Source organism: Pinus tabuliformis, chromosome 5_1, assembly GCF_031772625.1.
Source record: "Pinus tabuliformis cultivar Carrire ecotype Pingquan chromosome 5_1, CPIR1, whole genome shotgun sequence".
NCBI classification, from domain to species: domain Eukaryota; kingdom Viridiplantae; phylum Streptophyta; class Pinopsida; order Pinales; family Pinaceae; genus Pinus; species Pinus tabuliformis.
The window spans coordinates 159,011,198-159,083,286 of record NC_142305.1 but is presented as its reverse complement, the minus strand read 5'-3'; the positions used below and the strand labels follow the sequence as shown (position 1 = coordinate 159,083,286).

Below are 72,089 nucleotides of genomic sequence, written 5' to 3'. Positions count from 1 at the left end.
TACCTTCCGATATGCTCTGGACTCATTCCAATGTCCTTTCAAACTCAATAAAGCCATTGACGACCTTCTCTGTCACCTATGTTTTCTTAACAATTTCTGTGTTTTGCAGGTAAAAACTCATGTTCCAGGCTTACAAAAAAAATAATCTTGCATACAGTTAGAAGACAAATACGAAGATCATATCAAATCACTTTACCCTGTATCACAAAATCTAAAATGATTTACTGTTGAAAAACACAGTAAAAACCTGAAATGCACAGTAAAGATAAAAAGAACACAGTAAAAGCTACTCAACACGGTCAAAGGATATTCACAGAGTTTAAAGAGTATAAAATGAAAGATCAAATGGAGAAATCAACCAGCGTAAAGGATACACACAATCAAGCAGCGTAAAAGGAAAAATATCAAACAACAAAGCCAGCACAACCTAAATAAAAGGGACAACAAGAAGCAGTTCAATAGTTGCCCCTATCTTCTTGCATGAAAATCTTTCCTTTAGTAGAATAAATCTTGATAGGTTTTAGGATATTTTTTTTTGTATAAATAACTCTCTTCTCGAGTTGTTAAAGGGTTCAAGGTTCATTGTTCATTTCTTGTTAATTCGTGACTATTCATTCTACTTTGAACTTGGTTGCATCGTTGAAGGAAGCTTTTCTAGACACTTGATGTACTCAACCTTTCTGGAACCTTAATACAAAGCAGAGGATTCTGAATTTGGTTTTACACAGTTTGTGTTATCCTGTAAGTTTTTCTCATTATCAATCATTATGTTTTTCTTCATATGCTTATGACTTATAGAGATATCTAGGTAGGAATAATTGTGTCTCAATTTATTCCAATAAGCTCCTGAAGTGATCATCTATTAAGAGAATGGATTAGTGAATTGTCTGTTTAGCTAATCCCCTCTAATAAATAAATCATCAGTATCTTTTGTAAGGTTAAGTATACCGCCTTGAATCTTTGGAACGTAGTTTAGAAGGTTTTCATACTTATGATTGTTCTGTTTTACTGTCTGGAAACTGTGATAATCATATTATTTTCTGTCTTCTTCTCACCACTATTTGATCTATATCACTATGTAAAGCTTTATAGTAGCCCTTTGTTGAGATATTAATATTATCCAAAGGATTAAGTATTTCAATTCTACATCTGTCTTCATTCATTGGTCTTCCAAAACTAAAACCAAAAACCCCAAAACAATTATTTTAGATGCTCTAGCATTGGTAGCTGACCTACTACTATCTTAGAGGTACAACAACAAGATTCACAATAGAGCAGGAATTTTGAATTTGTTTCTCAAGAGGTTCGAATTTTTAGTTCAGTGTAGCAAGATCTCTTAAGAACTGAAAATATAACCTTCAACGGGTTGATGCTAGAATATGCCTTGGAAGGCAACTCTAATTTCATTGACTCAAAGGATCGCCTAGAGGAGGTATTCGATGACAGTGGATTTCTAGAATACATCAAGATATATGTTACAAAAGTAGTAAAATCTGATGCCCAAAACTTTGCTCAGTGGAAGAAAGTTGTAGCCAAGGTGTGGATAATAATATTGGAGGGAGTAAGGGACCACATTGTCAGCAATCACCATTGGAAAGCAAATCTTTATGCAATGTGGTAGGCACTCACAAATGAACTCGTTATTGAACTCCTAGGAAGTCCTGGTTACCGGGTGCAAGCCCCGGAAGTGATGATTGATGCTATGTGATTCGTTCTCCACATTTCACTAGTTTCAATCCCACTTCTTCACCCCTGTGAGCATCACCCGATGCAATGAGTGCTAAGTGAACTATTCAAAAATCATGAGAAATTAGTCAGTTACGACTACCTCTCATGGAAATGGTCATACGTTTGAATGACTTACTTAACGCAGTTGAATCCCAAAAATGATATCTAATATAATGCACTGCGTAATCCCCCATACTTAAATTCAAAAAGAGTCAAGGGATCTCTACTTGAATGGTTCATGAGGCACAATACTTGCTAAGGTTTTGCAAATGGGGTAGCAAGCTAAGTGGGCTTGATTGTGGGGAAAAACTCCACAGTTAAGCGCGCTTGAGCCAGAGGAGTTCTGGGATGGGTGACCTCCTGGGAAGTCCTGGTTACCGGGTGCAAGCCCCGGAAGTGATGATTGATGCTATGTGATTCGTTCTCCACATTTCACTAGTTTCAATCCCACTTCTTCACCCCTGTGAGCATCACCCGATGCAATGAGTGCTAAGTGAACTATTCAAAATCATGAGAAATTAGTCAATTACGACTACCTCTCATGGAAATGGTCATACGTTTGAATGACTTACTTAACGCAGTTGAATCCCAAAAATGATATCTAATATAATGCACTGCGTAATCCCCCATACTTAAATTCAAAAAGAGTCAAGGGATCTCTACTTGAATGGTTCATGAGGCACAATACTTGCTAAGGTTTTGCAAATGGGGTAGCAAGCTAAGTGGGCTTGATTGTGGGGAAAAACTCCACAGTTAATCGCGCTTGAGCCAGAGGAGTTCTGGGATGGGTGACCTCCTGGGAAGTCCTGGTTACCGGGTGCAAGCCCCGGAAGTTGATGATTGATGCTATGTGATTCGTTCTCCACATTTCACTAGTTTCAATCCCACTTCTTCACCCCTGTGAGCATCACCCGATGCAATGAGTGCTAAGTGAACTATTCAAAAATCATGAGAAATTAGTCAGTTACGACTACCTCTCATGGAAATGGTCATACGTTTGAATGACTTACTTAACGCAGTTGAATCCCAAAAATGATATCTAATTTTTTTAAAAGAAAAAAGAAGGGTTTTACAGAATTTTTTAAAAGATAGCAGAGGTTGTTCAGAAATCTTTAAAGACAGCAACAAAGGTTGTTGTTGTGGTCTTTTATAAAATTATTGGAAAAAAAAGGGAAGGGTTTGCAGAAATTTTTTAAAGATAGCAGCAGAGCAGAATTTTTTTAAAAAAGATAGCAGCAAAGATTGAAAAGGGTGTTTTGTTTTTTTTTTAAATATTGTAGAAGAACAAGTTTGCAAGGGTTTTGCACGAATGTTGTGAAACTAAAAAAACAAAAGGGTTTGCAAGAAATCAAAGGATTTGAAACTTGTCTTTCTGTTTTAATTGGGGAAGTTATTTTTTTTTTTGGGAAAGACTGAAACCTTGGGAAGGAGGAAAATGGCCAAGATGTCGAATGCAAGATTCGAGGTGGAGAAATTCACTGGAGGTGGAGAAATTCATCGGAAAGAGCAATTTTGCTCTTTGGAAACTGAAGGTTAAGGATCTGCTTGTGCAACAAGGGTTGCACAAGGCATTGGATGGGGTTACTAAGAAACCCACAACCATGACTACTTCAGACTGGGAGGACTTGGATGCCCGAGCTCTCAGTACCATCCGGCTATGTCTAGCGGATGAAGTTCTCTTCAGCATCGTTGAAGAGACCACGGCGTCAGGTTTGTGGGAAAAACTTGAAAAACTTTATATGACAAAATCATTAACCAACAGAATTTATCTGAAACGAAAATTATACAGTCTTCGAATGAAAGAAGGTTCAAGCGTTGCAGAACATTTGAATGTTTTTAATACACTAATTTGTCAATTAACAGATATGGAAGTCAAAATACAGGAAGAAGATAAAGCCATAACCTTGTTGTGTTCTCTGCCTAAATCATGGGATCACTTCATAACCTCAATCAGCTTTAGCTCTGCTGATTCTTTGAAGTTTGAATCAGTCGTGGGAGCTCTTCTGTCTGAAGAAGTACGAAGGAAATCCAACACTGATACCACTGCATCAGAAGCCATGGTCGCTAGAGGACGCTCAAAGGAAAGAGGAGTCAAACCAAGGGGGTCTTCCAAGTCGAAATCGAAGGGCAAAAAGTGTAAGGCAAAATGTTGGAGCTGCGGTAAAGTTGGACACTTGAGGAAGGACTGTTGGAAACAGAAGGAATCCGAAAACCTGAAGAACGAAGCGAATCAGGCTGATTCAGGTATTGTAGACGAAGTTTTATCTGCTGAAGATTTGTGTATGATAGATGAAACTTCACCTGAATGTAATGTCTCTCAGAGTTTTGATAGCTGGCTGTTAGACTCTGGTGCTTCGCATCATATGTGCCCACATAGAAACTGGTTTACTTCGTATGAAAATGTAAACGGTAGTTCTGTGTTTATGGGTAACAATATGTCATGTCAAACTGTTGGGATGGGAGATATCAGGATTAAAATGTATGATAACACAGTTAGGACATTAACTAGTGTTAGACATGTACCTGATTTGAAGAAAAATTTAATCTCTTTGGGAGTGTTGGATTCAGATGGTTATAAGTTTACAGGTCAGGATGGCGTCTTGAAAGTCTTCAAAGGTGCCCTTATGGTTATGAAGGCAGAGAAGTTCGGGAATCTTTACAGGTTAAAAGGAAGTACTCAGGTCGGTGAAGCAGCGGTTGCGTCAGAAAAGGAAGAAGCAGGTACTCGTCTGTGGCATCAGCGTTTGGGTCATATGAGCGAGAAAGGTCTTCACATACTGATGAAACGTAAATCTCTTCCCGGTCTGAAATCCTTGAATTTAGATTTCTGTAAACATTGTGTGTATGGGAAACAATGTAAACAGAGATTTAAAGTTGGCAATCATAATAGTAAAGATGTTTTAGACTACATTCATTCTGATCTGTGGGGGCCTTCCCCTGTTATGTCATATGGAGGTGCATTGTATTTTTTAACGTTCATTGATGATTACTCTCGTAGAGTTTGGGTCTATATGCTAAAACAAAAAGCTGATGTATTCAATGTCTTTAAACAATTTAAAGTAATGGTAGCGAAAAGAACAGGCAAATCTATTAAATGTCTAAGAACTAACAATGGTGGTGAGTTCACTTCTGTTGAGTTTGAACAATACTGTAAGGATGAGGCCATTGTTAGGCACAAAACTACTGTTTATACTCCTCAGCAAAATTGTGTTGCTGAGCGTATGAATCAGACTCTTATGGAAAGAGCCAGAAGCATGATCAGCAATGCTAACTTGCAAAAGGAGTTGTGGGCAGAAGCAGTATCTACTGCTTGTTATTTAGTTAACAGATCACCTTCAGTAGCAATTGATTGTAAAATTCCTGAAGAAGTCTGGACAGGTCAGTCTTGTGACTATTCTCATTCGAGGATATTTGGCTGTGATGCTTATTCTCTGATTCCGAAAAATCAGCGTTCAAAGTTAGATCCAAAGTCGAAATGTTATGTCTTTGTTGGGTATGACTATGCAGTGAAAGGATATAGGTTGTGGGATCCTACATTGCGGAAGATAGTCATTATTAGAGATGTAACATTTGATGAATCCTCTTTGTTAAAATCAAATGTTGAAAGAATTGAACAGGAACAGGTATCGTCGTGTCAACGAGTTCAGTTGGAGGCTAGATCTTTCAGTGACAGTCGAAAGGAAGGAGAGACTTCTGGAGACAAAGGTGTTGAAGACACAAAGGAAGTTGTTGAAGCTTCTGAACCAGTACAAGTTTCTGAACCAGTTCAGCAACCAGTTACTCTGAGAAGATCAACAAGGGAAAGGAAAACTCCCAAAAGGTATGAAGATTCTGCTTCATCTTTTGCTTTGGTTACTGAAGATGGGGAACCGTCTTGTTATTAGGAAGCGATAGATGATACAGATAGCGAAAAATGGAAAAAGGCTATGGAAGAAGAAATGGACTCCTTAGCCAAGAACAATACCTGGGATCTTGTAGAGCTTACTGAAGGGAGAAGTGTTGTTGGATGTAAATGGGTCTTCAAGCTGAAACGGAAAGTTGATGGTAGTATCGAGAGATATAAGGCAAGACTGGTAGCAAAAGGGTATTCTCAGGTTGAAGGTATAGACTTTCATGAGATTTTTTCTCCAGTTGTAAAACTTGTTTCTATACGTACTGTGTTGGCACTAACTGCGTTGCTTAATCTTGAGTTAGAACAGTTAGATGTTAAAACAGCTTTTCTACATGGTGATTTGAACGAAGAGATATATATGGAACAACCATAAGGTTTTGTACGAGGTCGCAGCAGAAGATTAGTTTGCAAGCTCAGGAAATCATTGTATGGTCTGAGGCAGTCTCCCAGACAATGGTACAAGAAGTTTGATTCCTTCATGGTGAGCCAGAACTTTATAAGAAGTGAGTATGATCATTGTGTGTACTTTAAAAGTTTCAATGGCATATTCATTATCTTAGCTTTGTATGTTGACGATATGCTTATTGCAAGCAAAAGCATGGAAGAGATCAACAGGTTAAAGGCTCAACTCTCTAGGGCGTTTGATATGAAGGATCTTGGAGCAGCAAAACATATCTTGGGCATGGAGATACACAGAGACAGGAAAAATGGTAAGCTTTGGTTATCACAGCAGAAGTATGTGGAGAAGGTACTTGAAAAGTTCTCTATGAATAATGTGAAACCTGTTAATGTTCCCCTAGCTTCCCATTTTAAGCTTTCTTCGGTTTTGAGTCCTAGAGCTGATGAAGAAAAGCAGTATATGTCTCATGTACCATATGCAAATGCGGTAGGCAACTTAATGTATGCGATGGTATCTACAAGACCTGACATTTCACATGCAGTTGGAGTTGTCAGCAGATTCATGGAAAATCCAGGTAAAGAACATTGGCAAGCAGTGAAATGGGTGTTTCGATATCTAAGAGGCACAAGAGATCATTGCATCCTCTTTAATGGTAGTGAAGGATGAGTCTGCGGATATGTAGATGCTGACTATGCAGGTGATTTGGACAAAAGAAGATCTACTACAGGTTACATCTTTACTCTTGCAGGTGGAGCAATTAGTTGGATGTCAAAGCTTCAAGACACGGTTGCATTGTCCACTACCGAAGCTGAATATATAGCTGCTTCAGATGCCAGTAAAGAAGCAATCGGGTTAAAGGGTTTGCTCGATGAAATTGGAAGAACGCAGGAGAAAGTGAGTGTACTTTGTGACAGTCAAAGTGCTATTCACTTGGCCACAAACCCTGCCTATCACAGCAGAACCAAGCACATTGATGTGAGATATCATTTTCTGAGACATGTGATCGATGGTGGAAAAGTAGCTCTTAAAAAGGTCCACACACGAGAAAATTGTGCAGACATATTCACAAAGCCAGTTACAGTAGAGAAGTTGCGGTGGTGTTTAGCTTCTCTTGGCTTGCAGGAAAGATGATGAATGGGAAAGTTGTTGTCAAGGTGGAGTTTGTTAGTTTGACAACGAACTTGGGTTATCAAATGTAGTTAAACAGTTTTTCTTTGTAACGAATAAATTTTTAGTTATGTAACGGTAGTGACATGAATATATCGAATGTCATGTAGAGGAAATTGATTATCGAATAAAACAGATTCACATTTCACTTTCTATTTCTTGGTCTTCTCTCTCATTTTGTTCTTGATGTTCTTTCTTTCTCTGCTATTAACTCAATAAGAGCTGGCATAGCTACGAAGACTCAATTAATGGAAGAGAAAAACTGCGAGATTGGGAACAAATTTGGTCAGATCTAATGCAAGAGGAGATAAGAAGAAGCACCAAAGATGGTTCCTCATCAAAGCAAGATGATGAGGAAAATATGGCCTTAGTGATGCAGGAGAATCCAGAACCCTTAGTCAAAGAGAGGAATCCAAAGCGAAGCGAAGAGGAAGATGTGGACCAGGGGAGAAAAACAGGGAAAAATATGTTTTAAAACAAATTCAAAGATGGAAAAAGATGGATAAAAGTCTCTCGGAGACTTGTTATTATTGTATTCTGCCATATGCATGCATTATATAGCTTTAGGGCTTTTATTGGAGCAAATCAAGTAGGGGATGTGATCGGATCCTTCATAGTGATCCGTTCCAACAATATTTTCCATATAAATATATGTATCATGAACCTGTGCGTTCAGAGAGGAGATACAGAGTTATATAGATAGAAATTGTGAATTCAGAGTGGGACAATGTAGTTGAGAGGAGACTCTATTCTAAGGTTGAAATGCCTTAGTTGTAACTGTGTTGCATATATTATAATAGATATGTGTGTTGTGTTTACAGCATGTCTATGTAATATGTGTCTTTTCAACTCTGTTTCATATGTGTGCGTGAGGCTTAAATCCCAAATTGTGAATGCATGTGTGTGATCGACCATCGACCACTGTAGGATCGATGGCGATCCACTAATTAATGGATTGTTGTTGTATATGAGTGTTCATGTATAAATGGAATGATGGTGTGCTTAACCAGAATGTTTCCAGATGGTGGCAGAGCTATGTTTTAACACAGAATTCCTTCAAATGGCGGATAAAATCAAGTTAAGGAAGGAACAACTGAGAATGCACAGTAGTCATTGATCTTCCAAATCAACAGTCCAGATCAAGTCGCAAAGGGGAGGCAAAACCTTTATCGCATCAGACTGGGGAATAGCATTGATATATGACCCTTGTGATGGCCGCTAAGCGATATCGCCGATAGGCCAATCGGTGATCGAGGGTTGTGGCGATTGGCGATCGGAGCGATCGCTATCAGAGATCGGAGGTTGGGTGATGCTGCAGACTTGTGATAGAATAAGGATCGGACCCACCGATTGTTATAAAGGTGAGCTTATAATATTTGAGGTTCGGCCATGGGTTCTAAGCAGAATTTTCCTATGCATTCTTTGTATTGTGTAAAGTGTTGTGGCCTAAGGGTTAAGGCTAAGACCCGATATGTGTAATGCCTCCGTTGGGGGAAAAGGTTGATAGTGTGGTGACTACGATTTTAACGTAAGTCCATGGTTAAAGGATTAAAGCCTTAAGAGGCACTTCCGATAGGCTTTGTGGGCCATAACCCACAGGCCTCAGAATCAATTTATTTAAGAGAAGGGGATTTTGGTTTACCCCCAAAATTCTCATTCCCATCATTTGGTATCAGAGCAAAAGAAGATTCTGTGTGCAAAGTAAGATTGAAGAAGGATTCCAAAGATAAAGAAGAAGGAGCAGGAGGTACAATTGTTTAAAGCTGGAGAGTTTGTGGTCTTATTGTCATGCAGAGAATGACAGCGGAGGGTGAGAAGATTTGCAACGAACCTAGAGCAAGGAGTGCTCATATGGTTCCAAAGGAGGGAACTTGAAGGATGCCAAAAGACCGAGTGAGGAGGGCTTGGTGAGGTATTGTGTAATGGAGGAAGACTGTTACTGTAGAGGTTGGGTTGCAGCTCATAGAAGACCATGAAGACAGTTCCACTGAAGAATGCAGTGGGTAGAATTGCTAAGGACAAGGAGAAGCATATGAGTAGGAGGTCATAAGCTTTTTTGCCTTGGGAGTCTGATGCAGGAGCATCGAGCACCCTTAGTCAAAGGGAGGAATCCAAAGTGGAGCGAAGAGAAGACGTGGACCAGGGGAGAAAAACAAGGAAAAATCTGTTTTAAAACAGATTTAAAGATGGAAAATGATGGATAAAAGTCTCTCGAAGACTTGTTATTATTGTATTCTGCCATATGCATGCATTATAAAGCTTCAGGGCTTTTGTTGGAGCAAATCAAGGAGGGGATGTGATCAGATCCTTCATAGTGATCCAATCCAACAATATTTTCCATATAAATATATGTATCATGAACCTGCATGTTCAGAGTGGAGAAACAAGGTTATATAGATAGAAATTGTGAATTCAGAGTGGGACAATGTAGTCGAGAGGAGACTCCATTATAAGGCTGAAATGCCTTAGTTGTAACTGTGTTGCATATATTAATAGATATGTGTGTTTTGTTTACAGCGTGTCTGTGTAATATGTGTATTTTCAACTTTGTTTCATATATGTGCGCGAGGCTTAAATCCCAAATTTTGAATGCATGCGTGTGATCGACCATCGACCGTTGTAGGATCGATGGTGATCCACTAATTAATGGATTGTTGTTGTATATGAGTGTTCATGTATAAATGGAATGATGGCGTGGTTAACCGGAATGTTTCCAGACAGTGGCAAAGCTGTGTTTTAACACAAAATTCCTTCAAATGGCGGATAAAATCAAGTTAAGGAAGGAATGGATGAGAATGCATAGTAGTCGTTGATCTTCTAGATCAATGGTCCAGATGAAGTCGCAGAGGGGCGGCAGAACCTTTATCGCATCAGACCGGGGAATAGCGCTGATATATGACCCTTGCAACAAACAATGTAAACTTTGAAACGGGAACTGATACTGTTACCCGTTTTGTAGAGATAGCAAAAAAGTGACCCGATTTTGAAAAGGGGTGATGCAGAACACACATGTTTTGTTTAGAGCATAGTTTTTGGCACTTTAATTTTTTTTATGCACATTACGTTTTAGAAAGGTAGTGAATGGTAGTGATTTTCATGCTGATTTTAAAAAGTGGTTATTCTGCATCACGCCCTTTCTTTAAAGACCTATTTTTTGACTTTAAATTTTCTAATGTATGAAATGTAAATAATTATTTTATAAATTTAATAATATTGGAAGTGATCTTCTTCTTCATATTTTCTTGTTTTTATTTTTTATTTTTTTATTTTTTGTAGTGAGGTTTTTATTGATTTGCATATTTAAAGAAGAAGATCGATATTTTTTATTTTCGATATTCTACATATTTATACATCGTTAATTAAATTTTCAATCCACATGAAATAATTGTCTCTAAAAAACAAAAATAAATATATATATATATAAGAGACAAAAATAAAAGATAAAAAAATGTTAAAAAAAATTATCTCATAAACCATAAAAGAATTTGGAATATATATATATATATATATATATATATAAATAAAAATTGAGAAATTAAAAAAAAAAAAACATTAGCAAAAACTAGGAAAAAAAGAAAAAAAAAAAAATTAAAAACAAACTAGTTAAAAAAATAAAAAATTAACGAAAAAAATTAAAAAACTAGTAAAATTAATATTAAAAAAAAAAAAACAAAAAATGTTAAAAAAAAATTATCTCACAAACCATAAAAGAAATTGGAAAAAAAAAAAAAACAAAATTAAAAAATATATATTTATATATAAAATTAAGTAAAAATAGAGAAATTAAAAAAAAAAACTGGGAAAAAAAAATAAAAACAAACTAATTAAAAAAAAAAAAAAAAAAAAGAAAATTAACGAAAAAAATTAAAAAACAGGTAAAATTAATATTAAAAAAAAACAAAAATAAATTTGAATAATAAAAAAAAAACCAAAGAAATGTGTATTTTATATAAAAAAAAAAAAAAGTGTAATTAGTTTTTATTAAACATACATAATTTATTTACAAATAAAAAATTAAAAATTAAAATCTAATTATTTTTTTTTCAACAAGCTTTTTTTTTTTTTTAAATTAGGATTTTTTTTAAACAATTTTTATTATTATTATTATTTTTATTTAAAAATACAAATGATTAAACTTAAATTTTATACTTTTAAAAAAAATATAAAAAATTAAACCTACATTTTATACTTTAAAAAAAAATAAAAAATTAAAATTTACGTTTACATTTTTTTTTTAACAAATTTTTATTATTAAAAAAATTATTATAAAAAAAATTATTATAAAATCACAAACCAATTTAAAACAAACTTATTTTTTTTAATTTAAAATTAAAAAAATTATTATAAAAAAAAAATAATTTAAAGTTAATATTTTTTTGTTTGTTTTTTGTTTTAATTTAAAGAAAAAAAAATTGGTGGCCATCTGCCCTCGACCGCCCGTGGTGGCGCGGCGGTGGGCGGAGTGGCCTGCATGCAGGCCCCCTGCCCACCGCCGCGCCACCACGGGCGGCCGGCATGCAGGCCCTCCGCCCACCGCCGCGCCACCACGGGCGGCCGGGGGGCAGATGGTCGATTCATGCAGGCCACTCCGCCCACCGCTGCGCCACCACGGGCGGCCAGGGGGCAAATGGCCGCCGATTTTTTTTTTAAATTAAAAAAAAACAAACAAACAAAAAAATATTAACTTTTAAATTTTTTTTTTATAATGATTTTTTTAATTTTAAATTAAAAAAAAAAAAGTTTGTTTTAAATTGGTTTGTGATTTTATAATAATTTTTTTTTAATAAAAAAAATTTGTTAAAAAAAAATGAAATTTTTTATTTTTATTTTTTATTTTTTTTTAAAAGTATAAAATGTAGGTTTAATTTTTTTTTATTTTTTTTTAAAAGTATAAAATGTAAGTTTAATCATTTATATTTTTAAATAAAAAAATAATAATAATAAAAATGGTTTAAAAAAAAATCATAATATCTTTTAATAAAAAAAAAATAGCTTGTTGAAAAAAAAATTAGATTTGAATTTTTAATTTTTTATTTGTAAATAAAATATGTATGTTTAATAAAAAATAATTACACTTTTTTTTAAATATAAAATACACATTTTTTTGGTTTTTTTTTTGTAATTTAAATTTTTTTTTGGTTTTTTTTTAATATTAATTTTACTTGTTTTTTAATTTTTTCGTTAATTTTCTATTTTTTTTTTTTTTTTTTTTTTTTTTTTTTTGTTTTTTTTTTTTTTTTTTTTTTCCAATTTCTTTTATGGTTTGTGAGATAAATTTTTTTTAACATTTTTTGTTTTTTTTTATTTTTGTCTTTTGTATATATTTTTATATTTGTTTTTTAAATAATCAACATTTTAATCTTAAGTTTAGTAGTTTTTAAATTTTTTTTTGTTAATTTTTCTATTTTTGTTTTATCTAGTTTGTTTTTAATTTTTATTTTTAATATTTTTTTCCTTAATGTTTTTTCTTAATTTTTCTATTTTTACTTACTCAATTTTTATTTTTTTTTTAATGTTTTTTTTTTTAATTTTCCATTTTTTTTAATTTTTTTTCTTTTGCCAATTTTTTTTTATGGTTTAGAAGATAACTTTTTTTTTCCCATTTTTTTTTAAATATTTTTTTTTACTATTTATTTGTTTAATGTTTTTGTTTTTAGTTTTTTTAATTCTTATCATTAATTTTGTTTTCTTTTTTTACATTTTTATGATTGATTTTCTTTTTTTTTATATATTTGATTTTTTTTTTCATTTTTCATTTTTATTTTATGTTTTGTTTTTAGTATATATTTTAATTTATGTTTTGTATTTTTTTTTTAACTTTTTTTTTAAGTGTTTTTTCATTGTTTTAATTTTTTTTTTTTTTTTTTTTTTTTTTTTTTTTTTAAATTTAATGTTTTACGGGGTCATGATAAAAAAAGTGTTCTCCCAACATTAACGCTTTTCGTTTTGAGGGTGTTTTTTAGATAATTTTTGCGCAAAAAATTGATTTTGACCACCATTTTTAAAACATGTTGAAAATTTACCCCAAAAAAAAATGTGGTATTCCAAAATCAACACTTTTCGTTTTTAGCACTGTTTTTGATGCTTTTTCGGGGTTTTTTTGCCAGAGTTCCCGTTTTGAGTTTATAGTTCCTGTTTCAAAGTTTACATTGTTAACGGTTGATAAGCGATATCGCCGATAGGCCAATAGGCAATCAGCGGTTGTAGCGATCGGCGATCAGTGATCGGAGCTCTGTGCGATCGGAGCGATCGCTATCGAAGATCAGAGGTTGGGTGACGCTGCGGACTTGTGATAGAATAAGGATCAGACCGACCGATTGTTATAAAGCTGAGCTTATAATATTTGAGTTTCGGCCATGGGTTCTAAGTGGAATTTTCCCGTGCATTCTTTGTATTATTTAAAGTGTTGCAGCCGAAGGATTAAGGCTAAGACGCGATATGTGTAATGCCTCCCATGGGGGGAAAGGCCGATAGTGTGGTGGCTCTGATTTTAACGTAATTCCATGGTTAAAGGCTTAAAGCCTTAAGAGGCACTTCCAATAGGCTTTGTGGGCCATAACCCACAAACCTCATAATCAATTTATTTAAGTGAAGGGGATTTTGATTTATTCCCAAAATTCTCATTCCCATCACTTAACGAGTAAGGCGAGGAAGGGGAAAGGGAAGGCGTCCCAATCCAAATCCGGTTCTTCCCATGGTGGGAAGAAGTTTGACAAATCGAAAGTGCGATTCTTTTATTGTCACGAAGTGGGCCATTATGCTATGAATTGTCCACAGAATAAATCCAAGAAGGGATCCTCGAAGGGATCTGATGGTGAGGCACTAGCCTCACAGTTCGAGTTGGATTTCACCCTCTTCACATGCATGGTTTCACCCATGGTGGGATGTGGTTGGTTTCTTAACAGTGGAGCTTCTTTCCACATTACTGACGATAAGAGTTTGTTCAGTACCTTTGAGGAGAAAGATCTCCAGATACTTATAGCAATGGGTAATGATGAAAAGTATAGTGTCTCAAGTGTAGGCACGATTGTTTTTCAGAGGGAGCATGGAGCTCGTATTACCTTAACCGACGTCAAGTATGTACCAGGACTGAGGAAAAAAATTGGTGTTGATCGCAATGCTGGAAGAAAAAGGCTATGATGTAGTCTTCAGTAAGGGAAAGGTTTTGCTTCGACACATCACCACAAGACAGGTAAAGCAAATCGGTTCATGAGTCAAGAACCTATATGCTCTTAAGGTTCAAGATGCATGCAAGTCCTTGAGGAGCAAGGAAACTTATGGACACTTGGTGGTTGAGAGGGAGAGTACACTACCTCTCAACATGCAGCGCGAGAAGAAGTTTTAGACAATTGTGGAGGAGCCACGATTGGTGAAGCAGCTTTAGGAGGTTGTGGAGCAGCCACAACTGGAGAAGCCGAGAGGAGACCGAGTGGAGGCATCCACTCATGCAGAGATCTCCAGTAGGGGGAAATTTCGAGCCAAGTGGGAAGAGGGATCACATGCATCCATACCTCCAGGTAGGAGGTGGGGCGATGTGGATTAAAAGTCCCAAGAAGGCTGGAATAGGGGCAGGATCATTGAGGTACCCAACCTCTTTAATTAGACCTTACTACAGAATCCCCAACGAGGAGTAGCAAGACTGGTTGAGTGGATAGAGGCAGATGCAGATGGAGCATCAGAGAGAGCTACAATGCAGGAATCCCAAGACTGTGCAGAGTTAGCAAGCTACAGCAATGCGAGAGGCACAGGAGTGTTGCACCACTGCAGGATGGCACAGAGAGGTGTGCAATGATGCGAGATGGATGGAGTGTTGCAGCAGCTCAGAGGTAAGAGATGGAGCACTTTTCAGTGGCAAATGGAGCTTCAACATCAGAGGATGTTTCTAGCCCAACAGAGAGGCCAGTTGGGAGTTTTTTTGTTTCTAGAGTTGCTGGAGTATTAACACTTGGGAGAAGTGTTGCATGTAGAACATTCCAAAGTTTCATGATTAGGTTCGAGTTGAATGTCTTTCTTGTTTAGAGGGAGTGTTGAAAATGGCAACAAGAAATGCTATAAATAGCAGTTCAGGTACTAGTGTTGGACATAGCAACAAGGAATGAAAAATGGAAGTGCTAAATATAGCATTGCTATAAATAACATTTCGGGATGGATTCCAATTTTAGTTAGTCCCTGAACTAAAATTGAGAACTAAAATTCAAACTTGATCTTAAAGTTGTTTGAAAAATAATTAATTAATTCACCATGAGTTAATTAGTTGGAGAAAATCAAACATGAAGTCTATGTGAAGACATGCAATAGTTTCTCCATTGATTGAGGAATTTATCCCTTAGTTAAGGAGATGAGGATGAGTTATACTTTGAGTTGTAATTAGTTAGCTCAGTTATCTGAGTTAAGTTCAGTTAGATTAGTTCCAACACTTTGTGGAATTAATTGTGAGTTCAGTTAGTAAATGCTTGCATGCATGTAACTGCTGCTCTCCAGATAACTGAATATTCTCTCATAAATAACCCATGCCTGTTAGTTCAGTTAGAGACCCGGTTGAGATCAGAGGAAGGGACAGTGTACTATCAGTTGGAGGATTTTTCCTATAAAGGAAACTCATCCATGCAGAAGGAATCATCTCCTTCAGGATTGTGTAGTTAGATCAAAGGTTAGTTAGTGTGTGAAGAGGCCAATTCACACAGGTGGCAGCACTAGACCCCAAGGAAAACTGCGCAAGGAAATAGGAGGCTTGGAGGGTAGAGGAGAAGGTTTGTGAGAAGCCTTTGACTGTCTATGAGCAGCAGAGGGATTGTTCTATTGCAGAGAGAGCATGATAGCTTGTGAGCTGATTCTTTTTGTAATCTGAACATATTTCCACTTGTATGATATTACAGAGATTGGGGTTTTAGGTTGAGGCTTTCCCCAGGATTATTCTTTTGTGTTCATGTGTGATTTCTTTCTCTTCATATATTATATGTGTTCTTATTGATCTTCCTCAAATTGATTAATCTTCCGCAAAGTTTATTGTAGAAGTAGATCTGGTATTTTGCTTTAGTATATTGCATAATCTGTTGATCTACAGTGGGATATTCTACAACCTCATCCAAGGGCAAGGATGAAGAAAACTTTGCATTGGTTGGAAAGGGAAAGGGAAAAGGGGAAGAAATATCAAACCAATCCAGAATCCAACCAAGGGAGAAAGAAGAAAGATTTTTCAAAAATTAAATGCTTCCATTGTCATGAATACGGGCACTGTGCCACGAAGTGCCCACAGAAAAAGGCAAGAGAGAAGACCTTAGGAGGAGCAACGGGTGAAGCCTTGGATTCACAGTTCGACCTTGACTTTACCCTTATCGCATGCATGTCCAACATAGTGATGGGGAGCATGTGGTACTAGGACTCAGGTGCACTGTTCCACATGACAGGGTGTAGAGACTTTTTCAGTGACTTGGAAGAGAAAGATCTCAAGATGCACATCAAGCTAGGGGACGATGGAAGGTAAAACATGACCAATATTGGTATAGTCACCTTTCCGAGGGAGTCAGGCTCCCCTCTTAGGCTCAAGGATGTCATGTTTTTTCTAGGCGTCTCTGTTGCATTTTTGGAAGACCCTAGTTATGACATGATCTTAAACAAAGGAAAAAAATTCATGAGACACATAGCCAGGAGACAGGTGCAAAATATTGAGGTTTGTGTGAAGAATCTAGATAAGTTAGATGTGGAAGATTGTGTTGCATTAAAAACTAAGGAAGAGAAAGTGCAGGGCCATGATGTAGATCAAATTTAGCACATAAGCCTTGGCCACTTGCGTCATGGCACCTCAAATATTATACAACAAATATCCACTAGCCTCCCTAAAGGAGAACTTGAGCAACAAGATGTATGCAAAGGATGTACCTTGGGGAAGTACATAAAATCCGCATTTCCTGATCGAGACGACAAAGTGCATGCAGTCCAAGAAAGGATCCACTTTGATGTCTGTGGACCTTTCTTGATAGCCTCTAATGCCCGAAACAAATATTATGTCATTTTTATTGACGACTTCTGACATGAGTGTTGGATCTCTTCATGCGGAAGAAAGATGAGACATTCTCCAAGTTCGTAGAATTCAAGGCACTGGTTGAGAAAGAAACCAACAAGAAGGTGAAGGCTCTCAGGAGCAATAATGGAGGTGAGTATGTGTTGAATGAATTTAAAAATTTATGTGCGAAAGAAGGAATTCGATGAGAGTTGACAACACCCCACAACCCACATCAGAATGGGGTGGTTGAGAGAAATATCCATAGCATTTTTGGAGCAACGAGGGTGATGTTGCATGACCAAGGCCTACCTCTACATTTGTGGGTTGAGGCATGCAATACAACAGTCTGTTTGTAGAACCAAAGTCCTCATCATATTCTTGGCATGATTACACCAAAGGAGGCTTTCTCGGGTAGAAAACCAGATGTGCCTCACTTCAAGATTTATGGAGCCTTTGTTTACTACCATGTCTCCAAAGAATCAAGGAATAAGCTTTAGTCTACTGTAGAAGTCATGGTATTTGTGGGTTACAAAGAAACTCCCCACAACTAACATGTGTACTTACCATCACTCATAATGATAGTTGTGTGAAGGAATGTCAATTTTAATGAGGAGAAATCTATGTGGTGCTCTCTTGAGAGGGAGCTTTAGATGCCACCAAAAGATGAGATTTTAGCTCAAAAAGAGGAACGTCAGGAAGTTGTAGAGTAACCACAAATTGTGGAACAGAGAGTGGAGACATTCACTAAAGCAAAACCTCTAAAGAAGGCAGAAAAAGAACTGAGGAAGTTGATAGATCTGTGCGGGATGTAGGGAGAATGTGGGATATCCTTCAAATTTGCGTAAGCGAAGGAGGTCACCTAAGAGGTACAATGGATACATGTCTCTTATGACTGAGCTTATAGAGATTGAGCCATCATATTTTGAGGAATAAATAGAGTAACCTGTATGGGTTGATGCAATGGTGGAGGAATATGAATCCATTGCAAAGAACTGTGTCTAGGAAAAGGTCCCAAGACCAGCATATAAATAAATAATGGGTTTGAGATGGATCTTCAAGGTGAAGCAGGCAACTAATGAAAGCATAGGGAAGTATAAGGATAGATTTGTGGCCAAGGGGTACTCTCAAGTTGACGGAATTGACTATGAGGAAACATTTTCTCTTGTAGTAAGGTACTCATCCATTAGATCAATTCTTGGTCTGGCTATGCAAATGGGGTGGAATATCCACCAGATGGGTGTAAAACAACATTTTTGAATGGGGTTATTACACAGGAGGTGTACATAGAGTAACAAAAATGTTTCGAGACATTTGATCAAGAGTCTCATGTGTGCAGACTCAAGTGAGCATTAACACTAGTAGAAAATGAGCAATTAGTGACTAGGTAACTAAAAAAGTTAGTCACCATAGCTTTTCCAAGTGAAATACTACTAAAAATGAGCAATCTTAAGTGACTGAACTAAAAATGACTAACATAAATCACTAATTTAGTCATGAGTTAAAATATATGACTAGCCAATATGTAATAAAACTAAAAATGACTAACATGAATGACTAATTTAGTCTAAGAACAAAAATAAAACTACCTAACAAGTACTACAATAATATGAATCAGTTTTTTATGTTAGTCATCTTAATTGTGTCAAGGAATCTAAACTTACAAGTGATAGGGCATTGAAAGGTTGTTAAACATTGGTTGAAAGGTTATCATTTCTTACACACTTCTTCATCCTCACATGGTGTATAGGTGAGCCAACTTTTCACTATGTATCTCTAATAATTTTGTAATTTTAAAAATATATTTTTTAATAAAAAAATATTTTATGTATTCTTTTAAAATCTATTCATTGAATCTAATTGGATCTATTTCTAATTTGAAATTAATTTAAAGGGAAAGTTTAATTTTTAATATTATAATATCAAATACAAACTAATTTAATTTCATATTAACCAACCTACATCCATCTTAACCCCGGATCTATCAAGCGTTGAGAGGGGTCCAATCTCTCGAGGTGCAAACATTTTTTCTAGTGCAAAACTTGAGGAAATGTTTTCACCTCGAGAGATTGGATACCTCTTGACACTTGATAGTTATAGGGTTAATATGGATCTAGGTTGGTATATAATACTATATAATATCTATATTCGTATTTGTGTCTCTTTTTTATTCCCTCTCTCTATCTCACCCCCCAAACATATACACACTCTCTCTCCCTCTCTTCCCCTTCTCTCCCTCTCTATCTATGTCATTCTCTCTATTCCCTCCCGCTCTCCTCTCTCCCTCACTCTCTCTCCATGACTCCCTTTTTACCCCATCTCTCTCTCCACATTTTTCCCTCTATGTTTTTCTTGTTCCCTTCCTCTCCTACTCCATCCAATTCCATCTCTCTCTCCTCATCTCTATCTTCCTTCCTCTCTATCCCTTATCTCCCACCTCCCTCTATCTCTCCCCCCCAGATAACTCTCTATCTCTCTCTCTCTTCTGTCCAACTCTCTCACTATCTCCCCCCCCCCTTTCCTTCTCCATCTCTATCCATTCCCCTTCTCTCCCTATCTCTATCCTTTCCTCTTCTTTCTCTTTCCTCCTCTCCTCTCTCCCTCACTCTCTCTCCATTTCTCCCTTCTCACTCCTCTCTCTCTCCACCTCTATCTCTCTATGTCTTTGTTCTTTCCTCTCTCTCTCCCACTCCATCTCTCTTTCTCTCTCTCCTCTCTCTTCCTTCCTCTCGCTCCCTCTCTCCCACCTCACTCTCTCTTCCCCTCATCACTCTCTCTTTCTCTCTCTCTCTCTATCCTCCAACTTTTTCAACGTCTCACTCCCTCTCTCCACCCACTCCCCAACTCTCTATTAAATTTGATCACATTGTATTGTGTTTAATAAATTATCTAAATTAGAAAAACTTAATTGGTTGTAAAATATTAAGCCTATATTTTGGATCAATCATGTCAAAGAAAATAAAATAATGAAAAAATTTAAAAAATCATGCACTATATTTAATCTATTATAATTAGTCAATTTGCTTTCTTTCATCCCTTGGATCCTTAGCTATGATGGATTTGTTCTATATATATATAAAGAACCAACATAGATCCATCTTAGCTTAATTTTATTAAAATCTTATTTTAATTTCTATGAGAATATTTTTAGTAGTCGTGAGGATAGAGAGTTTAGACATATCTCAAATTGTAACATTTTCCCTTTTAGATTCAATTAAAAAATAAAATAAAATATTTTTACTATGAAATAAGTTATGGTTTTTTGACATGTGGTATTGATAAGCAACGGTATTGGCCCATGGTATTGTAACAATTCCAATTTACAAGTTAATATACATGGTAAAGTGAGGGTAAATATCCATGGTTAACAATCTTGTCATATTGTTATCAAATATTTGATTGTGAAATAATTTATGTTTTTTGGGCATGTGGTATTGATAATCCATGGTACTATAACAAAGGCTATTTTTTACAAGTTAATAATATCTAACGTAATGTCGGGGTGAATATGCATAGTTAAGAATCTTGTCATATTGTTGTAAAATATTTTAGTTGTGAAATAAGTTATGGTTTTTGGACTTGTAGTATTGATAAGCCATGGTATTGGCCCATGGTATTGGTTGTAAAATATTAAACCTATATTTTGGATCAAGCAAGTCAAAGAAAATAAAATTAATAAAAAAACTTTAAAAAAATTGTGCACTATATTTAATCTATTATAATTATTCAATTTGCTTGCTCTCATCCCTTGGATCCTTAGCTAAGATGGATCTATGCCGATTCTCTCTCTCTATATATATAACGGACATAGATCCATCTTAGCTTAATTTTATTAAAACATTAATTTAATTTCTTTCGGAATATTTTTAGTAGTCGTGAGAATAGAGGGTTTAGATATATCTCAAATTGTAACATTTTCCCTTTTAGATTCAATTAAAAAAAATGTAAAATTAAATTAAATTAAAATATTTTTACTATGAAATAAGTTATGGTGTTTGAAATGTGGCATTGATAAGCCATGGTATTGGCCCATGGTATTGTAACAAAGCAGATTTACAAGTTAATATCCATGGTAAAGTGAGGGTGAATATCCATGGTTAACAATCTTGTCATATTGTTATAAAATATTTGATTGTGAAATAATTTATGTTTTTTGGGCATGTGGTATTGATAATCCATGGTATTGACCCATGGTATTGTAACAAAGACTATTTTTTACAAGTTAATAATATCTACCGTAATGTGGGGGTGAATATCCATGGTTAAGAATCTTGTCATATTGTTGTAAAATATTTTGGTTGTGAAATAAGTTATGTTTTTGGACTTATAGTATTGATAAGCCATGGTATTAGCTCATGGTATTGTAACAAAACCTATTCACAAGTTAATAACAAAATCAAAATATAACAAATTAAATTTTATTATTTTATTAATTTAACTTTTTATTATTAATTGAGGTCATATTTAAATGTTTACACTCATCCCAATATCATTTTTAACTTCTTCTTCTTCTTTTTAATTTAGTGTCTTATGAAAAATAACAAATTCTTATTAAAAATAAATCATTTAACCGAGTTGCAATTTATATATTTTATTTTATATTATAAATATTTCTTTTCTTTTTCATTTCCACTTTAGCGTTGGGTTCAAATAAAATATTCACAGATTACAACATCACATTGTAGCATTGTATTTTTCTCTACCTTTCACAGATTACAACATCACATTGTAGCATTGTATTTTTCTCTAGCTTGTCTATATCTGCATGAAAATTCAAGAAGAAGGAAGACCATCAACGTGATGTATGGATTCCATGGGATTCTAACCCCAGATGGAGTTTGCATGGAAACCACCTTAGGAGAGAATCAAATTCAATAAGAAGGAAGACCATCAACGTGATGTATAGATTTCATGAGATTCTAACCCCAGATGAAGTTTGCATGGAAAACACCTTAGAAGAGAGATTTCATGAGATTCTAACCCCAAATGGAGTTTGCATGGAAAACACCTTAGGAGAGAGATTTCATGAGATTCTAACCCTAGATTGAGTTTTCATGGAAAACACCTTAGGAGACAATAAATGAGGGAAAGGTCACTCAATAAATGATTAGATGGAGCAAGGGTGAGATTCTAACCCCAAATGGAGTTTGCATGGAAAACACCTTAGGAGAGAGATTTCATGAGATTCTAACCCTAGATGGAGTTTGCACGGAAAAAACCTTAGGAGACAATCAATGAGGGAAAGGTCACTTAATCAATGATTTGATGGAGCAAGGGAAAGGTCACTCGATGTGGATATTTTGGTAATTTGTACATGAGTATGAATTTGGACTCTAGGGAAAGGTCACTCAATCAATGAGTAGATGGAGCAAGGTAATTTGTACATGAGTATGAATTTGGACTCTAGGGAAAGGTCACTCAATCAATCAGTAGATGGAGCAAGGGAAAGGTCACTCGACGTGGATATTTTGGTAATTTATACATGAGTATGAATTTGGACTCTGTTCTTCCTTTTTACTAAAGAGGATTTTTGTTTGTATGGGTAAATAATTTCAAGGGTTTATATGATCAAAGCATAAATTTTATCTAGAGTTGAGGGTTAATGATTATGATAAGGAAAAGGTCATTAGGGGTGGATATTTTGGTAATTTGTACATGGGTATGAATTTGGACTATGTTCTTCTTTTTTACTAAAAAGAATTTTTGTTCTTATGGGTAAATAATTTTGAGGGTTTATATGATCAAAGCATAAATTTTATTTAGAGTTGAGGGTTTAATGATTATGATATTTTGGTAATTTGTACATGGGTATGAATTTGGACTCTGTTCTTCCATTTTACTAAAGAGGATTTTTGCTTATATGGGTAAATAATTTCGAGGGTTTATATGATCAAAGCATAGATCTTATCTAGAGTTGAGGGTTTAATGATTATGATAAGGGAAAGGTCATTGGGCATGGATATTTTGGTAATTCGTAAATGGGTATGAATTTGGACTTTGTTCTTCCTTTTTACTAAATAGAATTTTTGTTCTTATGGGTAAATAATTTCGAGGGTTTATATGATCAAAGCATAAATTTTAGTTAGAGTTGAGGGTTTAATGATTATGATGTTTTGGTAATTTCTACATGGGTATGAATTTGGACTATATTCTTCCTCTTTACTAAAGATGATTTTTGTTCTTATGGGTAAATAATTTTGAGGGTTTATGTGATCAAATCATAAATTTTATCTAGAGTTGAGAGTTTAATGATTATGATAATGCAGATCTTGATTGCAGCCAACAGTTCATCAAAAGACAATGCACAAGTAAGCATTTTTCATGTCCTTATTGTACAAAGGGTTTAATGATTATGATAGACAACACACAAGTAAGCATTTTTCATGTCCTTGTTGTGCAAGGGTTTAATGAGTATGATAATGCAAATCTTGATTGCAGCCAACAATTCATCAAAAGAAAATGGACAAGTAAGCATTTTGCATGTCCTTATTGTACAAATCAGTTCTCTCGTCCCTAATTTTTCTAGGGTCAGAATGCATGAAATTTTATTTTTTCTTTTCACCTTGTTTTTAGTGGTTGATTGTTTGTGTAATGGACTCTACCATGCCCAGATTAAAAGGGCTCAAGTGATGCAAGAAAAATTTCTGGTAGCATGCAAATGCTAGACCTTCCTCAAACTTTGTTACATGAAATTAAAATTTCTTGTAATCATGAACATAAAATCTTTTATGTTTCATCCTTAGATTCTAATCTCAATGCCTACAATTTTAAACCAAGTTAATATATTTTAAGTAGAATATACGTAGATCCATTAAACCTTACAACTCTCCAAAGCTTAGGTTAATTTCAACTAAAAAGAAGGAACATGAACGACTTTCGCAATTTAGATTCAATTCTTACAGATAATATTAGAAATGGAAGAACTCAATGGTTTGATAACTTTTACCCACCCATCGATTTCGAAGACCTTTGGTATTATTCTGAACCTAAATAGAGAGAGTAGAAGAAGAAGAGGAGCCTGGATGAGGTGGACCCTAACTTGCTTGGTACTTTTCAAAAGTTGGGTATGCCCTTGACTAGAAGAAGAGATTGACCAATGTTGTTGTAGATGTTGTTTTCGACTGTGTTTTCATTTCTACCATGCAAAGGTAGACTCTGTAGGTAGTTGAGGTTATCTTTTGTTCATTATAAGAGGTAAGTCAGGAGTATCTTTATCTAGTTAGGAAGTAGCTTGGCAGGGTTGTTTCTACTGCTGATAACTAGTATGCTACATTGTAATTTTATTTTTTTAGTGATAGCTCCTTCTATTAAATCTCCAAGCACACTTTGTCACCCATAGAAATATCCACTTATTCCCGGATGAATGAGATGGAGACTAGGCATTTTGAGAGGACTCTTATTTTTGTAGATGAGAGGAGTTTTGTGAGGTGAGAGGAGTTCTGTGACATATATTGAAGGATGAACTATACCATTTTATGACCCCAATCATCTCCATGCCATAGTAGTGGATCTCTATTGCACCAAGGGAGAAATGATAAACTATTCCACTTTAAGAATTGGTACGTCAGGGACAAGGAATGAAGATGTCGGATTTATAATTTTATTACAAAAAGATGATTTTGCGATGGAGAAAAATCAAGGATTTCATGGACCTGAGTAGAGACTGGTTCAACAATCACCTCGAAATACTCAAGCATTGTTTTGACACGAAATGGTGCAATTGGAGAGTTCTATTTTGTTTCCTTGAAAAATAACTATCAATAGGGGGGGACAAAGATGATCCATATAGGGAGGAATTGTAGGAGTAGGATTGTTTCTAAAATTATATCTATAGGCAAGTCAAGGGACTACTACAGAGGATTAGTGCAGGTGCAACCAAATTATCATAATGCAAGGAATTTTTCACAGTGTGATTTGATGCTCATTGGTGACTAGGAAGCTGGAAATACTTATCATTAGATTCGGGTACAATTGAGTTTCATTCTGAAGTCTCTAATTTCATTTATTGGTAGTCCTTCTTGTGTCATTTTCTCTCTTAATTTCATTGTGGTAGGATTGAAATGGGTTAAAAAATCAAGCATATCATTGAGTCAAATAGACACCCACATGTCACTACATGTCATTTTTCATACTCTTTGTTTTTGATACAATTAGAAGTGAGCAATATGATGTGTGCACACACAAAATATCCTAGCATGCATGATGGATCCCCCTCCAATTCCATTTTCTATGGTGACATTTTATTTGCTTTGTTTATACAAGTCATCTAGCCACATAGTGGCCACTATCGAATGTTGAGGTATATGTGATATAAATATTTTATAGTCTACTTTATTTTATATTCAAGTATTCATCATCTTTCATGTCTTATACTCTGCATTATATCTTCTTTCATTTTCAGGAGAGGAACTCAATATTGATGGTAAGAAGCAATAGCTGAAGAAAGAGGAGAATAATAACACTGGAGCGACAAATGCAAATGAGAGAGAGAATAAAATATGTTTAGTGAGACCCTTTGAGCCAATATATTGCATAAGACACACTCATAGAGACTGATGGTCAAGCCTTCAGAGTCGTTGAATTCACTTGCAATGCTTTGGAAACACAGTGATAATGTTTTGAAATGATGAAACAATATTTCATGTGTAAATTGTAGTCCAACACATATGAAGTTGGAAACTTATATTGTAATACTTGATATTTTATACAATAGAATTTATATGGTTGAAATTATTTTTATTTGCACTTGATATTATTTAGTAAGTAATTAACATATGTAACTTTGCGTTATCAAATTAGATAAACATGCACATGTATGACATTTTCTTAAAATTTAGTCGCAAAATCATACTAGTTAATTTATGGTGATTAATAATAAACACATGAAATCAATATAAAACTATTAATTAGTAGTTTATATTAATTAATAATGAACATGAATAAATGAAATGGATAGAAACTACTAAATCAGTCGTTTATATAATGAATATGAAAATACCAAAAAAAGATAAATGACTACTGCAAATGATAAATTTGTATTATTAAATGATGTCTAAATTTTGCATATATACGGCTATTAGTAGCTAATTTACAACATCTTATAACACGACTAAAATTTAGTCATATTTCTTTGGTCATTAATTGGTTTTAAATGATGACTAAAATTTGCATATATGTGACTATTAGTAGCTAATTTACAGTATCTTATAACACAACTAACATTTTGGTCATATTTCTTTGGTCATTAATTGGTTTTCTCAAAGATTCATATAATAATATATTTTGTTATATAATTGGTCAATAATTGCGACAATTAATGACTAAACTAATGAAAAATTTATGAGTAAATATACTACTAGATGGTAAAATTGAGGAAACCAATTAATGACTAAGCTAAAAATGACTAAAAGTTGGTTGCGTTATAAGATACTGTAAATTAGCTACTATTGGTCACCGAATGAAAAATGGTCGTTTATATGAAAATTTTAGTTGTTTTTTTAGTAACGAATTAGCCAATTTGTACTAGTGGTTATACGTTCTCAGACAAGCACCTCATGCTTGGTACACCAAGATCGATTGTTATCTCACCAGTTTGGGCTTCAGCATAAGTGAAGAAGATGTAAACCTCATCACATATGGATAGAAGGTAAATTGCTTATTATTGTCTTATATGTTGATAATTTTATTTTATCTAGTGATGAGTTGTTGATCATATCTTGCAAGGAGGACCTTGGAAGGGAATCTGAAATGGAGGACATGGGTCTCATGCACTACTTTCTCAAGTTGGAAGTATGACAAGGTGATGAGGAATTTTTTGTCTCTCAAGGCAAGTATGAAAATGAGATACTGCAGAGATTCTACATGGAGAGTTGTAAACCCATGGAAACACCTCTAACAAACAACTAGAGGAAGGAGGATGCCACTTCAGGTGAAGTGGATGCTACCATTTATTGACAGCTTAGTGGGTCCACTCATTTATCTTATGAACACATGACCAGATATGTGATGTGCAGTCAATGAGCTAAGCCAAGCTATGGTTAGGTCAACCAAAGTATTTTGGAAGGCAACTAAGCATGTTTTTTGGTACCTCATGGGAACTACCCAGTTTGGACTATGGTACAAATGTGTAGAGGGAGTGAAGTTGTGCGGCTTGATAGATGCAGATTGGGCACAAAGTCAATTAGACAGAAAGAGAACATCAAGTGTAATTTTTAGTGTTGGTTCTATAGTTGTTTCTTGGTATGACAGGAAGCAAAGATCTGTGGTGCTCAATTAGACAAAAGCATAATACATGGTTGCAAGTCAAGAAACATGTGAGGCGATATGGATGAGAAAGATACTTGTTAGACTATTTGGTCAGAAGATGGATCCAATTGTGATAATCAGAGTTGCATCAATCTCTCTAAGAATCCTATATTTCACAATTGATCCAAGCATATAGATATCCAATATCACCATTTACGAGACTGTGTCTAGAGGCAGATGATGTTGCTACACTCCATTCTAATAGAGGAGTAAGATGTTGACATTTTGACAAAAGCTTTGTCAAGAGGGAAGTTCGAATTCCATAGGTGCAGGATAAGGGGGGTTGATAATCCCTTTCTTGCAGAGAGGGAGTCTTGAAAAATTTAGCAAGAAATTCTCAATTTAATTTTTCCTTGATTAAATTGATAAAATTTGAATTTCCACATCAACAGACAACTTGGATGCAATTAACTTATGTGACATGGATTGTGTCACCTGGTTTACTTAGTAAATTCAAGCTGGAGGAGTTAGATTTTAGTTAAGCATGTATGATTGCTAATTTGTAGCAATCAAAGTTAGTTATCTCAAGTTTTTTTCAATTAAACTAGTTCCAATGGCTTGAGGAACTAGTGGAAGGCCAATTGTGCAGTGGGACTTCAATCAAACTTAGTGATCATCCAGTTAACTTATAAATAAACCGAAAATAGATAATGCATGGAGAATTCTATTTTTCTAGATGTGGTGGAGATTCCAAGGCAGTGTAACATCAACTGCAGACTAGCCTTGAGTGTACAGGTGTTGCATGCAATCAGATGATCAACCTTGGGAATTTCATAATCCATTTTGTAAAAATTCCTAAATAATAGGGGCCTAATTTCTCAAGGAATTGTGCAAGGAAATATGGGCTCAAGCAGAGGTAGAAATTTACTATGTCTGGGTTAGAGCTTCTCAGTGAGCAGAGAAACAGGTTATTCACTTATAGGTTGTGCTCAGTTGAGAAAATAATTAATGTAAGCAGACATTGGGATTTTTAGCATATTGTTTTCCCTAGGGAAAATTTTGTGTGCATGTGTGTTATTTCTTATTACATGTATGAAATTTTTGTTCTAAATTGTGAATTAACTTCCGGAGAGCAGTAAAGTAGGTTTGTGTCTTGTGATTTTGGTTAAAACTTCATGAGTAGTTGCAACTCTACACCATAATTTCTATAAGGATGGTGGAGGCAAATTACAGAATATTCGTTAGTAGACAATATGCCTACTTCAAAATATCTATGACAACTTTTGCGAGAAGAAGATGATGAGGATAAAAGATTGGATTTTGGAAGAATTAGTCACAAAATTCACAAGGGTGGTAATTTTGGTTGTAGGTTGTAACCCCGTATAGAAATTACCTGCATACGAATTCTAAAACACAAAAAATAAACAATGCGAGAGCATAACACACAAAACACATATACACAGAGATTTTCCCCTGGATCCCAAAACCATGACTACCAGCTTGATTTTTCATTATGTTCCTTTCAATGTTATAATACATATTTATACATGCCGAAGCATCCAATACCATGGACAGAAAACCATCGCATCCAATACCATGGATCGAAAACCATCGCGTCCAAAAACATGTGTGAAAATCATGCACAAAACCATAGGTGGGTCCGCCCATCCTAACATAGGGTCCAAAACCAAAAATTTTTGGGGCGCTGCCCCGGACCCCATAAAGTGGGGTTACAGGTATGCCTCAAACCCCCTGTGACCGCCCCCCCCCCCCCCCCCCCACGCTACACAATCGGCACAACAAAGGGGGGTTCCGCCCCCCCTCTAACCCCCTGGATAACTACGTGGGTTAGTCGTGGAAAGAATATAACACAACCCAACATTCTCCCACTTGTTGTTTTCTTTCCACAGGGGGCCATAAGAGAGCTTAGTCATTTTTTGGGCCTTGAAACTCCCATTGTTTCTCTACACCAAGAGAACTTCTCAGAGCTCAAAGATTTTGTCAATGCATTTGCAGTATTCTTCAAAGTGTCCACCTTTACTAGCAACACCTTTTTTTCTTCTATCATATCCCTCACAAAGTGATACTGAACATCAATATTCTTTGTCTTTGAATGGTATGCGGGGTTCTTTGCCAAGAAAATTTCACTTTGGCTATCACAGTCTATCCTTATATCTCCCTGTACTAACCCCATAATTGAACAGAATCTCTGCAACCAAACCTCTTCCTTGCTTGCATGAGTGGCTGCCATGTATTCTACCTCTGTAGTTGATTGTGCCACTACAAATTGTTTCTTACTCATCCAACTGACTGCACCTCCAAATAGGTTAAACACATACCCACTTGTAGATCTTCTTTGATCCAGATCTCCAGCCCAATCTACATCAACAAAGCCACGAATATCCAACATTCTATCCAATCCCGATCTTCCTTGATAGCACAAACCATAATCACTAGTGACACGCATATACCTGAAAACCTGCTTCAGTATTGTCCAGTGCTCCTTCCCTGGTTTTGACATAAACCTGCTCAATACTCCCACTACATGTGTAATGTCTAGTCTAGTACAGACCATTGCATACATCAGGCTATCGACTGCACTTGCATATGGAACAAGGGACATGTCCTCTTCATCTTCTTATGTCTTGGGACATTGTTCAGCAAATAACCTCACACCTACAGGAATAGGAACCTTCACTAGTTTACTATCTTTCATTAACCCTCTGCAGTATTGTCTCGACATACTTCCTCTGGTTTAACCAGAGCTTCCTCTTTGCCCTATCTCTTTTAATTTCCATGCCCAAAATATAGTTTTCAGCACCAAGATCTTTCATGTCGAATTTGGAGGACAATTGGGTCTTCAAATCCTGGATAATTTCTTTGTCATTTCCAACTAGCAACATATCATCCACATACAAGACCAAATAAATAACACAGTCACCAATTATTTTAAAATACACACATTGATCTGCTTTTCTTCTGGTGAAGCCAAGTCCCCGTATAAATGTATCAAATTTCTGATACCACATCCTCGGTGACTATTTTAACCCATACAGAGACTTCTTTAACTTGCATACCAGTTCTTTCTTACCCTTCACCGCAAAGCATTCAGGTTACCTCATGTATATTTCCTCTTCCAGATCCATGTGAAGAAACTTTGTCTTCACATCCATCTATTCTACCTCAAAATCAAAAGCAGTAGCAACAGATAAAAGTAATATAATAGAAGTTACCTTGGCAACAGGAGAAAAAATATCACCAAAATCAATTCCCGACACCTGGGAATAGCAACCGAGCTTTGTATTTCTCCACGTTTTCTTCTGCATTTGTCTTCTTCTTAAACACCCATTTGTTTCCAATGGGTTTCCTTCCAGTCGGCAACTCCACCAGATCCCAAGCCTCATTTTTGTGCAAAGATGCCATTTCATCAACCATGGCCTCTTTCCAGAGTTTGCCATCCTCTGAATCTACTGCTTCCTTCACAGTTCTAGGATCATCATTTGTAATAGATAAAGAAAAATTTGAACAGAAAGCAGATGGACTATACCTTTCTGGCTGCCTTCTTTCTCGAACTGATCTTCTCACACCCGGAGTTTGAGGCTCTTCACCTTCTGATTCTTCCTCTGCTATAGAATCTTATTCTTCCTCCCTAAACTCAAACTCTATCTTCGCAAGTTCCTTTGGTTGGACTTCATGTTTAATAACATCTTTTACCTCTCTGAACACCACATCTCGGTTGTACACAACCTTCCGTGTGACTAGGTTCCAAAGCTTATACCCCTTTAAACCATCCTTATACCCAATAAAGATGCACTTTTCAAATTTACTATCCAACTTGGTTCATTTCTCCTTTGGAACATGTACATATGCATCACATCCAAAAACCCTCAGATGTGAAAGAGAGGGTTTCTTACTATTCCATACCTCTTATGGAGTCTTATCCTCCAACGCTGATGAATGTGACTTGTTGACAAGGTAACATGTAGTATCCACCGCCTCTACCCATAATTCCTGTCCTAACCTGGAACCACTGAAGATGCTTCTTGCCCTTTCCATCAATGTCTTATTCATTCTTTCTGCAACTCCATTTTGCTAAGGTGTATATGGAGTAGTCTTCTGTCGTGTTATACCACACTTCTTACAGAATTCTTCAAACTCCTTGCTGCAAAACTCTCCACCATTATCTGTCCTCAGCACCTTTATCTTCTTCTCTGTCTGATTTTCCACGAGAGCCTTAAATTATTTAAACCTATGAAAGGCTTCAGATTTCTTCTTAAGGAAATATATCCATGTATTCCTTGAGAAGTCATCTATAAATGATACATAGTACACAGACTTACCCAGTGATGGAACCTTCACAAGTCCAAACACATCACTGTGCACAAGTTCTAATATCTATTTCGCCCTCTTACTACCAGAGGGGAAACTCACCCGATTATGCTTCCCATATACACAATTTTCATAGAAATCAAAATCCAAAGAGCTATTACTCATACCTTCACCATGAAGTATTCGAAGGCCCTTCTCTCCAATATGTCCAAGCCTTTGATGCCACAACATGGTCTTCTCTCAAGAGACCACTAGATTTTCTACTCCACTTTCAGGAACCACAGAACTGTTACACCCATCAATAACAGTGCTACCTTGCAGCTTGTACAGAGCTCCAATTCGAACTCCCCACATCAATACCAGTGCTCCCTGAACCATTTTGCAGGTATCCTTCTCGAACACTAGATTTCTGGCTAATGCAGGAATATGCAGAACACCCGGAAGTGTTCTAACCCTTCCACCTTCCAACTTCAACTTTACTTTTCCATGACCAATGATTCTAGCCTTCCTATCATCCCCTAAGAAGACATCACCACCATCGTATTTCATACTCACATAACCACTCTCTATGGGGAGTGAAGTGAAAGGATGCACCTGAGTCAATCAACCATGCCTCATGATCTACATGTGTACTTGAAAAAGCCAAGTACACATCCCCACCTTCATCTGAGGTGGTTTTCGCCTCTGCAGAAGGAGCATCATCAGATCCCTTTCCTTTATCAGGGGCTTTAGATTTACAGTTCCTTTCGTAGTGCCCTTCCTTTCTGTATTTCCAGCACACCACCTTTATAGGTTTTCCTGAGGATTTAGATCTCCCTCTAGATTTAGATCTCCCACTCGATGACTTATTTTTGTTTCTGTTCTAGGACCGTCCTCAAACAGACAAGGCATCACCATTTTGGCTCTCCATATTTTTCCATCTCATCTCCTCTGTTAACAAGGATGAGACTATTTCATCAAACTGCAAGGCAGTTGCATTGCTACCTATTGCAATAAACAGCCTATCCCACGAATCTGGTAAATAACACAACAAAATGATGCACTTATCTTCATCTGAAATTTTAATATCAACAGATGCTAACTGACTTACCACAATATTAAATGCATTCAGATGCTCTGTCACCAAGTCTCCATATTTCATCCTTAGGTTATATAGCTTTTTCTGCAGGAATAGTTTATCCACCAGAGACTTAGATTGGTACAAAGTCCCTAACTTGTCCCGCAAAGCCTTCACCATAGCTTCCCCTCATACATTCAACAATACTGAATCTAAGACACACAATCTTATTGTGCTCTTGGCCTTCCGATCCAACTTCTTGCATTCTTCATCGGACACTCCCATTGGTTTAGTACCCAGATCTGCTGTGATCCACTGATCTTTATCCACCAACAGATCCTCCATCTTGAGTTTCCACAACTCAAAACTATGACCATTAAATTTCTTGATCTCTATCTTTCCACTGCTTGCCATCTTCTTTCACCACTAGAATCGATTTCACAGATCTCCCACTGAACAGGGTCTACCACAGGCCCGAGCAAAATCCCTCAGCAACAAAGGCGTCCCCTTGAAGCCAGAATTGCTCTGATACCAAATGTAGGTTTTAACCCCGTATAGAAATTACCTGCATATGAATTCTAAAACACAGAAAATAAACAATGCGAAAGCATAACACATAGAAAACATATACACAGAGATTTTCCCCTGGATCCAAAAACCGGGACTATGAGCTTAATTTTTCATTATGTTCCTTTCAATGTTATAATACATATTTATACATGCCGAAGCATCCAATACCATGGACCGAAAACCATCGCGTCCAAAAACATGTGCGGAAATCATGAACAAAACCATAGGTGGGTCCGCCAATCCTAACATAGGGTCCAAAACAAAAAAGTGGGTTTACGGGTATGCCTCAAACCCCCTGTGACCCCCCCCCCTCACTACACAATCGGCGCAATGAAGGGGGGCTCCACCCGCCCTCTACCCCCCTGGTTAACTACATGGGCTAGTCGTGGAAAGAATATAACACAACCCAACATTGGTTGCAAGTGTGGAGGTAGATGGAGTAAATGTAATTTTGGTTGAAGGTGTGTAGGTAGACAAGTCACAGTTACTCCTTTGATTTTTGTCGATGATGTGTTAATATTTGGGATATTGACCTCTTTTGATTGGTCTCTGGAGTCCTTATGAATAATATTGAATCTCATATGGTTTCTTCTTACCCAGATAATGCATTGGTACTGGAGATTTATCATATTTTTGGCGTTATCTCCACTGCATTGGATGCAGATTTTAAATATCTTAGATTTACGCTCCAACCTAATTATTATGCAATTAAGGATTGGAGCTAACTTATAGAGAAAATCCACTATATACTTTTATCATGGGCACACAGGTGGCTCTCCCTAGGAGGCAAGTTGACTCTAGTTCGAGCAGCCCTTCAGAGAATCTTTGTATATTGGCTTCATATTTTCGCTCTGCCTAAGAATATCAGTAAATGTGTCTTTTCGGCTTCATCTTGGCATGGGACAATTTTTATTGTAAAGGACAGAGTGGGACTGGTTTTTGTTTACTCTGTATGGAGGTGATGGATGACCAGACTCATCTATTTCTTTGATTCTCCTTAGTAAAATCAATTTGGAATGGTGTATTTAATATGTTTCATTTACAAGCAGATTAGAAATACTCTTTTGTGGTTTATTGAATTCGAGCCTGGATTATTGAATATAAAACATTTGGACCACTTCCAATATACATTGGGGTTTTGACCCAAAGAATGCATTACTGTCCCAAGCTTCTTTGTTGTGATACATCCACCTCCATCCTTGTCAAAAAAGTTAAAAGCCTTCCTGAACTTAGACATAACCTCCATCCCATATTCCTTTAGTAGATAAAACACTTCTCTCATATTCTGACCATGCCAATATACCCTCCATCCCATATTCTCTCATGAGCCCTGTGTAAACCACCATTTCATTCAAGGATGGGGATTTTGATGCCTACTCTAACCATATTTGTTAGATACTTTCCCCCTTTTCTTGCTTATGGTTTCTTGAGTTGGCCCTCTCTAAATATTCCCTACTCTCCTTAAATTATTTGGAAGGTAGCCTTTGGTTGCTAACCCCATTTTATCGGAGATCCTTGACATGTCCCTTGAAATTTTGATTCAGCCCCATGATCTATTTTATGCTAGTGAGTCGAAAGCTTTAGAGTTTTTTTCCACATATTCATTCATGACCAAACACTATACCACTAGTTCTAAGAATCTTGTGGTTACTATCACAACAATAAATGTATATTGTATTTTAGAGGAGATAAGAATTGTATATTGCCCTTTGGGACACTCCAAAAATATTTTGATGCACCCTATTTCTCTAACACTCTAGTCTACTTTATGACCTTAATTCCCATTCCATGTGGATGCACTTTATGATGTTCTAGGACAACCTAATGTCCTTGTCAAATCCCTCTCATCTTCCTTGTCTATTTTCAAGGACTTGTGTAGCCAACAAGAAATTTGGGAGATGAATGACATCAAGGTAGAATATCAAGGGGTTTTAAAGTCATTTATTTAGGATTTCCACTAGCATAGTCCCACCATATAATCCACCGAATCCCTAAATTGGGGTTTAGTGTTATTTCAATTAATTATTAGATGATCATGGTGGGCCATAATTCCAAGTTAAATGTTATGACTCTTCATATGATATTAATGGAGATACTTAGGAAGACACCTCTTTGGCTAAAGGGTTAAGGAAAGATTTTGACTTCAATATCAAACCATCAACCATATCCTCAACATATTGAACCAACAATCGCGAAGACAACCAAGGTGAAGCATGGACCTTTCCTTTTTCTATTCACTCAATACATTACCAGTAAAATCCATTCTATTAAGGGAAAGGAAAAACCAGAGTAAATTAAATTTAGTTTGAATCCATCAAATAAAATAGACTTCTTTGACAAAGACTAATTCTATCATAGCTTTAATTGATAGAATGAAAATTTGGCAACTATGAAAAGTAATGTGCAGCATGCACCGAGCATGGGTACTAGAAATTACTAATTAGAGTATATAAACGTTTTTTAAACCCAAGATGGAAAAATCATATAAAAAGTGATGGATCTAGGTTAAACCCACGTGTGTGTCCTGATTGCCTCAATGAGTTGATATGAGAAGAAATGCTGAGATGCATTTGGCTTAGATACCAACAACAACCATACCTATTTAAATGAGATTTTATAACATTGTGTTTCAGATTTCAAGATCCTTGAAATGATCTTTATTTGTCATGAAGCCCATTTCTTTTGATACCAAAATCTTAGAGATGCACAAAGGTTGAGGGGCGCCATATATACCTAATGCCGCCTGCCTGTTCTTCCCCTACCTATGTCGTAGTGGATGAATAGTTAGCCACACTAATGAGGATCCCCATTAATGATAACATCTATGTTGGCATATGAATAAGAATGAGGCATTTCCCTTAATTATATGTTTTGGTTTTTTAACACAAAAGGCTAACAGAGATAGAGACCCTCAGATCTGTCTACTTCCAGCCCCTTTGCCCATTTTCATCTAGGTTTTTACCATATCAGTGTCCCTTTCTTTCTCAAAACTACATGAAATTAGCTGATCTATCCATTTCATAATGCCTTTGGAAATTTTTCCTATCAAATGCTTTGAAGTATATATGAGATATGAGGGTTTTTTTGTTGTTTCTGACTTCATATATTTCTGCTAACAATGATATGGGTTTGATGCAGAGGATTATGATTGAGTAAGGGTTCAATTGGTCGATATCTGTCTAGGAGGAGGAGGAGAAGGGTAAAAGTGGTGTTAGGGTTGAGAGCTAAAGATACATGTGAAAAGAGGAGGTTTTTGGAATGGAGGGTGGCAGGGCTACCAGCGTGGTAGAAATGGAGGATGGGGAATTCAAGGTTTTCATCATCGAATAACTGTGGTGGGCTTCATTGTTATCTTTGTGGTTACACCATTGGTTTTTCTGGGAGTTGGGTCTCGTCACTCCACATATACATCTGCAACTGGTAAGCTTCTTCTTGCCCTCCTCCCTCGCTGGTAAGCTTCTTCCTGCCCTCCTCCTTCGTCAGGTTGCTTCTGTCTCTTTTTTGGGGGTGGGTCAGCATTTAATTCTTTATCAGCAAGCATGCCCTTCCTTAATCTAGTAGTATTAAAATGAAGTGCAGACTTCTTACAACATTCAAGTAAGATCTCCAATATAATGAAGTGTAGCCGTCTTATATTATTTCAGAAAGATCCCTTTCATTAAGAACCCACAGAAAAATGTATTTATGTATTTATGGGAATTATCACCACCCTCGGTTAACCATTGAACCAAGACCCCGTGGACCTACTTCGGAATTTGATTTGCCTTCACCACCACCGGTTAACCGTTGAACCAAAACCCCATGGACCTGATTCAAAATTTGATTTTCCTTTTAGCTTTTTCACATGATCTCAAAGGAAAGATGTTATCAAACTTACTTTCCTCGCTTATTTTCAAAATTTTAGCACTTCTAGCATTTTTCGAAACATTTTGTGAGTTTTCTTTATAGATTTTCTTTCATTTGATCTGTGTGAAGTTGTGAACTCCATCTCTTCTTTAACACGATACAATACCTACCAGGGGAAAGATTCAAAGTTTGTACCTCTCTCATGCAAGAGAAAAGTTTTTACCAACTTCCCCTGGGGTAATTTCCCTTGCCAAAGATAATGAAACCATTGATCCCGATAGCAAGAAATAACAATCTTCTTTCCCTTTTTTAACAAAGGGAAATGCATATGACTGGTAAATTCGCTGAGCAAATTCTCAGTGAATTTGATGGGCACTCCTCGTTCCGAGGATGATGGTACTAAGAGTGCGTTGGATTATGCATAAGCTAGATGGCCATTATAACAATATATTTGTTAAGATTTCAGTTCAACATCTTACTCATGGGAATTGAATCTTGCGGGAATTGAATCTGGGTGGGAAGGGTAACAATCATTCTTCTTGTCCACTCATTATCCAAGCTAGACCCACTTTCCATCCATAAAGCTAAATCCACTTCTCATACGTCAAGATAAAACCAGTTCTGATCCACCCAACCTAGACCCAATTCACAACAACAATCTTGTTTACCAACTACTTTCTGCTATACATGCCATTTTCACATTGTTCCCATAGTGTTCAGAGCACATTGGCCAAAAAAAACGATAAATATTATAAACACCATTTTATTATTGATGTGTAATGATAGCAAAGCAACCCCCTTTTTAGCATTTCAATATTTTTATAGATATTATTCTCCATCAAGTCTTTCTACCTGACCTTTTATTCATTTTTTTTCATTTAAAACAACAGGGTACAACTTCTCAAGAGATGGATTCGTTAGAATGGTATGCTCTTTCCACATCTTGAAAATAAATTCTATTTTTCTATGGCCATTTTGTTATTTTTCAGGATCTAGGCAATGCACTTGCACTTACATTAGTCTAATCCCAGAAAATAAAGTGTCCTTAAACCGAAATTTAATCGTCCTGAGTGGATTGAAATAGAGAGGAATTATTGAGGATACATTGAGGATACTGGAGCTCTTCCATATGTTTAAAATCACTCTTATCTATTTATCTGTGGGGTTCACAGAATAGGTAGACGATTGGAGAAAGAACATTTTAACAAAGAGCATTGAATCTCTCTTCCCAAAGGAGGCAAGTATAAGAAACCTATTGCATTTGGATATCTTAAATTTTCTTTCTCCCATATTAAGCAGAGAATTGAAAATAAATTTTATTTGTTGGGCAGGTGATTAATATCATAACAGCTAATACAGAGGACTCGGGAACTCTGAACTTAAATATTGTTGGACGAAATGATTTTTCTTCCTCATGGGTATTAGAAAAGCCCTCCGAAGTAAACCAAAGGGATACTACTAACTCTGAGGTATGATTGGTGAATATTTTGGTTATTTTCTCTGTTGAACATGTAAGTAAACCTGTGTGATGATGATCTACATAGTTGAGTAGGGTTGTATTAAGAAGGAAGTGAAAACTAACATTTGCAGGGGTGCTTCTCTGTTTCTAATGATGTACATCAAGCAAAGGCAAATGACTTTTGGAGACAGCTCAGAAAAGTTGCATTCACAACAAGATGGTGTGATCTTCAATGAAGAAGGTGAGGAAAATCCTGAGGGGGGTAAAATGAATGACGAGGTGTAGAAAAAAACTTCCAATGACAAAGAACCACTTATGAACTTTCAAGACGATGACACAGGAAGTGAACATCGAGACGTCAAAGGGAATGATCTTGATGTAAGTTTTGATTTTCCCTAGTTAACTGATCTATATTGTTGGTAGCCTACTGTAAGGTAATGTCTAGTCAAACTCTCAGGACAATAGTTGTTGTAATTCAGACCATTTGTAGCTTGAAGAAAGTCCAACAAAAGTTTTGCGGAGGGTAAAATTATTTGTTGCACTAGATCGCTACTTTTTGTTCTCATGGAAAAGGGAATTGTTATATTCTTTTCCAAAATCCTTTTTGAATGTTACTTCTCCAATAGAAAACTTTTATATTTCTTATATTCTAGCTTAGTATGCTTTGATTTATAGTAGTTTAATGCTTACAACAATTGAGGCAAAAGAGAAGGGAGAAAAGGTCAATAGAGCTGATCCAACGGGATGAAGAAGAACGAGTTGAGCTTGAAAACACAGCAATTAAACATTCCAAGGAGGTAGATTCTACTATCCTGGAAAAATACAGCATTTGGAGGCAGGAGAATGAGAACGAGAATTCTGACTCCACTGTTAGATTGATGTAAGACCAACTAATCGTGGCTAGGGTGTATTCAATCATTTCGTAGGCTAGGAATAATCTTGATTTATACCAGGAATTGATGCTTCGTATTAAAGAATGCCAGCGTACATTGGGTGAGCCTAATTCAGATTCTGATCTACCTCAAAGGTAATAGTTTTTCACATTTTGTTGCTTCTAAATCAAGAGTAGTAAGTGCTTCCATTTGCATTTGGTGTTCATATCCTTTGTTTCTTTTAAAGTTGCAGTCTATGTTTCAATCTTTCCGTGTTTCATTCTCTTTTTCATGGCCGATAATTGATATGAATTTTTCAGTGCACCTGAGAATATCAAGGATATGGGTCATGTCCTATCCAAGGATAGAGAAAAAATTTATGATTGTGCGACAATAACAAAGAAGTTGCGAGCCATGCTTCAGTCTGCATATGAGCAAGTAAGGACCTTGAGAAATAAAAGTACATTTTTAAGTTAGCTGGCAGCAAAGACTATTCCCAAGGGCTTGCACTATCTGTCCATGCGATTGACCATATATTACTTGCTTCCTCTTGAAAAGCGAGCATTTCCTAAAAAAGGAAAAGTTGGAGGATCTGACTCTTTATCACTATGCATTATTTCTGACAATGTATTGGCTGCATCTGTGGTTGTGAATTCAACTGTCATGAATGCTACGGTGAAGTGTTATTAATTTAAAATACTCTAAAGTTTGAAAGTCCAATAGTTTTTCTGCATTTTACATTTAATATTTGGATCTCATTCTAGGTGATTTACTTATGTTTGCAGGAACATGAGAAACATGTATTTCATCTCGTCACAGACAAGTTAAATTTTTGGGCCATGAAAATGTGGTTTTTACTTAATCCCCCAGGGAAAGCTACGATACATATAGGAAATGTTGATGATTTTAAATGGCTCAATTCCTCCTATTGCCCTGTTCTTCGCCAACTTGAATCCGCAGCTATGAAAGAGTATTATTTCAAGGTAGATCACCCGACTACACTCTCAGTAGGTTCCTCCAATTTGAAATATAGAAATCCAAAATATTTATCCATGATAAATCATCTTCGTTTCTATCTTCCACGATTTTATCCCAAACTGGATAAGATCCTTTTCTTGGATGATGATATTGTGGTGTAGAAAGATTTGACGCCCTTGTGTTCAGTATATCTTCATGGAAAGGTTAATGGTGCAGTGGAAACTTGTGGAGAAACCTTTCACCAGTTTGACAAATACCTTAATTTTTCCAATTCGCACATAGCCAAGCACTTTGATCCTAATGCTTGTGGTTGGGAATATGGGATGAACGTATTTGATCTCAAAGAATGGAAGAAACAAGATATAACTGGAATATATCACAAGTGGCCGAACATGGTAAGTGTGTAGTGTGGTTTATTTATGTTAATTCCTATGAATCTTCCTTCAAAGTATTTGAAGTAAATCTAAAGTAATTAGCTAGAAAGCTTAATGGGTTTTTCCTTGTTTGATTTCTCAGTTTTTCTTTTATTGTATGTCAGAACGAGGATAGAGTGTTGTGGAAACTTGGAACACTACCCCCTGGATTGATCACGTTTTATGGCTTGACCCATCCTTTGGACACATCTTGGCATATGTTGGGTTTAGGATATAATCCTAGTGTGGACCATTCAAAGATTGACAATGTAGTTGTTGTTCATTGCAATGGGAAAATGAAACCTTGGTTAGAGCTGGCAGTGACAAAGTACAAGCCTTACTGGACAAAATATATAAAAATGATCATCCTTTCTTACAACAGTGCAATATAAATGAATAGTTGTGACCACGATATTCATACTGTAGTATATTTTCAGATGTCAAGTGTAAAGGCCCATGATTCTGGAAGTCTTGTCTGTCTCTATTCATTTTGATAACTCATTCTGATTCATTTGTTTCTGGAGTTTCACAGCAGGTTTCTATTTTATGGCTTAACGAGTCAGGTTTTTGGAGGTCCAGTGGCCTAGTCGGGTTTAAGATTTACAATTTTATGTCCTCATTTTATTCCTTCATAGTTGGAATAAACTCCTATATAAGTATCCCTTGCATTTGCCTAGCTTCTTGCAAGGAAGAACAACCACAAAATGAAGAATTGAGCCCAAAAGAAGAAGAGTATGACCAGGAAGAGCTCAAAGCCATAACTTGGCCAATGGTAGACGACAATGAAGACGATGAAGACAATCAGCCGGTGAATGCATCCAGCGTAGACGACAATCAAGATGCTTCTGCCAGCGATGATGAAGATGCTTTTTCCAAAACTGATGACGAGGTAATTTTGTCAAACTCTATTTATTTTGCACTCCCTTATTTGTCTTTGGATCTTTTCAAAGCCTTTTTTCTTAAAATTTTATCATTTAGTCCTATCCCCCCTCTGCTTGTCTTTGGCGCACCGTGCAAGTTTGAGTCTTCCATTCTATGTGGTCTAGGGTAGGCAGTGATTGCTATGAGTAATAGAGGTAAAAACCATAAATCCAACACGCTAATGCAGCAGAGGAGAATTTTCAGTTATGGGATATGAATCTATAAATCCAATACAAAAATAGGTGAAAAACTATAAGTAGAACCCTAGAAACCAGTGGCGAGGATGGAAACATAAAATCCAAAGTCAAGAAGAGTGCAATCTTAGATAACAGTAATATAAATTCCTGATTATGGACTTTATAACAATTTAGTTTCTAGTTCAGCTGATTGCATCTAAGCATCTTAACGAAAGATTGTGCAAATCTAGATGTAGGATTTAGATCTCATGCACTAGTCCTGCTTGCGCTTGTGGCGGGGAGGAGGCTAATTCGATTTAGCAAAAGCTCTGCAACGTCACAATTGCATTTTCCCTGAGAAAGGATTGTGCAAAGCTAGATGTAGGATCTAGATCTGATGCAATTGCCCTAGCTGCTTATGTGAAGGGAGATAGCTATTTCAATTTAGCAATAGCTCTGCAGCATCAAAATTGCATTTGCCTTTAGAAAAGATTGTGGGGAACTAGATGTAGGATCTAGATTTGATGCACTTGCTCTACTTGCTTATTTGGTATTTACAGGAGAGAAGGCTATTTGATTCAGAGAAGGCTCCTTGATTTTGCAACGGCTCTACAGGATCACAAGTGCATCCAATATCAATTTTTGGAAAAAGAAAATAAAAATTAAAAAGTTAAAACTATACACCAAATACACAGATGCAAGCTAGTCTACTTTTGGCTAAAGCCCAGAATTGGGAAGCAAGTATGGGAGGAAAAAATTATAAGCCCAATACAAAGAATGGAGAAACGTATAATGAAAACACGCCTCAACATGAAAAAGACCAATATTAGAGCTAATAACATAAACCCAATACAGAGAACAAAAAACACTTATGCAGAAAGCATGCCTAAAGACCAGTATTGGAGAGCTAAAAGCATAGACCCAAATGACAAAATATACCTAAAGGTTTGTAGTGAAGCTAAAATCATAAACCCAACACAGAATGGTAGAGAAATCACAGCAAAAACACCAGGAAGTCATCTAGGAAGGCCAAGGGGAAGTCTTGGCAAGGAACCCAAGAAGGCTTAAATAGAAAAAGTTTATGCAAATTTCCACGGTATCATACAGGGGAGGGAGTTTCCTAGTCTAATCTCAAGTAGAAAAAACGTGTGGAATTGTCCAACTAACAGCTAGGAAGCAATAGAGACTGTTAATAATAATTATAAAGTGGAACTTAAAACTATGAAAAGGAAAAGTAGGTAGAAGGTGGTGCACAAGGAGTCGGTGTAGTTTAGCCATTAAACTGTTTGTTATTATTATTTTATTTGGGGTATATAGCCATTATAAACTTTCGTCATATGATTAATCTGCTTATTTATTGAAAACGAAAAGAGTGGGATATGTTCAGAAAAATTGATGTCCAGTCAAGTTGAAATTGATATTTGATTTTATCAATTTCCTAGATGTTACAGCAATGATCAGTGGGACCCAAATCACTATGATTGGTATGAATATAAAAATGCAAACTTAAAAATATAGAACTGTAGTTGGAACAGGGTCCAGGGATTGCTTGAATCTCTTCATGTGGAACTTGAAAAATCTGCCAACATACAAAAGAAATTATTTTACTTTTGTTATCATAGAAACCATATTGGGGTATGATTCATTGTTGTATAGCAGAGGACAGCAAGGGCAGCAACCACTTAGTGGTTGGAATTAGTTTGGATAAATTTAAGGGAAAATGGAGAGTATCACATGTCCCAAAATTTTAGGTACACATGGATGTGATTCAATATGCAAAATTTCAATTTGATGAATATGCTTATATATCAAACGAGTTGTTTTTAGTGAGATTTTTTGGAAGTTTTTTAGTGGGTTTTTTAGGTTTAATTTCTCTAAAATCTAGCAAGAATTTATTGAAATCACAAGCTTGATGGGTAACCCCTACACAATATAAGTGCCCTAGAGGCTTTTCCATGCTCTAAATCTATATATACAATCAAAAAATCAGTTTAAATAACACAAATCAAGATTTCACCTCAAATTTTTCTACCGAATTCCGACACTAGAAAGTCTAAAATATCACACTAAAAATAACTCCTATATCAAATTGTTAACCCCAACTGGATGAATCCAAATGTGGATTATATGGAAATTGTTTTTAAAAAATATAAGAAGGATGGGATTGGTTGACAATTTTGAGACAAAATGGGGTCACCACTACAGTGTAGTGTCTGTAAATTTTGAATGAATGTATGATATATGAAAGCATCAATGTCTTTTACTATTTTGTTTTTTTATGAATGGAAGGCAGACAGGTCTCTTCTGGGTAGGTCCGCTGCAGCATGCCAAGAATCTATGGTAGATGACTACTTTAGAGACTTTTGCTTTTTCTACTTCCTTGTCTTCCTGTATGTGAAGATTTATGGTGAAGAAATTGAAACCCTTATACCTATCGATATGTTTCCTTATGTCTCAAGGTATCTAGGTTATTACTAGGAAACCCTTGAAATCCAATCATGCTAATAAGATTTGACTTTTTATAAAAGGAGGACATGGGGGTGGGCTTTGATCCACTTATGTGTGCATGGGTCACAAGACCATTGATATAATCTCTTTGGGTGTAACCACATGTATGGTCACATCCTCAAGGTTTTCCCCTAGCTTCCAGGGTAAATGGCCATCACGAGAATCTAATGTTGCCCAGTGCTGAAAAACTCCTCGATTTTCACCATTGGATCTAACTCTTTTGGGTTGTTATGCAAATAGTTAAATATTATTTCTTTTCGAGTTATTGGTGTGAATTTGATATTGCTATCATGCTGCAAGAAATTTTGGTTATCTTTTTCAGAATGATATGGTTAAGGTAACTTACTCTGCTAGGCTATATTCTCTATGATGTGCACCTTGTAACTACAAAACCTGTTACACACATATAATACTTAAAAGTATAAATTGAATAGTTTTTGTAAAGTGAAGTGTTTTAGTGAAAAATGGTGGTTGGAAATCCATGCTTATATATGTTTTCCTTTGGTTAGACTACCTTTTGTTAATTTATTTCGTCAATGGAGACTTACTGAACTTTAATCATAGCATGCTCATTGTGACAGAGTTAAGTCAACTGTTGAAGAGATTGAAAGGGAGGAAGCAGCATTACTTGAGGATATTTATTCTGTAGATCGAAAGTTTGCAGAATATTACAATATAATTGTATGCAAATATGTAGTTTTCGCATTCAGTATGTAGAATTTTCTAAAGATGAATTTATTACTTCATAGAAGTTGTTCTAAGCATTTTTTTACGGTGCACAATGTAATTTTTCTTATTGTTTTTAAAGTTTTCAGTCATTCAAACATTTTGATAATTGTATTTCATATCTCTGTGATTTTACGTTGTTATTTCAAACGTGTATTATCGTGCAATGTAATTTACATGTCTTACTATGTAATGTAATTTTTTGTTGTTGTTTCAGATTTAAAATTTGAAATCTTATTTGTATTTCTGTTTGACATCCATATGTTTGTTGGTTTGTGCACTATTTTCTGTTTACATCTCTGATTTATGTGGGTTATTGTTTTTCTTCCAAGTTTTGGAGAAAATACTTGGAGTATTACTTAAGTTAGTTAAATATTCCAAGCTACAACACCAGCATCAATATTGTAGAATTTCCCACTATAGATTAAACTGATTATGCAATGTACTAAAGCAAAATACTTAATCTACTTCTACAATCAAACTTGCAGAAGCTTAATTGATTTTGAGCAAGATAAAAAAAAAACACATATAACAGAGAAGAAGATTCAATCACACATGAAACGCGGAAGAATACTCTGGGGAAAGCCTCAGCTAAAAACCCCGCTATCTGTATTATCATACAAGTGGAAATATCTCAAGATTACACAAAGCTTTAGCTCTCAAGCTATCCAACTCTCAGTACAATCCCTCACTGTTGCTCATAGATAGAATAGACAACACATATGCCTTCCTTCAGTCCTCCAAGCCTCATATATCCTTGCGCAATTTCTCCTGGGTCCTCCAGCGGCCACCTGTGTGATTCTCACCTCACACATTGCTCTAACCTTTGAAATAACTGCACAATCCTCAAGGAATGAATTCCTTCTGCATGCAAGAGATATTCTCATAGGAATATTCTAGAAATTGATAGTACATTGTCCCTACCTTTAATCTCAGCTGGGTCTCTTTCTGAACTAACATGCATTGGTTATTTATGAGAGAATATTCAGTTATCTGGAGAACATGCATGCATTAACTGACTGAACTCACAATTAGTTCCAAAAACTATTTGGAACTAATCTAACTGGACTTAACTCAGTTAACTAAGCTAACTAATTAAAACTCAAATACAACTCATCCTTATCTCCTTAATTAAGGAATAACTTCCTCAATCAAAGGGATAACTGTTGCATGTCTTCACAAAGACTTCACGTTTCAATTTCTCCAACTAATTAACTCAAGATGAATTAATTAATTATTTTTCAAAGAGCTGGTGAGACTAAATTTGAATTTTAATTCTCAATTTTAATTCAAGGACAAATTAAAATTGGAATATATCCTGAAATGCTATCTATAGCAATGCTATTTTTAACATTTCTATTTTTTAGCATAATTTCTTGTTGGTATTTTCAACACTTCCTCTCAACAAGAAATGGATTATCTGTCACCCTGATCCTGTCTGTATGGAACATGAATTTACACTTTGACAATGCCTTAGTCAAAATGTTAGCCTCTTGCTCCTCGGTCGAAATATACTGCAACAACATGATCCTCCTCGCCACACAGTCTCTGAGATGATGATACAGAATGTCGATATGCTTGGACCTGTCATGAAATATTGGATTCTCAGAGAGTTTGATACAACAATGATTATCACAATAGATCACAGTTGGATCCATCCTCTGATCAAACAAACCAAATAGAATTTTCCGCATCCAAATGGCCTAACACGCTGCCTGACTTGCAGCCACGTATTCAGCCTCTGCTGAGCTAACTGCAACTGACCTTTGTTTCCTGTTGTACCAAGAAACTGCAGCTGAACCAAGGTTGAAAATTCCTCCTGATGTGCTCTTCCAATATGATGGACTCCCTACCCAATCTACATCTGTGAAGCCCTGAAGCTTCACTCCCTCTGTCCGTTTGTACCATAATCCATACTAACATGTGCCTCTGAGGTATCTCAAAACATTCTTCATTTCCTTCCAAAACAGCTTGGTAGGCTGTACCATAGCTTGACTCAACTGGTTCACTGCGTAGCATAAATCTGGTCGTGTGTTCACTAAGTACATCAGTGAACCCACAAGCTTCCGATACACAATAGCCTCTATTACTTCTTCTGAAGTAGCATCCTCCTTCCTCCAGTTACCTGCTAGAGGATTCTGCATGGGCTTGCACTTCTCCATGTGGAATCTCTTGAGTATCTCATTGGCATACTTGCCTTGAGACACAAACACTTCCCCATCCTTCTGCCACACTTCCAGGCCTAGAAAGTAGTGCATGAGACCCATGTCTTTCATCTCGAACTCTCTTGCAAGGTCCTCCTTGCAAGACATGATCAACTGATCATCACTTGTCAATATCAGATCATCAACATAAAGAATAATGATCAATTGCTTACCTTCCACCATGATGTGGTACAAGTTCGCATCCACTTCACTCTTTTTGAAGCCCAACCCGGTGAAGTAGTTGTCAATCCTGGTGTACCAAACAGGAGGTGCTTGCTTCAGCCCGTAAAAAGCTAGCTTGAGTCGACACACATGCAACTCACGATCGAAGGTCTCAAATCCTTCTGGCTGCTCTATGTACACCCCTTCCTCAATCTTGCAATTTAGGAATGCATTCTTCACATCCATCTGATGGATCTTCCAACCAATCTGTGCTGATAGTTCCAACATCGATCCGATAGATGAGTACCTTGCTACAGGAGCAAAAGTCTCATCATAGTCAATCCCCTCGACCTGTGAGAAACCATGGGCAACAAACATTGCCTTATGTTTCTCCACACTATGATCAACAACATGATTTACCTTATAAAGGCAACGGGAACTCACGACTGACTTGTTCTTTGGTCTTGGAACAACATCCCAAACATTGTTCTGAACTATGGAGTCATAATCCTCCACCATAGCATCAACCAAAACTGGCTGCTACACTACTTCCTCAAAGGAAGATGGTTCGATCTCTACACATTCCCCAACAAGGGCCATGTAACCAATGTACCACTTAGGTGACCTCCTCTGTTTGCACTTAGAAAATGGCTCTCCCACATTCTCTCTTGCATACGTCAACAATCTGTCAGCCTCCCTTGTGCGTTTCCACCCATCTCTGGAAGACTCGGCATGAGTTGATGTCTCCACTCCTAGAACCTCTACATGCATCTACTTCGCATCAGTCTGATGGTCCTCCTCCTTAGGAACCAAAAGTTCCTCCCCTGCATACATCTTGAGCTCCCTCTCAAGGGAAACTTGCATGGCCTTCAGCTCATCGATCTTAAGATCTCTACGAACTACTATCCTCTGACTGGTAGGAAAATACACCGGATAGTTGTGGGGAGTATCAGTGTACCCCACAAGTATCCCCAAATCTGATGTCAGCTCTAGCTTCTTCCAAGCATCCTTGGTCACATAGCAATATACCAATGAGCCAAAGATCCTGAAGTGACTCATATCTGATCTCTTCATCCCAAGTATACGATGTGGGCTTCTATTCTGCAAGTAAACCACTATGTTGCATGCATCAACCCACAAATGAAGTGGTAGGGCTTGATCATGCAACATCACTTGAGCTACTCCCACAATCATTTTGTTCTTCCTTTTGGCCACCCCATTCTGTTATGGATTATGGGGTGCCATCAACTCCCGTTTAATTCCTTTTGTAGCACAGAAGTCCTTAAACTCTTTAGAGACATACTCTCCACCATTGTCGCTTCGCAAGGCCCTAATATTGTTTCCTGATTCTTTCTCAACCAAGGCTTTGAACTCAAAAAACCTTGAGAAGGTTTGATCCTTCATCTACATGAAATAGATCCAGCATCTACGAGAAAAATCATCAATGAAAATAACATAGTAACTTTGTTTGGCAATGGAGGATATCGAGAATGGTCCACACACATCTGTATGAACTCGCTCCAAGATTGCTTCAGCTCGACTGTGTTGATCCTGAAAGGAAGATTTCGTATACTTACCCAAGGTACAACCTTTACATGTGTCCACTTGCTCAAGTTTACCTTTGGGAAGTCTGGTAGAAATCTACTGCATTATCTTCAAGGCCCCATGATGCAAGTGGCCCAACCTTCTATGCCATAACTTACCAATATCTTGTCTTTGCACCAATTTTGCTTTGGAACTCAATGCAACATAATCATCTACCTCCAGCTTGTAGAGATTCTTCACTTGAATCCAAATCCTCTTGGTCTGACCCCTGGCTATGTGTCTCAGGAACGCCTTTCCTTTACTAAAGACTACATCATAACCTTTGTCTTCCAACATCGCGACCGATACCAAGCTTTTCTTCAGTCTAGGCACATACTTTACATCAGTCAGGGTGAGAGGAGCTCCATGCTCCCTTTGAAACACAACCGTACCTTCACCTGAAACATGGTACTTTCCATCATCTCCCGTCTCTATGCACATCTAGAGGTCTTTCTCCTCCAAGATACTGAATAAACTCTTATCGTCAATCATGTGGAATGAGGTTCCACTGTATAGGTACCAAACACAACCCACCATCAATGAAACCATGCATGTGATGAGGGTAAAAATCCAATTCGAATTGTGAGGCCAGTGCCTCACCATCTGATCCTTTCGAGGATCCCTTCTTGGATTTCTTCAATGGATAATTTTTTGCATAATCACCCACCTCATGACAATTAAAGCATCGCACTTTAGATTTGTCAATCTTTTTCCCACAATGGGAAGAAATCGATTTGGAATGGGAAGTCTTACCCTTCCCTTTCCTCACCTTACTTGCTAAGGCTAGATTTTCTTCATCATCATGCTTAGATGAAGAACCATCTCTGGTGCTTCTCTTGATCTCCTCCTGCATCAGATCCGACCACAGTCGTTCCAAATCTGGTAGTTTCTCTGTTCCATTCACTGAAGTCTTGGTAGTTATGCTAGCTCTTAGGAAGACCAAGGAGAGCAAGACTCACCATATCATCATCAATTGTTGTGATTCCTACACTTCCAAGCTCATCTCTATAGGTGGTGAGCTTGTTTAGATATGTAGAGATCATGTCACCCTTTTCACACTTGATTTTCAGAAGCTTGTCTTTTAGCGCTAGCTTCCTCTGGTCGCTATTGTTATGATATAGATCCTTCAATGTCTTCCACATTGAAAACAAAGTCTCCTTCCCATGCAAACTCGAGACAATATGGTCTCAAACTCCCTCCAGAAGAATCCTCCTCGCTCTCACCACACATTTCTTCCATTCCGCCAATTCTTGGGCATTAGCTATTGCTGGCTTGGGGACTTCTTGATCAATGAAGTTCTTCAAACCGTTTTCGTCTAATACCACTTCCATTCGATCCTTCCAAGCAATGTAATTCAAGCTGCTATTCAGGGCATACCTGAGTCTCAAGCCATTGAACGCCACTGGTGAACTTTGAGATGTGATAAGAAATCGATTTTGTACCTACAATCAAGAACTTCAAACTTCGAACTTCTCCCTTCTTTGCATATTGTTCTCCGCTTTGATCGCCTTTGCTCTAATACCATGTAGAAATTCTCACTATAGATTAAACTGATTATGCAATGTACTAAAGCAAAATACTTAATCTACTTCTACAATCAAACTTGCGGAAGCTTAATCGATTTTGAGCAAGATCAAATAGAACACATATAACAGAGAAGAAGATTTAATCACACATGAAACAAAAAGAATACTTTGGGGAAAGCCTTAGCTAAAAACCCCGCAATCTGTATTATCATACAAGTGGAAATATCTCAGGATTACACAAAGATTTAGCTCCCAAGCTATCCAACTCTCAGTACAATCCCTCACGGCTACTCATGGATAGAATAGACAACACATATGTCCACCTTTAGTCCTCCAAGCCTCCTATTTCCTTGCGCAGTTTCTCCTGGGTCCTCCAACTGCCACCTGTGTGATTCTCACCTCACACACTGCTTTGACCTCTGAAATAACTGCGCAATCCTCAAGGAATGAATTTCTTCTACATGTAAGAGATATTCTCATAGGAATATTCTAGCAACTGATAGTACACTTTCCCGGCCTTTAATCTCAACTGGGTTTTTGTCTTAACTGACATGCATTGGTTATTTATGAGAGAATATTCAGTTATCTGGAGAACACTAGTTGCATGCGTGCATGCATTAACTAACTGAACTCACAATTAGTTCCACAAACTGTTTGGAACTAATTTAACTGGACTTAACTCAGTCAACTGAGCTAACTAATTACAACTCATTCTTATCTCCTTAATTAAGGGATAACTTCCTCAATCAAAGGGATAATTGTTGCATATCTTCACAAAGACTTCATGTTTGAATTTCTCCAACTAATTAACTCAAGATTAATTAATTAATAATTTTTCAAACAGCTGGTGAGACTAAATTCGAATTTTAATTCTCAATTTTAATTCAAGGACAAATTAAAATTGGAATATATCCTGAAATGATATTTTTAGCATTTCTTGTTACTATTTTCAAGAAATATGTATTCCATCTTCACTCTGTGTCTGTTATTTTATTTTATTTTTTTCCATAGAGAAAGACCTGTAATTTCATTCATATTGAAATTATTCAATTTACATTCTACATATAAACTTCATGAGTGTATTCATATAAAACCTCGACAATAAAAGCATTTAAAGGACCACGCCTGACTCTCTCTGTTAATATTACTTCAAACAAGAATTTTTGTTCTTCTGTTCGTAGCGAATGTGTGACTAATGTTGCGAGGCCACTATTATGATATTTTGTAACATTCATTCCTCGACATTTATTTGTCATGTAGGATGGGCTGAGAAAATCCTAGCCCTGCAAGAGGTGTGAGACAATGAATGCCAAATTAAGGTTAGTTTTTTTCCATTTCACTTATTGGCCATCTGAAATAATTGCTATTTTGTTTATGTTCTCCATGGAAAATTTTATAGAAAAACCTTAGGCACTTTTGTGCATTTCATGGATGGTACCTAGCATTAACTTGTTGGCGCTCATTACAATGTTGGACCTGGGAGAAATATCAATTGAGTCACAAAATAAGGGCAGCCAGTCTGGGAGATAGACTCCAAGACCTCTGCATGAAGCTCAAAGCATTAAACCACTCGAGATAGCCCATTGGGCTATAGTGATTGTTATTTGCTTATGTATTATGGCACTGCAAATGGTTTTAATAGAATCTGATTTAGAAATCAAATATATATACCATACATTGCTTCTATAAATCTAGTCGTTTTGCTTATGGTCCCGCTCTTTAGCTACATTAATAGGTGCCAGATCCCGACATTTTTGTCCCATGGATAGAAGAAATTGTTGAATGTTAGACGTTCTGTTTTTCAACACCTGAAACATGTCATGATAGAAAAATAGTTAGAGGGATAATGTACAATGCTTATGTACTAAATTGACTACAAAGAATGTGATGATCAAACCATGATATTATCTATGCAGTAGATAGTCCTGCATCACTAGGGAAAGCTATTAATGACTTATTCCAAAGCTCGTTTTCATGCCTTCGACAGTACCCAATCAAACACATTAGATAAGTCCACACCTAACCATATAACCACTAGTAGTAAAAGCTTTTGCACAAAAGTTAGGCATTGATTATGACGTAAAATGAAGACAAGCAAGTTGGTTTTAGTGGTGGCATCTTAGTTCAAATGAATGATTTATCAGGGGAATGCCAACAGTTCCTTTCTAAATGGAGCTTTAGTCTTCATGCTATAGCCCCAAGGGTCCATGCTAAAAGAAGAAAATGCACCTTATATGTAAGTTGTAAAAGGCATGATAGGGACTCAAGTAGGAACCCAGAGCTTGGCTCGTGATGACTGATGAGCACTTCAGGGAAAATGGGTACAGGAGTCTGTCAAATCCAAATAAGTTTCAGGATAGCTCTGAGTTAGCCCAAGAAATACTCGAATTCCTCCCAAGTACACCTCCAAATTAGCCCAAGAAGCACTCTGAATCTTCCCTAGAACTGTTCTAAATCAATACTCTTGAGTATCCGCTACAACTCCAAAGATTTCATAAGCTTGCAAAATCTCAACGAGAAAGGTGTGAGGCAAATAGAGGGGGCCATCTATACATAGGTTAGGATTAGGGTTTAGGGCAGGTTAGGCACTTTGTTTTTTTCATTATTTTTTTTTTTGGGGGGGGGGGGGGGGGGTGGGGGGGGGGAAGGGGGGCAGTTATCCCTCAGATTTGCGTCAGGGTGGCCACATTTTCTTCACCAGATTGCCCCAACATTTTTGTTGATCTTGTACACATTTTTGAGCTGATGTTCGAGCCTAGTGTTACATGATTAGTTGTTCCTTCACGAAGACCTTTGTGATGTATCATGATGAGCCAAAAGTTTGTGACGATGTAAAATTTTGTATCGTCACTAGGCCATGCTTAGTGATCTATGTAAAGTGTTTCTTAGTTAGGTTGTTTCTCAATACCCTTGTAGTTTGTTATGGCCTTGTTATCCACCAAAAAGTGGGTAATTCACATGAGAAAATATTTCTCCTCCTTTGACATCCAGCCAGCCAGCTAGTAGCCCTATACAATCAGCACATAACTTGATGCTAGGATCGTCCATTTCTTGCTCCAATTAGAATTCTCTCTCCCATCTGACATTCCTTCTTGACGTGTAGGTCATCCATCAACAACTACTTTAACCATTTTGCAATCGTGTGCTTTCACTTAATGTTATGAGCATACTAATATTGATCAAGAGGGGAACTGAATGATTTATCGATCTCGAGGTTAGTCTTTGACTTTAGTCTAGTGGGACCTCCTCTGAGGCTTTAGGCTTTTAGGAAGGGCACTACTGGTGAAGCATTGATTGAAGTATCATGTCCAATATATTCCATACTTAGCTCTCTTCATCTTTGCCATTATTCATCTCCATTCTTGGGGCTAGTGGTCATTGGTCGTTGGGATTGGTACCCTTCATCCTCATCTTTGAGTCTAGGCCTAGAAAACTTAGCCCTGGAGGTTGATGCAACTAAAAGATAAATAAAAACATAAGAAGGTTACAATGAAAGGAAAAGTGAAAAATGAAAAATATGGTTGGGACATTTATTTAGCGAGTGGGCATGAGATTTACCCCCCTCATACGCCATCACCTAGTTCTTGAAGTACATGATGCTTCCTCCATAAAAAGGGATTGATGTATAACTTATTAGTTTTTTATTTAAAAAAAAAACAACTTTCTTGCAGGGTGGGATAGGAATGAGTACAAAGTAGAACTCAAATCACTAAGAGAATATGCAACATTATAGATGTTATCCTCAATGTTAACATTTTCAAGTTGGTAGTTGGAGTGTTTATATTAAATTTGTTATATTATTAAAAAGTGGTAAGTGTATTCTAGAAAAACATGTATTATTAATTAAAAAAGAAAAGTTAAATTGTGATATATTTTTTCTTGTAAAAATATTTCTACAATAATATATTTATATTTGATAAGAGTAGAATATATTTGAGAGGTGTAAAACAAGAATTAAATTGAGATGTGGAGGATATTCACATTCTTTCGAATCATTTTAAACTAATTTGATTAATTAATTATTTTATATTATTTGATCAGGTGAAAATATATTTAGTTGGGTTTTATGATTTCGGAACATTTTTCAATCCACCCCTTTCACAAATCTGCATTAATTTGATTCAACATCAAATCTTTGAAACTATTTCTTATCCTGGGCTTGTGGATTTTTTGGGTATAGATTTCAAAGTTGAGCATGATTCTTGTGGTTGGTGTGATGGAATGGATTCTTCACAGCAAGAATTATAGCAAAGAGGTCAAGGTAGATGTGATTGTTGTGGTTATTGGTGTTGGTTTCTGCACTGTCACGATTGTGAAGCTCAATCTCAAAAGAGTTTGTGTGCTGCGATGGTTGTATTATGTACTTCATTGCAACAATTTGTAAGGATTCTCCACCCTCTGTTTCCGAAAAGCATGAACATTCCTCTCATTTCTTCCATGACATTATTGAAAGTTAGCGGCTTTAGTGTACCTGTTCATGTCTTTTTCATATTTATGCCAGACCTTGAAAATTATGTTCAAAACCGTTGGCAGAGGATAATTGCACAAAGTTCCCTCTCCATTAGCCTCTTGCCAGTGGCACTGCACCATGGTTTCTTGGCACTGGTTATTGAAGAGTAGTTTGTCTTCCATTATGTCATCCTCTCCTTTTTATAATCAATGTCCGCTTGTTTAATAAGAAAATTGTTGTTTTTTTTCATTATCATGATATATCTTTGCATTTAGTAGCAACATAGATGACATTTTTAGCACATGTTCTCGGTCATCAGTACTCTTCACTGTCATAAACAATGGGTGGTGTGGAACTCCCAAGCCATAGAGGGCCCCAAATAATTGTGGAGCTAGGATGGAGCCATGAATCTATCCAGCTTAAAATTCAAAGGAAAAGCATACTCCAAGTCTATTAATTTTTAAGTAGGGAAAACAGATTGCAAAGGCGCAAGAGAATATATCCACTCCATTTCATTTCTTTTTCTTTGATAATGACTCAATTGTAGATTGTGGATTCACAAATCATAATTATGTTTGTTTTACGTTTGGAAATCAAGACATTTTGTTATAGAATTTTATATGGGTGCATATACACAATAATAGACACATACATGTGTGGAGAAGAAAATGAAGAAAAAAAGTCTTAACATGGAATGAAATCCCAACACAGGGATATGCCATTGTAGCAAGATACCCTGTATACATGAACATTTAACTCTATACTAATAGAAGATTTTGAAATTTTTTGCTAGAGATATAATCTGCCTCTCTTTTGCACCTTTTGGGGCAATCGCTAGTTTTAGTAAGCTAAAAATATGGTCTGCATGATTAGAGATTTTACAAAGATTATAGATCATGTGTCAGTTTAGTATTTTTATTTATTTCTTTATTTTTTTATTTTTTATTTTTTATTTTTTATTTTTTATTTTTCATTTTTTATTTTTTATTTTTTATTTTTTATTTTTTATTTTCTTTAAATCAATGGCTATAAATGTAGTTTTCAGGATTGCCATAACTCTTCACGTAATTCTTTAAAGCGCGCTAGCTCAATGGAAGAGTGCCTGCCTTACAAGCAGGAGGTTGGTGGTTCAATTCCAATGTGTGCTAACATGAATTAATCAACGATTTTGTAGTTTATTTTTAATTAAATGTTTTTTAGATCGATTTATTTCAATGGTGAGATATTTCTGGATTCATTGTTTTATATTGTCTCTAGAGAGACAAAAGTGATCTTTGAATAAAAAAATTATTCTCTAGAGAGACAATAGCTAGTATTAAAGACATATTGTCTCTAATCCGAGTGTTGTCTTTAGAGAGACAAAAATGAAATTGTCTCCTAAGAGACAATAATGCATGTGTTATATATTGTCTTTATAATTTTTTAAGACAATATTTCTTAAGACAATAATTTTTTAGACACCCACTTAAAGACAATACACAAGTTTTTTTTGTCTCAAGTTAAGACAATTTACCCAAAACTTGTCTCAAATATTGTCTTAAAACCCCCATTTATTTAGTAGTGTACTTACTAGAATAGTAAGTAATATCACCACTAGAAACAAAACAAAAATCCTTCCTGGAGAATCCATAGGAGCAGTTTATACAGAGAATAAATTTTCAAATTTTTCGTTAGATGTATATCCTTGGCTCTGCAATTCGAAGGGAAGGTGTCAATTTATAATGTAATGGGGTAAATTAGATGGTTACTCATTTTAACTTATTAATACCGATTTTTAATTTTATGGCAAATAATATTTCAATTGTCTAACACTAAAATCAATGGCTCAAAATGGAACAGGTGGCATGAGAGGGGAGTTTTTCTTAGAGGGAAGGCATAAAAATTAGATTTATGCCAAGTGACTCCCCTCGCCCACCAATTTCCTAGTGATTTGAGATTATTTCAATTTTAATATGTTCTTCCATGATAAGTTCCTAATTATTATTTATAACATTTATTTCTATATAAGCAATTTTTTTTTAGCAAAATGGGTCATTTTTCAAGAAGATGTGTAATTCTCTCTATTTTCAAGTTAAAGTTGATCCATAACATTTTTGTACATGGTTAATCAAAGAAATATGTATATTAGTAAGGCATTCTTAGTGTTGCAATAATTTTTTTGTTGCAACAGTTTTTTTATTATATTTATAAAGCCTTAGGCTATATCAACCACATTAAAATTTTAATATAATTGTACTAATTATAATTTGATGTGGAACAATATTTTCACACAATTTTATATAACTACACTACTAAATAACATTAAATTACAATCCAATAGAAAAATTATTTCCATAATTACAAAGTCATGAAAATAATTTCATCTTCAATGACACTCTGTCACCACTATCATTGTTATTCGAATCTTAGAAACATCTAAACGATGTACCATTCAATGGATTTTGTAATGAGAGATCTATGACATGCAACCACGACTCGAATACTAATTCACATTCGGTGTTTGGCAACTAAAGTATCATATGCTCTACTTCTTGTGATGAAAATAGAGGACAAAAGAAATGGCTTAGTTTCCTAACAAGAAAACTCTTGGGATTCGTTGGGGGAAATACTTAGAAATAAATGGTCCTTCTCACTGCGGAGTGGTTCAGGCGATCTCTGAAAGTCTGCCTGGGCATTCGTTATCGGCAGTAGGGGTGGAAGTTGACATGAAAAATGCCCATCATAGGGCATTTTACCCGTATTTGAAGTTAAAAAACTCCCAGTGCCTATTTTTCCTAACTTGCTCGAAACAAAGGAAAACATGTTTTTGGCGTTCAACAATTTTTTGAAAACATCATTACGCTGGTTTATTTTCACTTTATTTTCCATTTACCAATACTGGATGCTCCAGGGACTGGACGTTGTTGGCAAGCGCGTAGTCTAATGAGGCAAAGGAGTTGCTCTGAAAGTTATGGAAATTTAGGTTATATTTAGAGAAAATCTAGCAAAAACTTTTGTAAATCCAAGTTATAGTTGTTAAACTTCAAAATTTTAGCTGTCCAAGACGTTTTTGATGGTGCTGAATCCATTTCCACCATCAAAAACACGATTCAAGCACTGCATCTACAAAGTTTTTTGAAATTCTTTTGCCCACATTCTGGCCACTTTTGGCCGTCTAGGCAATTCCTCCACCTGGTTAGACGACTCCATTGGCAAGTTGGCGTCTACTTGGAAGTTGGAGTTGGCAATGGGCTTAAATCTTGAATCGTCACTAAACGGCTCAAGTTGCAACTGCAAGGATAATTGAGATTCGATAGCTATAACTTATAGTTGTACAACATAGGACTCATATTGATTAGCTTCTTCCTCATGAATTTTCATGTTTTAGTTCATTATTTTCATTAATGATAGTGTACTTTCTTGCAATTGAGAAGAGGAGTATTTATAGCCAAATAGTTTCAATATCCATTTAATGAATGTGTCATCATTGTCGGAACACAACCAATTGGGGTTGTCTAACGAGGCGGAGGAATTGCTCGGACTGCCAAAAGTGGCCGGAATCTAGGCAAAAAAAATTTCAAAAAATCTTGTAGAGACATGCTTGAATCGTGTTTTTGATGGTGGAAATGGATTCAACACCATCAAAAACGTCTAATACACCTAAAATTTTGAAGTTTAACAACTATAACTTGGATTTACAAAAATCCTTACCGGATTTTCTCCAAATATACCCGGAATTTACATAACTTTCTGAGTAATTCCTCGGCTAGTTAGACTATAGCCAACCAATTGTTGTACCTATATTTCAAGAAATTGCAATCTAATGACCCTCATAAACTGGACGGTTGCCCATGTTGATTAGGCTAAAAATGTATTTTCATCAAAAACAACTATCATATTTTTTTTATCTAAATTTCATAATGTATTTTTTATTTTTTTTATTCTTATATAATATTTTTAGCTAAATTTAATAATATACTTTTTATTTTTTATTTTTATTTAAATATTATATTTTAAATGTAAAAATAAATTTAGTCATTATAAAATACTCTTTAAATATTTGAAATATATAAATTTAAAAAAAAAATTAAATTTAAATTTAACGATTCTCAAAAACTCTACTCGTTAATAAAACATGAATTATAATGTTTTCATAATACATTTGCATATTACGAGTTATTTGCATATTAAGAGTTCTCCATTGGATGAGAAAAATGTATTCTCTAATCTATAATGATTTATTGTATAAGCAACGATAATATTTACTAATATGAAATAGCAAGGACATAGCATGTTTGAGCAGGGTTCATGTCCACTGTCATTTTTGCTCAATTTACATTAAATTACTGTAAGAACCTTCTATGATAGGGCAGCATACAGAAATGGGATTCATCCCTTTAGTATCTTCAATCAGAATCTAGCCTACGCTATTTTTTAATAAGAAAATTGCAATGGTAGCAACGTAAATATTCAAGTTGCACTAAACCTAGATTGTATTAAGAAGACATCAAATTTGTCACTAAAATTGGTGCAAATTTCATCTTGAGCGGTCTTTCTTTACAACACTAAGAACTTCCAAAAACTGGGACAATGAAATGGCGGAATAACCTATTTTACAGAAATTTGGTGGCATTAAGAAGTTTTTCCTTCAAAAATCTAGCCATTCATTTTGTTTTGTTCCTTATTATAAATATGTGACATTCTTTAACATAATTATGTTATTGAAGTGTGATGTTTTACTCAAGTCTTTATTGGTGAAAGGTTAATTTATTATGAGAATATCAATCTTGAAGGGAAAAATTTTAAACATAATGTTTCTTTACTGGAAGCATAAAGACCCAAAACATTAAAAAAAATGGTATGACGGGTAGATAAATCCAAATTCCAACTCTGATAGGGATAGAATTTGATGAGAAAATTGATTGTTACAACGTGATTTTCCCATCAAATACAATAATTAAAAAAAATTGCAAAATAGTCAATCAATATCTCTTTGTTGAAACTATAAAGACTAGTGAAAAGTATAAAATATCTCTTTGTTAAAACTATAAATACTAGTGAAAAGTATAAAAATAATCAAATTTAATAAATAGATCTAGGCTAGGATCTCTTTCCTCACCTTTAGTTCCTCGCAGAGTGTCCTAGTAATCCACAATTATAAGAAGCATCTCGACAAGCAATAGTTTCTAAGTCATGAGAAGATTCATGAGCAGGGATAGAAGAATCCAAGAAAAGTTGCTCCTGCCCATGAAGGTATTATAACAGCTTGTCACCTTCAACCACCATGTGAATCTCTAGCGGAATCACGAGAAACTCCAGGAGAAGTAGCATTAGTTACATAAAAATATTCAGTTCCAACATCTCACCTAGAAGAAAACATAAATAAATCCTACATAACTGAACCCTACAACCCTAGTAGCATAGAAAACTTAGCTTCTTGGGTGGGGCAGATCAGCAGTTGATGTCGCTCTTAATCGATGAGAGGATCTAGCTGAGGGGATTGTGGGCAAGGGAAATTTTCATCCGAAGTGGAGTGAAAAAATGGTCATATTCTATTTGTTATATATTTTCAAGTTTTGTAGGTAATATTTTTTTTGGCAGAGATTTTCTAGAATTAGGTTTCAGGTCTGAGTTGTGAAGTCTTCACAGTCTAAATGTCCTAGAGGTTTTTCAGGCTGCTAAATTTATATATACAATTAAAAAAACATTAAGAAAAAAAATCATGACATTGTTTCACAAGATTCCCACCAAAAACTCAATAACCTATAATAGTTAAACAAGTTGTTGTAGCGGCTACAACCACCCTCCAAAATCTTCCCTATGCTTCGTTTTGGAGCCTCCCCCGTAAATCACAGCAACTCATCTTACAATGACCCAGGTACTTGTGAATTTATTGAGTTTTATCTTCTGCTTATGGTTTGTGTTTCTCACTTGACTTACTATCTAACCCACAATCCGTTCTCTTGACTTGGTTTAAACCTGGTTCCAGGCTTCTTAGTGAACTGCACAATTATTGAGGGGAACCAGCCTTTCTCTCGGGAATTGTGCAGTCCAAGCCACCAATGAGCCTTCAACTCCATAATTGCGCATAGCCAAATGACAACCTGCCTTTAGCTGGGAAACTTCACAGAGCATGAGAGGCATCCAGGGTCACTTAGCCCGGAAATTGTGCAGAAGATTTCCCTCAGCAACTTCCCAATGCATGAGCCAGTGATTTTCCGAATCTCCTAGAACTACACAATCTCTTCAAGTATGCATGGCATCTTTTCCAAAAAAAAAGAAAATTGAAAAAAAATCCCTAAAAAATAGGGATCTATTTTTAGCAGTCCGGAGTGGCACTTGAGTTATTTTTGGAAATTGTCGCCAAGTGTTGTTTTCTCCTAGATTTTTGGCCTTCATGTCATAAACCATAAATATATTTAATGGTCACTGTGAGGGCTCATTTTCGCATTCAATCTTGGAGCTCTGGCATTCCCGAGGACATCTAGGAACCTTCGGTACAGTGGTCGCAGCTTTTCTGAGTAAGTCTTGCTTTTCGAATCTTTTTCTTCTTCTTTTTTTTGCTTTTATTTGCTTGGCTTGTGAGAGTGTTGTTTTACCCATTTTATTGAACAACGCTCACGTTTTGATTTGTTTTAGCTTGTAAAAGTGTTGTTTTAATTTTTGTATTTCCTTTCCTAAGTGTCACATGCATTACCCAGTTTTTCCACAAACGGTCGTCGTTGCAGCGACTCTCTCCACATGCTTCATTGTTATTTAGCTTGATTGATTCTTGCACTTGTTTTATTTACATGCATCATCATTCACTTAGATATGCACCCACTATCACTTGCACCTTCAAATATGCTCGTTTCCATGCTCCCATTGGGCAGATTTAGGTTTCCCTGGCCCAGATCTTTCTCCTCCCCAGCACATACTATGCATTTCTGGATCTCAAGGCTCTGTCTTGGCTCCAGGAATTGCAGAGAGACTGCAAAGACCTGGCTCCAACTGTACACTGCGTAGTTCTAAGAGCTAGTCCTGAACCTCAACCACTGGGAGTGCACAATGCACATTCTAATTGAACTATGCATTGTGTAGTTCCAGTCAGCAAGCCCTCCCAACTGGTAGATGGGACTACACAATGCGCAAAACCAACTAGCATTTAGTCACCTCTGAGAGCCAGGATTGCCAATTCTTCCCAGCATTTGCCCAGTTTGTTGTTTGGTCTGTTCTCGAAGTGCTTTTGGTTTCAAGCTAATATTTGTATGCCATGAGTGTCCTCTCTATCTCCAGGTACAACATCTGTTGATAAAATCTCCAATAGTTACAGGTAACATGACTTACAAGGGAGTCGCATCAAAGGATATTGTCGAGAGTAGCATTGGGGAAGTAGTTCAAAAGGTGTTAGTGGATTTTCCAGTTTATGCAAACACTTAGGTGATCATTGAGAAGGGCATGAAGATAACATGGCAGGAAATCAAGGATATATTTGCAAGGGACTTCAAGGAAGATCTAGAGGATGGACAAGTGTGTGTCAATATCCCCTGGTCAGGCTTACATAAGGTTGCATTCAAGTACCCCACCTTCCCTCTAGTGGACATCATCCACTAGATTGTCTCACACACAAATCCATAGACTATGATATTGAGTAGTGTGAGTGGGATGAAGCTTTCTACCTTTAGGACGAAGAACTATCATCATATGTATCACTTACCTCGGCCAGTGAACCGCATGGCTACACGTTTCTATGGCACCCAGATATTCAATGTGACTTCTTCCGAAAAAACCCTTTATATATTATGATATGGTTCACAGAAGTTTGAATTTGACTACCGTAGATATTATAAAGTGCTAGGTGAAAGAGCCATCGAAGTTCAAATCAACACCCAATCATGTTTACAAGACGAATTCACTCAAAAAGGCCTACAAGTTCTTGATCATCTTTACATGCGGATTATACGGTCAAGAGAGCATGGAGACCTTTCCGAAGAATTAGGTAGTTGTGTTAGACCAGTTGGTGAATGACGGAAGGTCATTCAAATGGTCAGGTTTGTTGGCTCATCAATTGAAATTCCATGTGACTAATGCCCGAAATGTGCCCAAGGATGAGCAAGCAAGATTCTACATGTTTGTGTATTTACTTGATGCAATATGTGCCTAGCATCAATTTCGTAGCATTGGTTGGACATGAAAACCACAAGAGAATGTCATCAATATTTATTGCAAGTTGCTTTCTGAGTGTCGCTATCGAGGAGTTATAGAGAGGCTAGCTAACCATTTCATCATCTCGATGTACAAGCTGATCTTTGAGCAGGATCCACCTTGCACGTCCCAAGAAGAGATGGAGGCAATACCTAACATTGCAGATTAGTATGCCTCATCCGGTGGCACCTTCATCAGGATGTCTGATTGAGAGAAGACTATGCATTTTCTACCAACGTATGCCATGGACAAGTTGGTCATGCAATATGTTTCATATCACATCTCCACAAGGTTATCAGCGGGGTTTCATAGGAAGAAGAAGGCACCATGGCCTGCTCTTCCTTTTTGGATTAGATTATATGAGATTAAGAACTTGAAAGATGAGGATGTCGAAGCTAAGGAGATAGCGAAGTTTGAGTTCGACACCAAAGAGTTCAATCTGTATGATCCCTACAGTATTTGCAAGAACCATTATGCGAAGGTGTACAATCCATGGATCCATGAGACATGTCATTGGGGAGAGAAGGACCCTTGGAGGTATTGTTACAAATACTCCAAGATAAATGAACCAGTCAGTATAGCCACAACATGGAAATTTACTCTGCAGGAAGCAGCACCACAGGAAGGACTAACAACAATAGAAAACCGGATGGAAAAGGGTAAGAGGAATATTGTAAAGGACCCAGAGGTTGAGCAAAGCTACCATTTCAAATAAGTTCCTCTCATTGAGAAAGCATCTTTGGCAGCAAGGGCAAACAGGCAAAAATGGATAAAGAGCAGAGTGAAGGAAGAGAGAAAAGCAAAGGTCGCAGGAAGTAGAGAGGGAGTTGCAGGAAGAAAAGAATAAGCTGAAAGAAGAACAAGAGCTAAGAAGGAGAGAGAGGGAAGAGAAGCAGAAACAGGAATAAGAAGAATGGAAAGGTGCAATGACAGAGAAAACTACACCCATACAAGTTGAGGAGTCAGAATAGCCAGCAAATGAAGAAGAGGGTGAGAAGATGTAAGATCGGGATCTTGCTCAATAGATTGAGCAAATCTTTGAAGCAACGGTTATGGAGTTAGGACAGGAGCCACATTACTAAGCTACCAACCACATGCTACAGCATATGAGGCCGCCCCACAGTCTCCACCACCTCTAGTATCAGAACCAGTCCCGAGTGAGCAAGGAGAGGTTGTTCTCCTTGATGATGATCCGGTGATGGATGTGTAAAAAATATCATTTGATGAGCTACAGTAGAAGATTGTACAAGCGCAAAGAAATAATTTCCCAGATGATAACATGTCACCTACATTTATGAAGGAAAGGGTGATAGTGTCATATGTCAAAAAGCATACAGTCGCCATGTCTGATGCCACTATGGATTATGCAGGAATCACAAGCTCAAATGTCAAGTTCTTGTTAGCAGAGAATGAACAGATGGCAAATAACTTGAAATCATCCAAGCAGAAGGTAGAACAATCTACAGGATCCACAATGGCAGAGATGAGGAAAGTGATAATTGTTGTAGTATCAACTCTTAAGGCCATGATGTGAAAACTCTATGATAGATTTTTCACCGTGCATAAGGCGGTTTTCCATCTATTTAGTTTCTAGCATAGGAGCAGAAAGATTGTCCAAACTCTCAGGGACATGCACGTTGCTATCGCCCATGTGCAAGAATGGACAATGAGATACAAGGGAGCCCCGCTTCATTTGCCCAAGACCATATACCCAGAATTTATAGAGGAAATATTCTGCGATCAGAAAGACACTATCAATCAGTATGGGGACACTATAGCACAATACCAAGCTTGGTATCCGTACATCATTGAGAGTCATCAAGTGGATGTTGTCGAGTTGGTATTTCCCCAAACTTCTGAGTCATAGTGTTTTTTCTTGTTAGGTTGTATCTAGCCTATTTTGTCTCGCATGGCTACATGTGGAAAATGTATATTAATTGTAAATATGTTGTAAGTGAAATTCCAATCGTCATTAGTGGAATGTGAATAGTCACTATGTGATGTAATGAGTTATTTGTAAAGGAAGTTGAAGATTCATGAGGGTAGTCAAAGAGTCACAAAGGGGAATGTCAAGGGTCACCCCACCTTTTGTTATAAATAGAACCTCATAACTCATACAACAGGCTTTTTAGAGCCAATATTTTGGCTAGGCTTAGGGTGGGCTTAGGCTTAGAGAAGGCTTGGGAGTATTGTGACAAGCCTTGGCTTGTCCACAGTGTATAGCAAGTATACTTCTTTAGAGGAGTAGGTGTTCTTGACTGTAATGTTCCACTATTGGGGTTAGTTGTTGTCAATGGTGTATGTATGGATGGACCTTTCACTTATAATAATAATAACTAAGCCAACCCGTTTTCATGCATATGTTATTATTGTAGTTGGACTATTCTGGTTGCTTTAGCTATGTATGTTGTTTAACTTATGCATTTTCTTATGAACTACTTTGTATGAAATTATATGAATATTGTTGAATGTGTGTTGTTGGATTAACCCATCACTTTGGTTTGTGTACTATTCCGCTTTTCAACTTGTATGTCATTTCGCTCATGTGTTCCTTTCAGGTTCCATAATATTACAAGCTTCCAAGGGACACACATTCTTCTGCCCTCCATGTCTTAGATCCCCCATGCATCTCACTTGACTCGCTACAAGGTCACACACTTGCTTTTGACCAAAGTTATCATACTTACCTCTACGCGCTACCGCAGTCTAGGCACTACATTACCACCCACTGCTGGGACTCCTACTCAAAATGGTCTGAGGTCTAGTTGGGACTTCTTACCGGGGAGATCCCCTTGAATGTTGGTGGGTCTAGCACTGTCAAAAAAAGGCCAAAAAGAAAAATTGGAAGAGGTGGTGAGCCTTCTATCTATCCTTATGTCGAGGTGTTGGTCCATATATGGAAGGGCACCATGATCGTTTGAATATACCAACAATAATGTGTAATTGAATATTGGTAGGCCTTTCTGGAATTTTTAGGTTTGCCATTACACGAAAATTTTCAACTATTAATGTATCAACAATAAAGTATAACTAAAACATTAGTAGACTTAATGTACAACTGAAACATTGGTAGACTTTCTGAAATTTTGAGGTTTTTTATTACACCAAAATTACCAAGTATTAATAAATTTCTAAATCCTTGTCATTATTTGGTGGAAGGAAAGTTACTCTCATATTTCCACAGTGGCAATTATATCACATTGTCAATGTCCAAAAGTAAAATAGTTATCCAACTAGAAAGGAAGCGTTCCCAAAAGTACAATAGTTAATCCAGCCAGAAAGAAAGCAGTTCAGGGAAATATTTTGGGTTCTCCTTAGGGTCTTTTTCATAGGACTCCATCTCATGGGACTCCATATGAGTCATCTCGACATTTCCACTCTCATATAGGTGGGGATTCCAACGAGATAACGAAGCATGAGTACAAAGCTAATTTTGTGATGGACGACTTAAAGCTCAAACCCCGTGGATTCAGCATGCAAGCCTTCTTTAACTATTGTCAGCATTTAGTACTACGCAGTAGGGGCACCTGCCCCTGCTTAGAGGGTAAGCATAATTTCAATGCTAAATTGGGGCGTTGTTACTGAGGCGTTAATTTTGATCAAACATTAAAAATAGTTTTTTTTCATTAACATTAGAATTGGTTTAATCTTGTTTTGATGATGGAAATGGATTAAATTGAAAATTCCACGCAATTTTTTTTAAAACCCAACTAAAATTTATATGTTTTTCCTACAAAATTGAAGCGTCGTTAGACTATGCTCTAAATTGGTATAGATTTTCTTTACTGATTGAACCATGGTGAATCTTTTTTTAGATGAATTGTCGAGAAGTTACACATAATGCAATTATAAGAAACCCATTTTGATTTTTTCGTTACTTTCGAGAGCAAAGTCCCTAGGAACACTCGCCAACTCTATCACCCTCGACAACCACAACATCAGCAACCCCAACGTGCTCACCCTCCTAGTCTCTGATGTGTAGAGACAAGTCACGGGCTATAGTTGTATCGCTAAAAAAATTGGAGATGTGGAAAAACGAATAAAAGGATATATGGTAACTTTTATATGAATGAATATTATAAAAAAAAATAATATGATGATAGATTTTTTAAAATTTTAATTTAATCATCAATAATTATTAGCAAGATATTAGGGATTTAATTTTAAGGAACATTTTTAGCATTGTATACAAATTAGAGGTTGGGATTTATCAAATAGTTATGTGTTATTTTGTTTTTTAATTAAATTTTTTTAATTAAAATAAAATGTAAACAAGTATCATTTGAAGTGACTTTTGTTTTTTTTCATGTGGTATTGAAAATCCATGATATTGGCTCATGGCATTGAAACAAAACCTATTTTCATATTAAGAATCTTCATGGAAAAATAGGGATAAATTTTCATAGTTCAGAGCCATGTTCCATGCTTTTTTAAATGTATACATGTTAAACTTATATCATTGGTTAACCATTTTCTAGCTTATATCATTGATTAATTATATGTTTAACTTTTTTTCAATTGTCAAACCAGCTATGGGGACAGTCATCACTGGCTCTTAACCATGAATGCAGGGTGGCTCATCATTGTTATTCAAGGAAAACCATGCCACCTAGAATTACTCATTGGTGGTCTCCAAGGGTATGCTTAGAGTCTTGCCAAATGCCTTTGGTTCTTGGGTCGTTGATGGTCTTGAGCCGTAAACCTATTTCCTTTCCTTACTTTCGAGGAAGATGAGCTCCTAGCCAATCAGTAGTTTTGAGGTATACTCCACACCTAGTTTATATGTTTAACTTGTATCCAGACTTTAAATCATTGATTAAGCTTTTTTATAATAAATAATAATAATAATAAATAATTTAAAGAAAAATTATAAATTTGTTAGTTTTTGATAGTTTTTAAATTTTAGCAATGTGATGTATTATGAAGTAAGTGATTTGATGTGTATTATGGATTAAGGCATATGAACATTTACTAGTCATTTAATTTGTATGGTTGTGTTAGTTTTAACTTTCTATTAAACATGTGAATAGAATGACTTTGTTATTGAATGTGTATAAGAGATATTAAGTTCTTCTCTAACTCAAAAAGATAGAGAAGACTGGATCAGCTTCGAGGATGGAGCTCTGTAGCCCTAGGCCTGCTTTCATCGTGAACCCTGGTTAACCCTGAAGCTGAACCATTACGGTCAACCCGACAACCCTCAGCTCTAGTCCCTGCCTTCATCTATCATTTTCCGTGATTAATCATGGACGGAATGGACCTCGATGCTGTTGATTATTCTCTAGATCTGTTTTGCGACCAAGTAATTTTTCAAAACCCTGTTCAGAAGTCGGTTGCCACTTCCTCTGCCCCGTCCTATTTGCGTCAGGCGATGTTTGTCACATTACCTGGGAATGGCGACAACTCCCCCTGTCTCAGATCCCTCTCCAAAGATTCGCTTGGTCTGGACTACCCACCCATGTCCCCCACTACCCTAAATCTTCTCGCCTCCTACTCATCCCCACTTTTCGATCCCACCCCTCCCTCCAACTTCTGTTATCAGCAAAACCCTAACCCTAACCCTCTTCCTGAGACGTGTTCGGACTTTCCCTCAAAGCTAGCTGTAGATACCACAGGCGTTGTTAGCACACCTTTGGAATCAGAGACACCCTCTGGATGTTTCATCACTTCGGTGGTTAGGGTACAATCTAAGGATCCATCGCATAGGGAAGAAGAAATCAAAGTGTATCAAGGTCTCCGGAAAAGACTACACCATCAATTTCGGTGAAGGCCTCGCCATGGGTGATATAGCGGACAATGCCAGCAAGGTTTTGGTGGGCAGGGTTCGAGGCCGGACCTATACAACAGAGCGATTAGGGCTCTGGGTAAAGGAGATCTAGGGTCAGACATTCCAACAATTTCCAATGGTACAAACCCTGGCTCATGGCTGGTTTGTCCTCTGTTTTGCAAATGAAGAATACACAAAGTTAGCCCTCGCTTGGTTCCGGCATATAGAAATGGCACTGGTGTTACTCAAGCGTTGGCGCTCTATTTTTATCCTGAGAGAGAGCAAATCGGAGCAAGGCCGCTCTGGGTGAGGTTACCAGGGCTACCCTTGCAGTACTAGTCAGAGGAGGTCCTCATAAAAATTGGGAACACCCTAGGCACCTATCTGGACTATGACAAAACCATTGTACAATCCAAAAATTGCTCCTTAGCTCACATTTTGTTTCATCTGGACACTAGGGAAGGACTGGAGGAAAGGATCACGCTACAGTGGAGGAATTTTACCAAAGTTCAGAGCCTGGATTATGAGGGTGTGCCATTTCGTTGTCGCAGATGCCACAAGGTAGGGCATATTTTCAAGGAATGTCCTCTGGTAAATAAATCGCAGGAGGCACCAGCAGTACATGGCCTGGCAAATGAACAAGGAACCCCGATGCATCGTAGGAAGACCATAGAGCCAGCTCCAGAAACTTCTTGCATGGCGACACTACCCAAGCTTGTGAATCAAGCAGCGAATACATCCACTGGTCCCCCATCCCCACCATTGACTCGTGCACGAGCAGCAGCGGAAGCAACTCATTCAACGGGTACTCCTCTTCCACTATCTCCATCTCTTTCTAATGTTAATTTATCAACTGGTCTGTATAATTCAACGTTACATTCTCATAGCATCCCCACCTTGGCATCCATCTTATGCATCCCTCCTCCCCACCATCTGGCTGATTCCACCACCCCCCCCCCTCCATTCATCCTGTGACTCTCCCTTTGCTCCCCACATCACCCGTGGAATCCTCGTTCCCCTACAATCTTAGATCGAGAACTCCATCTGGGATCTCCCTCCCCCGCTCGGGCCTTGGTTTCGGCCCATCCAATTCCTTAACTAGGCCATCTCGCGGTCGCAAATCATACCTCTCCCATGTTATCCTCCATGTAGGGGCTAAAGTCCTCTCGGGTCGACAATCATCTATCGATCAGGTCCTTAGAGAAAATACAACCCCTGCATTGGTTCCCCCATGAAATACCTCTCACTCAATTGCAGGGGAATGGCTAGCTCCCCCAAAAATCTAGCCCTTCCCAGACTATTTTCCATGGAGCCGATTGACATTATTCTTCTTCAAGAAACCCTAGGGGAAGCTCTACTTGTCTCTAATTCGCTACAGTCCATCTGCCCTGGATGGATTTTCACTTCTATTGATGCCACGAGACATTCTAGGGGGTTGGCTATTGGATACAACCCTCGCTCTATAAAACCCATTGCAACCTGGGGAGGAAAGCATTTTTTGGGATTGGATCTCTATTCTACTGAATTGGGTAAGGAGCTTAGGGTCTTAAATGTATACGGGCCTTGCCAAGGAAGAGAGGCCTTCTGGCAGCACGTATCTAAACTATCTCTAACCTCGGTCAACAATCTCATATTAGGAGGGGAACTTAATTTCTCCATTGGATATAGTGAGTCATGGGGCACATTTGCTCATATTGGCCCACTCTTAGAAGTCATGGAATCTCTCCTCGACTAGGCACAACTTATTGATGTGCCCATGATAAAGCCCCTACCTACTTGGAGGAACAGAAGGATTGGGGATGCAGCCTTAGCTAGGAGACTTAAGACTGCGAGACTCGACAGGTTTGTCATAAAGGCCCAATTACTCCAGCTTCTATCTCATTATAGGCAATGGGTTGGATCTGGGCGCATATCTGATCACTCCCACATCTATTTGGAAATTACCGGACCTCCCATCAAACCCCGGGCTCCCTTCAAGTTTAACTCTGTATGGTTACAGGATCCGGGATTCATTTAGATGGTTAAGACAGACTAGGCACAAAACTCATCCCCCCTGCATCACTCCAAGGTGGTGGGCTTCTGTCAAAAGCTCCTTCAACTAAAAAACCTCACCAGTTAGTGGGGCAAAGAAAAAAACCTGAAGGATAACCAAACCCTCATTTCAGTGGAAGTTGACCTTGCGGGCCTCAATGATGAAAATATTAGGGGTTATATCAGTCCTGAGGACAAAGCCCACTTGATTGACCTGGAGAAAAAACGTGTTAAGATTGTAAAGTATCAGGAGGAAACATGGAGACTAAAGAGTCGGGCCATCTGGCTCAAGGCAAGAGACGAAAATCCAAGTATTTTCAAAATTTCACCAAAGGTAGGAAAGCTGCTAACACTATCTGGGAATTGCCCACTCTTTTCATCAACTCCCACAGGTGGGAATTGCACATTTTCAACACCTATTCAAAGAATGTCCTGGATGCAATCTGGCTGAGATCATTTGTGTTGCAGGGCATTTCCCTCGATTTGTAGATCAAGAATATGCAAACGATCTCTCTGGCCTTGTCACTATTGAAGAATTAGAGCAAACTCTCAAGTGGTTCCAAAAGGGAAAGAGCCCTGGACCAGATGGATGGCCTATTGAATTCTATCTCGCCTTCTTTGACATCATGGGAAATGACCTCCTCAGTGTAGTAGAAGAATGCAGGCTGTCAGGAAGAATGTATGAGGCTATAAACTCCACTTTTATAGCACTCATCCTGAAATCGGACTCCCCGAACACTTTCAATGACTTTCAGCCTATATCCCTCTGCAATACTCTATACAAAATAATACCAAAAATCATAGCTAATAGGCTTCGCCCCATCCTATCTCAACACATCTCCCCTGAACAGTTTGCTTTCCTCCACAAGAGGCAAATCCATCAAGCCATTGGAACTGCTCAAGAAACCATCCATT

The 72,089-nt window shown here is 36.8% G+C and overlaps 1 pseudogene; it reads left to right on the top strand.

Moving 5' to 3' along the window:
- The first annotated feature begins 39,024 nt into the window (after positions 1-39,024).
- Positions 39,025-41,356, top strand: LOC149163912 (polygalacturonate 4-alpha-galacturonosyltransferase-like; annotated as a pseudogene).
- Positions 41,357-72,089: the final 30,733 nt, after the last annotated feature.